Here is a 72089-nt window from a genome sequence, read left to right on the forward strand (position 1 = left end):
GCATGCAGATTGGGACTTTTTTTTTTGTCCACTCCAACCAAAGAAGTAAACTAATTTAAAATGTATGCTTTTTTAGACAATATTATGTTTTTTTAATCTTTAAATGTGTAATTATTTCATCCAAAATATTAAAACATATATAACAGGGATGTGAAAATGTACTGTATAACATGAATGACCCATTTATTGGGAGGTTCTTTCCTCTTATCATTTAACCCCCAACTGTTTTCACCATCTTACTGTTATAAGAACACACGTCTCACAACTGGTCATAAATGTCAATGAGAAACGTAAAACTTTTCATTAATTTGATACAAAAAGATTAGAGACATGTATTTCCAGACACTGTTCTATCACCAGACTATATCATAGTGTAAAACCTGGCTGAGCATCATAGCGCAGTTTTGAGCTGCAGGAGTAAAACTATACTGCACATCTACCTGACAGAAAGAGAGAGAGAGAGCAAAAGAAAAAGAGCGCAAGCGAGCGTGCGCTCCAAGTGCAGGTTTCTGGGTTGGCAGCAGAGCGCGCGAATAGAACGTGGCACGCGGAATATTGGCCAAAATTACCGCGACCTCAAACATCTGGAGAAGACGCTCAGAGGGAAGCGAACGAGAACAGTCGACAACGCCTATTTCTCTGAAAACGTTCAAATTATCCGGTAAGTCTTTGTGTTTACATTAACTGTTGTCGATGAATGCGTATAGGCTATTTGTTTTCCTTAAGGACTTTACCGAACGCTTTCGTAATAGAATGTGTTAGTTTTGTTTAACAGACTGCGCTAACATTTTTTTTTCTTCAAATTTCTTTAGAAAATTCACCGGTGACCTTACCTGTAACTAAAAATAGCGGGTAGCACAGACTCTTTTCACAACTTTAAGAGGTTCCGCGCCAGTCATGTTTGTATTTACATATGTAGCTATTGCAGGCTTGCACTTCCATCGGGTGAAATTTGTCAGTTAAGTGTAAAAAAGCAGGTCAAATATGTTTACAACAAACCCAAATCACTGCGTCTGCTGCGTGCAAGTGGACACTGCAGTTTCTGTCGTTCGTTATTTCTTGACAGCAAAACCTTTCTTTTTCAGGCACATTCTGTAATTCGTCAGTTCATCTTTTGCTTTCTTGAATGTTAATTAGAAGTTATAAGTGCAGTGGACTCTGAGTTGAACTGTCCTTTTTATTTGACGACAAATGTGCATTGTTGAATTATGTGTGGTAGTGGTCAACAATATGCGTGTCATTTATTAAAAAAAGGTAAATCATTGCTAGTAATAAACATGTGTTTCTTTTTCTTTTTTTTTATTTGCAGTGTGTGACATCATATACCACCTGTAGCCCAAAACTGCACATAATGACATTTTAAGGTTTTTGTTTCAGCATCTGTAACTGAGTGGGGTTTGTTCTGGATAACTAAAACATTGATATAATAATGCCATATAAATGTTCTTCAGATTTAAGTGGTTTAGAAATGTACTATATATACCTAAATTGTGTAAATTAGTGTCTGATACAAAGAGTGCTGCTGGTACAAGCTATACATTCCAAATATATAGTCTAGCAACTCTAAAAACATTAATAAAAAATAAATAAAAAAATTGTGAGGAAATGGAACATACAGTGGAAGGTGTTAGAACCCTCCCCATCAGGTCAGGCTTGATCATTTTTTTTAACATGTATATAGCACCCCCCCACTGCATAGATAGATAGACTTTACACACACACACACACACACACACACACACACACACAGTACAGTGTATATATATATATATATATATATATATATATATATATATATATATATATATATATATATATATTATATATATATTGTGTGTGTGTGTGTAAAAGTATATCTATCTATGCAGTGGGGGGGGGGGTGCTGCTATATATATATATATGTATATATATATATATATTGTGTGTGTGTGTGTGTGTGTAAAAGTCTATCTATATACACACATATGTGTGTTTGCTATAACAATTTGCACTTTTCCAATAGATTTCCAACGTTTGATGAATGTTTAAACATTTTTATGTTTATCAAGGTTTTTTTTTCTTGTGGTAATGGAGCTTAACTTGTATTTAACCTAGAATTTTCCTTTAAATGCTCTAAACCTGTAATTTAGTGGTCACAGTATTGTTTGAAAGGCCATTATTTCTTATGTAACAGTCAATGATTGTTGCGCTAGTGTATAACAACAGATTCCATTTTTTAGTTGTTACATTCAATGTTTTTTTTTTTTACATATGAAAGAGGAAAATTGTAAGTTTTTGTTGTAAAAAGTGGTCAGTTTGTATTCTGTGTCCACCTTTTAATTTAATTTTAATTACCACCCCATAGTGTTTAAAGGAGTTCATCTACTTTTTTACAAATGATGATGATGTTATGGCATCAGTAGACAGAATATAGCAAAACTGACCTTCTCTCTGTGGTTCCCATTGAAGATGAGCACAAAGAAGCCCGGACACTGTGTCAGTGTCTGTACAGTATGTGTGTGTGAATTCAACCCACGGGCTAAAACACCACCCACCACCTCTGTTCAAAACACCATTCTGTTCTCCAGAGCTCTTAGCAGGGCCTGTCATCCCTTTATATAACATAACACCTGGCCCACCTCCACCCCCAGCCAACACCCGCACTGCACCAGAGGTGATTAACAAGAGCACCCCCCTCCCCACTGCATATTTCCCAAAACTAAATCAAAACAATACACTCGTATAATGGCTGACCACTGGCCACAGTAGTTGGAGGTGTCATATCTAGCCTGATCTTTCTATTTTTGCTCAACAACCTGTTGAACAGTTGTGGTTTAGATGGAGGCTGCCAAAAATAAAATGGAACCAATTATAATCTAGTGATTAGCTGTTAAGAGGTCTAAGTCGGTATGCTCTTTTCCACTACTTAGTTGCCTGTTGTGGAAATATTAGTGTCAGAGTTTTGGCCATTTCTGAGTGTTTATATATATATATTATATATATATATATATATATATATATATATATATATGATATATATATAAACTACTATTTAAAAGTTCAATAAGATTTGAGTTCAGAAGAAATTAATATGTTTTTTAATTTACTAAATTACGCAAGTTATTTACGTAATAAGGATTCATTAAAGGGTTAGTTTACCCAAAAATTAAAATTAGGCTGCGTTTTACTCACGCCCAAGGCATCTTAGCTGTATATGACTTTCTTCTTTCAGACGAATCCAGTCGGACTTATATTAAAAGTTGTCTTTGATCTTTCAAGCTCTTATCATTGCAGTCAGTGGGTGTTGCATTACTTCAGTCTAAAAGAAGTGAAATAAAAAGTGCCCTTCCATAAAAAAAGTGTCTCACACAGCTCCGGGGGGTGAACAAAGGCCTCCTGTAGCGACTCGATGCATTTTTGTAAGAAAAATATCCATATTCAAAATGTAATAATCACTTTAATACAGTTTGCCCCAACAGTTGTACACGGAAGCAGTTCCGTGGAGCATGACGTATGGAAGTCGGCATTGCGCATGTGCCGGTGAGTCTCATGAAAACCAACATTTGTTTACAGGATCAAAAGAAGCAAAGTTTCCTTACTTTAGCAAAGGAAAACCAGTCTCCTCTTGGCTTAAATCGAAATCCTCCGACATTCTTCTTTACAAATCCTTGTTTTGTACTTCTAATAAGTGACCGTTGTTTTGTTTTGATCTCTCCGCTGCGTTTCCTTGTGCGTCACTTCTGAGCGGCGTATGCCCATAGCTGACTTCATAAGTAATTCCCCCGGAACTGCTTCATTTACAACAGTGAACGCAAGCTAGATTCAAGTGATTATTATGTTTTAAATATGGATATTTTTCTTACAAAAATGCATCGATTCGCTACAGGAAGCCTTTGTTCACCCCCCAGAGCCATGTGAGACACTTATATTGGTTTTTAATTAGAGTTTTGGCTTTAATTGCGTCTCTTTTTTAGGTTTAGATTTATAGTTTGAAAACATAGTTTAGCATCGATTGGCCACAGGAAACCTTTGTTCACCCCCCAGAGCCATGTGAGACACTTTTTTATGGAAGGGTGCTTTTTACTTCACGTCTTTTGGACTGAAACAATGCAACACCCCCTGACTGCAATGATAGCGCTTGAAAGATCAAAGACAATTTTTAATATAACTCCGACTGGATTCGTCTGAAAGAAGAAAGTCAAATACACCTAGTAATGCCTCGGGGATGAGTAAAACGCAGCCTAATTTTCATTTTTGGGTGAACTAACCCATTAAGTTGATCAAAAGTGACAAGAAGGCATTTGGAATGTTACAAAAGATTTCTATTTCAAATAAATGCTGTTCTTTTGAACGTTCTATTCATCAAAGAATCCTGAAAAAAATGAAATATAGAGTTTTCACAATAATATTAAACAGCAACTGTTTTATTCATTCATTATAATAAGAAATGTTTCTTGAGCATCAAAATTAGCATATTAGAATGATTTAGTAAGGAGAATTGTAATAATTTTTCCACAATATTTGATCAAATAAAATGCAGAACAGAAAATAATAAAAGAATTAAAAAAAAAAAACAACATACACGTACACAATAAACACCGTTTATGTGCAATTTTGTGGAAAACAGAAAATAATTCATTAATTCTGACATTTTAACAAGGTCCCCGTGGCCATGAAACACCAGGAAGTGTCAGAGGATTTTAATTTCTAGGCCTGGAAAATCATTTAAATTAACCAAATTAAGAATTTTAAAATAAGTAAATATATAGTGATTATAACCTTATTCTAATAAAAAGCTCTAAAATGTTTAATATCACTGTGTCTGTGTGTGAATGAGAAAAAGAGACAAATACAGAGAGCTTGGAGTAAAATTTACAAAAGACAAATAATAGGACTGAATCTACAGTTTCTGAGTTTTATGGGGGACCTTGTTTAAAAAAAGCATCACACACGACACATGCCCTCATGACCTAGATTCATGCCCCTGGAGTGTCTCAATCTGTCCTGTCTCCTGACAAAAAAGACACTTATTTAGAAACTGATAACTTTATTTACCATGAATATGAGATGCAATCAACTGGTGCAAATGTGTTGAAACTGTTGGACTGTCAATTTTACATTTACATTCTATTTTGTATGAAAAATAACTGCATAGATAAAAAAATAACTTTCATTTCCTTGGTTAAGGACAGTAACTCTTCAGAGAGTGACTATCTGTCCAATGTCAGATAGAATGTAAAATGAAGATATTAATTAATATTTCACCCACCCACGCATTTCATGTAGTCAACATTTCCATCATCATCTGTGGATGCATTAGTCCATGCAGGTCTAATGGAGCTGGGCTCTGGTCAGCTCCGGTCAGTGTATTTGAGTCAATAGTTTCACACAAGTTCAAGGGACATTAAAGCACCATATCTGCGTAATACTTCCAGTAACAGTAGATAATAGTTCTCTTAGAAAGTCCATTTATTTTTAGTATTAACATTAGCTTGAGTGCAGTTTAATTAGATGTTCAGTAGGATTTCATTTATCATAATATCTTTCTTTTTTATGTAGTGTTGGTCTTCATCCAGTCGAGAAAATTGAGTCTCTGTCTTTGTAAAACAGGTCTTATATTGTTTTTTAATTAGAGTTTTGGCTTTAATTGTCTCTTTTTTAGATTTAGATTTATAGTTTGAAAACATAGTTTGGGTTAGCAGTGATAATATGGAAGCCTGATGTCGCATGTGGAAAGCTCAGAGGGAGATGTTTTATCATATTACCAGCATTCAGGAGTTATTGCTTGCTGCTAATATACCCATCACAGATTCCCAAAACTAGCTCTAACTCAGCAAGAGAGCAGTCTGATGTAAGACTTCCAAGTTAGAGCTGGAGAATTTTAGACTTCTCTTGAGAAGTGTTGTGATTCTCTCACTGCAAGCTAATACTTAAAAAGCAGCCATTGAATAAAACAGAGCAACATCTTTGCTTTTATAGTCTGAGGGAATCCAGAAGCTATTGCTTTTCCCTCCTTTTTTGTTGCCTGGGAAACAGTGTTATCATGAGGCGGGTGCTTGTTGTTAAGTGATCCACCCTCAATGTTTTTCGGTGGAAGCATGCCCAGAACAGCCAGGAAATGAAGTTAGCTGAGCAGTTCTCTTTGTTCAGTGCCGTGGCATATCCCATTTCTCTCATGTCTGTGAAGAACATTTTCGGAGAATTATGGGATGCACAGAACTTACTAAAAAACAAATAACTTTCTTTTATTACTGACAATGCAAAGCCCTCTTATTTTCCAACTTCAGCTACCTGTAGAGATAATTTTTCATGATTCAGACAATTCCTGTAGAATAATCATTTTATGATTGATTGATTGATTCTTTGCACTGATTTGATTGTATTGATTTGAGTTTCCACACTCTGTTTTCTCTGAATCTGAGCACAGTTGAGCTAAACCCATTTGTCACAGGGCAGATCATAATCTAAGAAACTTCATTTTGGTCATTTTGCTTTTTCACAGCAGAATAGTACAGTGGGATTTCTCACCCACTCTCAAAAGTCAGGAATCTGGAGTCTGGAAGTTTTAGTCATATTCCAAGAATACCTTAGAAAGGTTGAATTGTTTACTTGTGTTGTGCAGTGCTGCGCAATGACCAGCTGCCCTCCTCTTGAAACCACCAGCCCAACAACTGCTGGCTGTACTCTAAAGCAGCCAGCCGCATTGTACTGTACCACTGCATTTATGTATGACTGTAACTAAGGCAACAAACAACATAAGGAACAGAAAGGACAGATTAACCAACTGGGTGTGAAGGCAATCCAGGGTTCTTAACACACGCATAATTCTTCCAATTAGCCATTCCTCTGAGACACAACGCAAGTCTTTTTGGGAAGGTTCTGACTGCACCAGCTTGTGGCATTGTGGAGGTATTCTAGACAGGTAAGATAAGATGCACTGCCCTCTTATCTTCCTGCATATTCCATATGACCAGTACACTACAAAAGTACAGGTTTAATGTGGATGAAATGTGTTTAATTATTGTGTAGTGAGTTCCAGCATTAAGATTTGTGTCAGAATTCTCCTTGGTGTAACATCAGAGGGAGTTTGTGTGTGTGTGTGTGTGTGTATGACCTATAAATCCTGCTTTCGTGTGTGTGTGTGTGTGTGTGTGTGTGCGTGCGTCTTGGTGCTGTACTAAGCCATCTGGCACCTACTGTTTTACCACAGCTTGATAAGATTCACCCTTTGAAGGACCTATAAATCCTGCTGTCTGTTAGGCCTGTGATGGCCATCTACAGACCTCTATCTCTAGAAATCTGGTGTATTGCATTAATTAATAGTGGAATGTGAGATATGACATGTTTTTGACAGTATTTTTGTTTGATAATTACTGTAGGTTTTGTTAACAGTGTACTCGGCAGAAAAGGGATTCACTTTTGGTAAGTTAAGTCGTACTTTCCTCAAATTATTTGCTTTAAACATCATTTACTTACCTTCGGGTTGCTTGATATATTTTTTTCTTGGAACATGGGAGAAGTTTTTTATCGAGATGTGAAAGCTGCTGTAGATAAAATGAAACAGCTTTCAATATATGTTGCAGTTAAGCTGGTTTAGTTTAAAAGTTAATCATATAATTATAATATATGAAAAAAGTAACTGTGTGTGTTGTTTTATTTATTTATTTCCTGATTTTCCTACAGTAAATTAACAAGCAAGTTACCATTCATATTTTGATTGATATTATGTTGATATTGTAAGCACACAAATGTTTTGCTTTGGATCAGAATCAAAAATTTGCTCAGATAAACTGACGTGTTGTCATGGCAGACACAAGACTGCATTTTTAGCAGGTTCACTTTGAGAATTAAAAGTCTTCATAGAAAAAGTAATAAATGAAAATGAAGTGCAATAACTCATTTTCTTAGAAGTAAAAGTTTCCATCTCACTGGACTGATGGTTAACTGTTGAGGAGTGACAGCTCAAAGACATGAATTAAACCTGGCTTTGTGTCTGTAAAGAGAGGTTATTTTTCCTTTCCTTTTCAAACAGTCCAAATGTTTAATGTATTACTTTTTAAAAAATCATTTCGACATGCTCTCAGAAATGGACAAAAAAGACTGAGATGTTCTTATTAAAAAATCTGAAAAGAATAGCCTTTTACATATTCAGACACTAATGCAAATGCTTTTTCTCATTTGAGTCATATTATATGAATAGCTTGCATTACTTTCACTACACATCATAAATCCAACTATATTTCACACCACAATATCATTGTGAAAAATATTGTGGATAATGTGGTAAATAACACTAGATAAAAGTGCTTTTGCTGTGTTGAAAATAGAAGTAAATGAGTTCTGTGCTTTGAATGTAGATTAGCTGGGGTCATATAGGGTTTATGTACATTTCATTCCACTTCCTGATTTATGTAAATCTGTGGGGTATTTATTTAATATATTACAACAATTGAGTGTAATATCTCGTGAAGATTGTAAGCTTGAAGTCTCAGGTCTTCTTCTAATGTCCATCATTAGTTCATAGCCCTGGAAGGTCAGTTTAACAACTGGACTCTGAAAAGAACAGCAAGAGCATTAGTAATCCTACATCGGACTTTCTGTCTTTATTAAAAAGGTTTTTATTTTTCATGCACATTTGAAAAATTGAAGTTAAAAGACTGAAGATTTCTTTGTTTAGGAAAAAGTTTCTAGGCCATTTACGTAGATGGGTGTAATCAATAATTTTCTTTTAGACTCAGAAGCTGCATTTAGGTTGCAGATTTATCTTTATTGAGGCATCTGGATGTAAACGACAAATTTGGCCTTGAAGTTTAATACATATTTAGTTGTGTTGTTGCAATAGTGTGGAAAGGGCTGACTGTACATTATCCCACTTATTACTCACCAATAAATATATACCTGAACATGTAATATTGAATTATCTATATATATATATATATATATATATATATATATATATATATATATATATATATATATATATATATATATATATATATATAAATTTAACTGTATATTATATTAAATTTTCCACCAAAGCAAAAATGCAATCAATTACACTGTAAATTACAATCTGAAAGAAAATCTCCTCAGAAAAAGACCTTTTCACTACAGTCGATACAAGATGATGCCAAAATATCTGCGTGCTGAGTGCCATGATTGTCCAATCAGAATCAGGTATTCCAGAGACCTATGTAAAAAAGTGTTTATAATGTCCATGATTATGCACAATCATCTTTTGTCGTATGATTGGGTACAATTCCCTTGTTTTTAATCAAGCCTAAGCTTTCATGGCCAGAGTACATTCACAACACACAGCCTAATGCTATGATTGTGCCAAATGAGAGACACAACAACATGATGCACCATCAATTAGATTACTAAGTACCCATTTCTAAAAATAAATTCATCCATATGAATGTGTTTTGATAAATAATGTCTGCCTCTGTTTGTTGACTCACAGCTAATTGATGATATGTCTCTTTATTTTTTTGATTGCTGCAAGAGAGCATGTTTTTTAGCTAAGAGGAGAATAAAAACACTTGATGGCCGATGGAGGCTTGATGGCCAATTTAGTGTAAATGCTCAAATGGCACTTTGCTAATTGAACATAGACAGGCACATAATGGAATTAAAGGACAAATTGTAACAGGGTTATTGTAAGACATTAACATCTATCTCATTGTTCCCACATGCAAACCTGTCTGTTTTTAAATTTCTTTTGCTTTTCCTTGTCATTTTATGTATGTTTAGTAATATATTTTATTTAAAGTGCTCAGAGGATATTTTATTGCTGAAATGTTGCACTTATAGTTTAAGAGACTTAATTGAGTTCTTAGTTATGTTTGCTTAGTTTTTTTTTTTTTTTTTTTTAGGGTTTCTTTTTTAAGGGGTTATATTTTGTCTATTGCTTTTTTTAGATGTTTAAAGTAGAAACAAAATGATATAATGCTGAATAGCAAAGTATTGTATTTCTAGAATCTCTAACTTTGATGTTTTTGGCAAATCTGAGCACAGTTTGAGATATTGTTGTTCTTTTTCTCAAGGGAAATAGGGTCATGAGACAAAAGCCTTAATTTGCTCTCTTTCAACTCATTGGGCAGATTTCATCTCTGTATTATCTTTCTGATGAGTGCTTTCAGCTTAATGGTAAAACCATAGTACAGTTATTCAGTCAAGGTAAACTCATGCCATTACACGAATGAATCCAAACATCATTATTTGTTTGAACAGTGCTGGTCATGGAACCCTTCCAAAATCTTATTTGATGTTAAGCTCAGTAGGCTGCGTTAGTTAGGAACACTATATAGCTTTGCAAAATGTCTTATAGAAAAGGCTGAGTGACAGCAAATGTAGACACGGCTGGCAGCTCTGCAGAGAGAGAGCCAAACAATGCCCAAGGCTTCAACCTGAATGTTCAGCTTTGCAGAGCACAGACAGCTTCCATGGTGAGGAGACACATGCGTGCACACAAATACTGAAGCTGGATTGCATAATTTATCAGAAACAAGGTAAAGGGGTTATATTTTGTCTATTGCTTTCTAAAGACCAAATGTAAGAAGCAGAGATGGCCCTACAATCCTCAGAAGATTTAGATGAGCGTCTAAATGTGTTATCTCCCTGCTGATGGAAGCTTGAGTAACTCTTCAGCTAGAAATGTTTAGAGGAGTTTTTCATTTACAAATTTGCTCACCAGAAATGTGCTTAAAAAAGGGAAAGAATTTCCCTGGTGTACTCGCATCTGCCCTTTTCCTGACTTCTGCTGCCAAAGAACAAGTGCAGCTGCCACTGAGACAGTATTGTCCAAATGATTATTTTATATGTTTATTGTGTTACCTAATGGACTCCATTCAGTTTTATTACTTGCAATGATTGCAGTTTTGCATGTACCTCAGATGTGATAAGACCCTTCCTAATAAAATAAATATTCCTCTTGGTGCTTTTTTGCAATGTGTTGACACAGGAATGTGCTGAATTTATGTAATCGAGCTTCTGATCATATATTTATTTTAGTGAAACAGACTTTAGTCAGGTTAGATGCCATATTGAATTTTTGAACCAACATTTAGAGCTGTGATTGGCAACCTGTTTTTTATTTTATTTCAGCTGATCTCTTTTCCGGACTTGCACACAAAATGCATTACAATCTTTTCCAAAGATGTAATTTGTGTGGAAATATTATGAAGTCTGTAAGCAGGACATTCACAGAGGCCAGAAACGGGACATGCTGAAGATGAGAAAATACTGTACAAGACAATGCAAAGCTCACTGTTCATTATGTGTGCAATATTGGAAGAAAACTGAAAATATTGAATTGGGAGTGGGGGTATCTGTGTATCTCTGAAGGGACCTGACTGTCTTCGAAAAAAATTTGATGGCGTTTTCTTTTCGTCTTACCTCCATATAATGCCTAGTGTTTATAAGCACAGCGATTAAAATGAGTCTGTGAGGGACATACAATCTTCAGTGGCACAAACTGTATAAAGGTCCTGGATAATGTAATTTTTAGCAACTCACAACTTTTGTCTACAGAAAGTTTTTTAATTTTATTTTTTTTATTATAGAAATACTGTCAGCTGAACAATTGGTATGTTGTTAAACAACAGTACCACCCATTAAATGCACTGTGCTTACATAACTCATCTCGTTCCGTCCCTCAGACTCGTTTTCATTCATGTCAAAAATTGATATGGCGCTACCCTAACTAAGGTTTATTGATATTTTTAGATGAAACATGGTTTTAAAATCAAAATTGGAATGGTAATACCTGGTTAAAAAAATACTAACAAAGTGAAATCAATAAAAATAAATAAAAAGCTTGCCACAGGCAAATAGAGTTAATCAAAATGGTAGCATGCACACTACACATTCCCAATTTAGTGTTTTAAACATCTCTTCTCCAAACTGTCTTTAAAGGCTTCTCTCCCCTCATTACCATGCATCTATTGGCCTTGCAAAGCCAGTGTCTCCTGCAATCATAGAGGCCAAGGGGAGATTAATTAGAGACCTTGGTGCTCCTGTGACGGGCAAAGCAAACAGCCTCTCGCTCAACCTGTAATTTATGTAATGCCTCCTTTACTGTGGATATCAGGAATGGCCTTTTTTGCTCGATACTCTGGCACTGGGTGGTAATGATGCATCAGTCTGCTCTCCTGCCTTTGCTGGTCTATTCTGGGAAAGTGGAGGAGAGAAAATAGGATGTTTTTGTACTGTAACATCAAACAAAGAGTTTCAGAGTAAGTTCAAGCCCGGCAGAGATCAGAGGCGTGCAGTGCATGTGAACTATTGTGCTGGTTTTTGTCTTGGTTCTTTGTTAATGTTGAAAGCCCAAAGCCTTAGAGACAAAACTCTTGTCACATTATCCGGTCGAGCTTCAGTGTGATTGAGGACTGTCATGGTGTTTGGCAAATTGTTGGGTCAGACCTGAGTAGCGGTGCAATTGTACTGCCAGCCTGATGTGTAATTGCTTGTTTGTGTGGGGCCTTTTTGTCGTTTGTTTCAGTGCGTTGTACTGCGATAGATAATGGCTGTCCTCCCAGCTCTCAAAACAGTAAAGCAACATTTTTAGAAGAATTGGCAACAGTTTTGAGAGTCTATAGGCTCTTCTGAGAAGATTAAACTAACGGTGTGTCAAATGATGTGCTGCATAAGGGGAATTTAGCGCTGGTAGGGGTCTGCAGGATTTTAGGCTCTGCGTGTAGTGCATTTAGATTTTAACACTTTGTTCTTCTTTGTTTGCTTTACTAGTTCTCTAGTTATTTTTAATGTTAAACCCTGTAGGGTTTATTACCCAATGAATACCCCCTAGGAAACCTCCAAAACAAGTGCACATTAAAGCAAGTACTAACAAAAAGGGGAAATGCTAAGCTATCAAGCTTTCTAGTGCTTATATAAAAAAATAATACATGTTTTTGATGGCCAAATGATATTAATTTTTTGTCTAAAATCAACTACAACTGAAAGAGCAACTGTCTTGGTACCAGATCAAAAAGAAAAAAGTTATCTTGTCAGTTGTTCTTAAAAATCTAACTTGGTTGAAAGTTTTACTCAGACATATATCATATTGCAGATAAAATGGGTCACAGCCTCGTTTTGTCTTACAGACATTATTTACCCAAAAATGAAAATCGTCATCATTTACTCACCCTCATGTCAAACTTGTATGACTTTTTTTCTGGAATACAGAAGATATTTTTAACCCTTGTGCTGTGCTGAAAATCCTTTACCTAACTTGGTGTTCTACTGTAGGCCAAAAACTGGCAGGCCTTAAAGATTGCTTATAAATCTTTCATTATGCTATATTATTACTAAATCACCATTTTTTTTTCAAGAAGTTTACTGTTTGCACAGATTTTGTATTTCTTTTTGGAACTGACTGAACCAATCTTGTGTAACTAAGTAATATAAAAATCTAAAAAAATAAAAAAAATAAAAGAAAAAAAAAAAAAATAAAGTAATCACATTATCAAAATCTTAAAACAATACAAAAATACAAGAAACAATTATGAAAAATTTCTAAAACCTTAAAACTTTCAATTATTTTTGTATGTATAATGAAAGTCAATGGGGTCCAAAACAACATTAGACCCCATTGTCATTCATAATCTAAAAAAAAAAAGAATAATAAAAAAAAAAAAAAAAAAAAAAAAAAAAAAAAAAAAAAAAAAATATATATATATAGATATATATATATATATATATATATACACACACACACACACACACACACACACACACACACACACACACACACACACACACATACATACATCCATTCTGGAAAATGGTGGTGCTGGAGACCTAGGATTTTTTGGAAAATGCTAACCCCGCTGACCCTAGTATTTTGCTGTCCTACATTCATATCTAAACTAATATATTTTTTGTCTAACCCCGCTGACCCTAGTATTTTGCTGTCCTATGGTCATGTCTTAACTTTTGCAATTTCTGTATTGCATTAGTTTTTAATATTTCTCATTGGGATTTAGTTAAATCTCTTTTTTGGCTCATTTTATCTGTAAAAGAAAATGTGCCTAATAATTCTGCACACCTGAATATAAGGAGTTTTTCACTTCCAGCCTTCATGGACAATTATATATCACTTATAAATTATTAAATACAAAATGTATAGTAGTTATTAAGATTGACGTGGTTTGGAATTGGTAAAATGTGCTTGGAAAAAAAAATATAATCAGAATATCGACGTGCCTAATAATTATGTATGCACTGTTTGTGTTCCACAGTAGAAATACCCTCATTCAGGTTTGGAAAGATATGAGGGTGAGTAAATGATGACAGACATTTTTATTTTTAGGGAGACAGTCCCCTGAAATGTTTTATTTTGATAGGACCCAAAATCACTCTTATCATTCGTTATCCTAATGCAATTAATTCGAGATTAGTGTCATTTATCTATCTGATGTCCCTCTGGTATTTTCCTTTTGCTTGCTCTCAGATCTGTCATAAATAAGCATGATTACTGCATGTTCAAAGAATCTGAATTTTTCAGAGCTACTTCCTGCCACAAGTGGAAATTGTCACTTTTGGAATAAATTGTAGGCATTACTCATGTGTGGTTATGAGAGTGCTGTCTGCCAAATCTCTCTCTCCCCCTCTTTTTCGCTCACTTTTTCTCGCTCTCAGATAAATGAGAATTTATTCCTCCTCTTTGAGTTCTGGCTTAGACGGAGAGAAAAGCACAGGGTCGCCGAGCTCACTCGCAGCTCAATGGAAGAAAGAAAGAAACAACTGCATGCATTTTAATTGTCAATGAATGAATGTGGAGCGGCATCTCAAGGCTTCACAGCAAAAACTCTCTTCATAATTTATTAAATTCACACCATCATGAACACGCACGTCGGTGGCCTTTCAAAACATACACAATTAAAATGTGCATTCAAAAATTCTCTAGTCATCAATGATATTGTAAATTGAGAGGCTGATAATTTGCTTGGTAATTTTTGTCTCTACATTATAATTGCTGTGACTGTGGCTTAGTTCAATGTTTTTGCTTGTACTGCTGTGTATTTTTATATACTGTTAAAAAGTTTGTGGTCGAAGTCTCTTAAGGTCACCAAGGCTGTATTTATTTGATCAAAAACACAGTAAATGCAGTAATATTGTGAAACATTATTTCACTTTAAAATAACTATTCTATTTAAATATATTTAAAAAATTTATTTATTCCTGTAAAGGCAAAGCTGAATTTTCAGCAGCTATTACTCCAGTCTTAAGGTTTACATGATGCTTCAGAGCTGCAGCTTAATATGTTTGTGGAAACCATGATGATTTTTTTTTCAAAAGAACAGCATTTAATATTTTTTTGTATCAGTATGAAAGGCATCCTTGCTTAATGAATGTTACATTTATTTTAAAATTAAAATACATCTTACATACAACAAATGGTTTATTTGAAGTGTATTATATATCATGTCTGGTATAATTTAAAAAGTACCAAAGTGCAGATTCATTCAGTGTGTATAATATGCACACACACACACACACACACACACACACACACACACACACACACACACACACACACACACACACACACACATATATATGCCCATGTAAAACTCATCATTACGGTGCTATGGTATTTAGAATGGTTGCTAGAGTATTTTGGATGTTTTTTTATTGCTGGCACAAATTTTATTCTGGTCCCTAGATATAGCTTGGGTCCCTCCGTTAATATATAAATCTGTCAGCAACCAAACAAAAATCATAAGTTCAGTTGCTTAGAGAAGTAATAGCACCCCTCTCCTCTCCTTTTAAACCAATGTCATGGTTTGAAGTGTCCATCATCTATTTCCATAACATGACTTTTGAAGGACCATTAAATATCTTTTTTTGTGTTTGCTTTGTAGGGTAGGAGCAGCCATGCCATTTGGCTGTTTGACTCTGGGAGAGAAGAAGGACTACAACAGTCCTTCAGAGGTCACCGATAAGTATGACCTGGGACAGGTAGTGAAATCGTAAGTACCAATCTATGGTTATGGCTACCTTTTGTTTTGCTCTTGTTTATAGTAATCTTTTTGTGCAAAATATGTGCTCCTAAATGTTCTCATTTTAATATATACTTTTTTTAAAAAATTAGATTCTAAATCCCAGATTTTCAATGTTGACTCAACAGCACTGTATATGTGTTTTTATCGACTTCATTAACAGGGAGGAGTTTTGTGAAATCTTCAGGGCAAAGGACAAGAACACACTGAAAATGTACACCTGTAAAAAGTTCCTGAAGAAAGATGGAAGAAAAGTACGAAAAGCAGCCAAAAACGAGATCCTCATCTTGAAAATGTACGTTTTCCTTGCAGGTTATTTATACGATCCACATTTTAGCAAAGAAAGGTGCTTGCAGATGGTGCTCAGTGTTGAAATTTGTTTAACAAGAGTAGCAGAATGCAGTCGACTCTTTACCATGCAAATGATTTTATTTTTGCAAATAGTCATGATTTCTTTTCACTTTCTACTCTGCTTCCTTTTACAGTGTCACAGTCTTGCTTTCTCTCTTTCTCTCCCTGCAGGGTGAAGCATCATAACATCCTCCAGCTGGTAGATGTCTTTGAGACGAGAAAAGAGTACTTCCTCTTTTTGGAGCTGTAAGTGCTTTGAGATTTTCGTATGTGAGAGTGAATACGAAAGTACAAGAGTGTGAATGGATACTTTTTGCATTTATTGTGTTAAGATTTAAAATGGAATCAAAATAAAGATCCTGTTATTATTTACACACCCTTAGTTGTTACTTTTTTTCTTCAAGATGGATAGGGATGTGGAATATAGAATACGTTTTTGCCTATAATAAAATGGATTATTTATTTATTTATTTATTGAGATTCGGTTGTAGTGGAGGCAATATTTTCTATTCTTCTGTATCTTTATCCTGTTAATATAAGAGAAGTCCAGTTAACAGATTAAGCAAACAAAAATGTAAATTAAATAATTCAGTAACTATATGGGTTTTTAAGCAGCAAATGGTTTAAACGTTGACAGAATTTTCATTTTTTGATTAACTATTTTTTACGTAAAGATGCATTTGCATTTGCTTCTTGATCATTTCTTTCTATAAACTAAAAAGATTTTTGTACAGTCATTATATTACAAGGACAATTTTGACACTCACATGAATATTTTCTTGGCCGTTTTTCATGTTTTTTACTTCAGGGCCACAGGAAGGGAGGTGTTCGACTGGATCTTAGACCAGGGCTACTACTCAGAACGTGACACCAGCAATGTGATCCGGCAGGTGCTTGAGGCTGTGGCTTACCTGCACTCTCTTCACATCGTTCACAGAAACCTAAAGGTGACTTTGGGCTTTACTACCATCTAATGGTCTTCACATTGTATTGCACCAGAATGCAACCTCAGACTCAGACTCAGACTACAACAATTCAGGAGACAGAAGTTGATTAGATACTCTAAAGGGTTAATTTATTTCAAAGAAAAATTAATTCTAACAATCATACTATTATCAATGACGTCTTGCATCTCTTGTTTTTTAATACAATTAAATCTTATAAAGGCTTTGCAAGGTTAAGTATTTGACAACTGATTGCATTTACTGCTGTATTTTTTCACTCTGTCAGCTGGAAAATCTTGTCTACTTTAACCGTCTGAAGAACTCCAAAATTGTAATCAGCGATTTTCACCTGGCCAAACTGGAGAATGGTCTTATCAAAGAGCCATGTGGCACACCAGAGTATCTTGGTAAGAAAAAGTGTCAAATCTTTCAGCTGTAACTGCATCCTATATTGTGAATTATGGTTATTAATATAAATATACTGATAGAAGTATAATATATTAGTGTCAATGATGTAAAACTAGTTATATAATAATGATAATAACAATATAGAAATAATACAGATTATGAATTTAAAAACACACCTCTTTCTTCATCCTGAATTACATTAAAAAAAATTACTATCAAAAATGTGTAAAATATTTTTTAAAATAATGATTAATATGTGTACACTAAGTGCATTCGAGGTCTATAAGGTTGCACCACTTGAGATTGTGGTCATTACATCATAAATGTTTTGCAAAAAATGTATTAAACCAACATGAATCCCAAAATGACATGTCTAAGAAGACTATAGTGTAATATAGTGTTTTGCATTATGTTATATTTAATATTTGTCATTGACTCATAATTCAGGCTTTCTTTTTTAGCTCCAGAGGTGGTTGGCAGACAGAGATATGGCAGACCGGTGGACTGCTGGGCCATCGGGGTGATCATGTACATCCTGTGAGTTCATGCGTCATTATTTAATAGATTTCATTCATTGTGTGAGATGGTCCAACATATTCATTTCATTGTGCTCTTGAACCAGATCTTTCTTTATTAGTAGACCCCATAGATGTCTGTTTTGGAGTCACTTGCCTGACACGTTCTTGAGTTCCTCAGCATACATGTACTTTCCATTTCCTGTTGTCACATTGCTTGTTAGATCATCACTGCTACTCTGTAAGTGCGAAGTATTTCCTGTATCAGTTTCTCTTCCTAATCCCTCCTCAAAATCAATTGTTGTTCATATGGTGTTACGGTCCTAATTAACCCCTTGCCCTAGGAAATTCTCTGGTCATATTATCATTTTCAACAGATTGTCAGGAAACCCACCTTTTTATGATGAGACAGAAGATGATGATTATGACAATCATGATAAGAACCTGTTCAGGAAAATTCTGTCTGGAGACTATGAGTTTGACTCACCCTATTGGGATGACATCTCAGATTCAGGTACAGTACACAAATCACTGTACAGTAGGTGTGAGATGGATCTGTGGGATTCTGATCAGAAAACAATTTCAGCTATTCAACAAATTCTTTGCAGCAAAAAGCCTAGTTGCATGTTTAATGGAGGTGGATCAGGATCAAAGACTGACCGCACAGGAAGCCATCAATCATGAGTGGTAAGGAGCCTTTGCTAGTACAGAATCTGCATTTTATAATTTATCTGCAGGTTAATTAAAAACTGCTGTGCATCTTTTTTTTTTTTTAGGATATCTGGAAATGCTGCCTCAGACAAGAACATCAAAGATGGTGTTTGTGCTCAGATCGAGAAAAACTTTGCTAAAGCTAAATGGAAGGTAAGGTTTCAAAGAAATTAATTTTCTGTTAATCAAACGATCCTAAAATAATGTATCATGATTTCCATAAAAAAATTCTACATTCGTAATAATAAGTAATGTTACTTGAGCACCATATTAGAATGATTTCTGAAGTATTAATTGACACTGAAGACTGGAATGATGACTGTAGAAAAAGTTATTTTAAATTGTAATAATATTTCACGGTATTACTGTTTTTACTGTGTTAAATCTAAATATTAAATCGGCTAGGGTGGAGCCTCAAGCCATTTTTTTAAACATTACAAAACTTTCATTACTTTCTACTGTAACCTTATTTGTGCCAAATTTCAATAAGTTGTGGAGTAAAATGTATTCATTTATTAATTGTTTAAAAAAAATATATATATACACATTATTTTTAGTTAAACGTATTACATTACAACATTATTATTATTTGTTATCCAGAAAGCTGTTCGTGTGACCACCATGATGAAGAGACTCAGGGCTCCAGATCAGAGTGACTCTGGAGCCTCTAGTCCTGCAATGGGAGCCTCAGGAGGACCTGTTACCCCCAGCACCACCCCTGCTCCCCTGGCTGTAACACCAGTGCCTCCCCGCACCGCCCGGGATCACCCCGAGGCCCAGACACAGGAGGCCTCGGCTCCTACACGGTGTAATGGAGAGATACTGACATCCCAGCAGCGTAGTGGGGAGACTAAGGAGGATTAGAATGGCTGATTACATTCGGGCAAATATAGTGGTAAATATACAGTAGAAGAGCCTACATGCTACATGGAGCAAAGTCCAATTGTGTTTAAAAGCTTGATCACCATTTTACATTTTCATTTGTGCAAAATGCTGTAATCTAGGAAGACTTTAAAATGTAAATCCCAGTCCCATAGTAGTTTTATCTGTATTTTCTTAAGTAGCTTTATTAAAGAAATATTATTTGTTACTTCTGAAGTAATACTCAGTGATTTAATTTCCATAATTCAATCCAATTTAAAAAATCCTCATTAAAACTATGCTACCATCTTTTTAAGGGTATTATACAAAATAAGTTCTTAGATTTACTTTAAAACATGTCATTAAAAGTTGGTTCAAATATTTTCAGTTGTATTTATTGCATACCTAAAAATCTTTTTTTCCACATTGCAAAGAGCAAAGGAACATAAAATATAAAAATACAGCCTCAAAATATGAATCTTAAAGTCATTAAATAAGATAATTCACAAACAAACAAAAGGACGATTAGCACAGCAGAATATTATATTTCTGCATCAAAAGAATGGTTGGACTTTAATGTAGAATTTCATATATCCAGAAGAGCCCAGCTGCTGAAATACAATTCATATTAATATTTTGTGTCATAATATTGGCTAACCAGCAACTAAAACGGCTGCTGTACTTCATTGATGTACAAGTCATTATGTTTTTGTCAATGCTATCATCATATCAATATAATATGACTCAGTGTTTTGTACTGCTGAATCATGTTTCTTTTTCTTTTGCTGTACAATCTTACAAGAAATCATGTAGCTCTTTTTATTCAATCTGCCCTTATATCCTTATTCTAAAGAGCACTGTATTTTATATAGAATACATCTGGTTTCATTGAGTGTGATACGCTGAGGCCTAAGGGTTTCCAAATGTTCTGTTGATGTGCAGTACAAACAAAGCAATATGAATATTGCTGTAATACTGTGAAACTGCTATACAGGTGATAAGATGTTCCTGCCATATTTCATACAGGTAGCCAAGCAATTTGCTCTCGATGGTTGTTTGCGTATTCAATCTTATAGCTGTATATAATGTTCAGTTATTGTATTCTGCCTAAAACCCAGACCTTATTTTTACTGTCCATGTGGAGAGAGAGGAATCAAAATGTCCTTGAACTGCAAATCCTGCTGTAGCTCATGTCCATTATGGCATAGTTATTTGTTGTTTATTGTTTGTTTTAATTGATTGTCTTTGGCATGGTCACATGTTTATTTTTAAGCATTTGCTAAATATACTCCCCATTGTATATAGCTTCACTGAGTTTTATCTGGTAGTATTATCTCAGTAATGTAAAAGGAACTATACAGACGTACATTTTGACCTCTGTGTGCATTAGTTTGACCTCAGCTGAAAACCATAATTTTCTCCTGTTTAGCCTTTGTTTTCCTCTTTATGCACTGACGGCAGGCTCTGTAAACACTGAATATATATTTTCTGAGAAAAGTTTTCATAGAAGACAGAGCAGAAAAACAAGTGATTGTGCAAATCCAGAGTAAAATGTGTAATTCATCATTTTCATGTATCAGCTCAGCCTAATGTGTTTGTCACTGTTTGTGGCTTCTGTATTTTGTTACTCGATATGCAGAATAAATGTTTCGGACAGTGTATGTGTCCATGGTGTTTCTTATTTCTGGTCTAGTACTAAATTGAAACAATATTTTAACATTTAAACAAGTCCTTATCTATATGCCCCCTGTTTCACTGCAATTGCTGTATTGTTACAGTGAATGTGTATTGGCTTAATGCATTTATGGCTGCAGTAAAAATCCATATTACATGTAATACTTTTATTTATAATACATAATAATATTTTTTGACACGAAAATGTAATTACATTTAGTCTTTAATATAGTAAATTGACTTTTTTTTTTTTTTTTTTAATAATGAATTGTAAAACTTCAACTCCCATAAGTCCTCACTCACCGGAAACGGAGTTTATACTTTTCCGCCACTTTTTGTCGGGAAACCCAGAAAATAACCTGCGTTCAGATCTCTACAAGCTAGGTGAGACGTCTTAAATTGCTTTACAGACGTTAAATTGATGAAATATGCCTATTGTAGAGTTTTGTAAAATCAAGATTAACGAAAAAAAAAGTTGTTTACTTCGTCCATTTAACGTTATATTGGGGAAATGTACTGATTGAAAGCTAAAGTTAGCACGTTAGCCTTCTTTTATCAGAGCAGGTTTATGATGAGATGAATAAAAAATACCTTGCCTTCTTGTTAATAAATATATGAGTACTCAAAAAAAGTAGTTGGAAATGATTCTCATGTGTATCACTTTCACACAACGGTGTATTTGACATGTAACGTTGGTTTGATTTCATCACATTTATATAACGTTAACGTTACTCACTCTAGCCAAACGCAAACGTGTTGTGTTAGCATGATGCTTCAACAACGTACTAGCTTTTCAGTTGGAAACGGTCAGTTACAGTGTTGTGACGTTATATTAAACGGTTTCATTATGTGACGTTTAGTGTTGTGTGAAATATCGCTCATATATTAAACGGGTTTCAACTAGCCTCGGGACCCCCTGTCTGCAATTTTGAATGTGAAATATCAGTTCATTGATCTCATTTGATGATCTGAATCAGTGTTAAGGGAGACTCTGTACTGGAGTTGTAAAAAAACGTATAACCTGTAACTCAACGGTTAATGATATGTGTAATGGCTTCGATGACAAAATATCGTTATTTCGAAGTGTTTTTTTTTTTAATAAGGCTTTAAAACCGGAAAGTTTAGCGACGTTACATTAGAACAAATAAATGAATCGATCTTTAATGATAAAGGTATTTATTTATTTCTTAAGTGGAACGACGTTCTGGTTTCAAGTTTCAAGGAGAGGAGGGAACAATGTGGAACGGTTCAAGGCCTGGACCACGAGGAGGAATGCCCTTTCGGTAAGAGGTCTTAAATGAAGTACATTTCTAAGACTACATTCTTCATCAGACACATAGAATATGTCATCACTGTACTGTGTTCCTAAGGGTCTCTTAATTAGAGTGCTGTTATACTGTGGGACATGCAACCTAACATTTCTGTCAGAACTAGCTCAACTTAATCATAACTGCAATAAAATGACTGTCAGTGTGCATTTCACATAAAAAAAAGCAAATTCTTGTGTGTTCCAGGATTTAATAAGCATACATTTACAAAGAAGTGTAAAATGTATACACTATTATAATTGATGTAATATATTTTATGTATATTGGTCCCAAAACCTATTTAAAATTTTAAACCCACAGTAATCAGTGTGGATATAGAGGATATACTAGTAGACAAAATATCAAACCAAGTGACTATTATTTTCAAGAATGAAATAATGAACCTTTGGATAGTCTGGGTCTATCCTATTTGCATTTGTTTTATCTTTTATGACCCACATTTAGAGGCTGCATTTGAAAAAGTAATCAACTTTGTCACGCTGCTGTGACACATTCTTGGAATGCAGTCTTCGAAGGATACAATCTTTAAATTGGGACACAGATTGTATGTTTTTTTAAAAAAGTAAATAGATTGCTCATTTGCAGTAATGCTTCTGATTTTATTGCAGTGGGGAACCACGTGGAGGCATGTTTGAAGGCAGAGATGGCCCAAGACCTGACTTCAGAGGTCGGGATGGCATGAATATGGACAGGTCTCCAATGGATATGAGGCGGTTCGACTGCCCACCTGATATGAGAGGACGAGACGTGGGTCTTCATGACAGAGGAAGAGAGCCTTCCCGAGATTTTTTCAGACCTGGAGATGAAATGGACATTAATTTTCGAAGGCGCTTTGAAATGGATCAGAGAAACAACCTTCAGAATACTCCAGGTTTTATGGGTCAGTCTAGGCCATCGATGGATATGGGTGGCAGAGACATGCAGGGTGGTAATATGAGGGGTCCAGAAGGTGGATTCGTAAATATGAGGGAGAGGGAGAGATTCCAGATGGACATGCCTGGACTGCCTCCCATGGACATCAGAAGGAGGCTTGCCATGGTGGCAATGGGTGGAAATGGAGATCTTGGGGACATGAGAGACAGGGAGAGGCCACGGATGGGAGGCATTGATGGGTTCAACATGGACATGCCTCCCAGAGACAGACCGATGATGGATTTTGACAGACGAGGTGTCACCCCTCCACCTAATCCAAGAGGAAGGTTTGAATCTGATATGGATCTGAGAAACCGCATGGTGTCCTCCGATGATTTTAGAGACCAGCCTCCTCAGATGTTTCGAGACAATGAAGGCATCCCCATGGATATCAGAGGAAGACCTGATATGCCTTTAGGTCGAGGTGGCCCAGAACCCATGATCAGACCCGACGAGATGACCCTCAGAGACAGAGAATTCCCAGAGCCGATGGACAGTCCAGTGGGTTTCAGAGGGAGAGAAGGTGAAACGCTTTCAGACGAGTGGCGCAAACATGGCATGAGAGACCGAGAATCTCTTCCACCGATGATGGGCAGAGCGCCACCACTCTTCCAGAGAGAGATGCAAGAAAAGTTCTTCTCTAACCGTGGAAAAGATGTAGACTTTGGAGAACGTCCCCAGTTCAAAGACAGAGACCGAGATGGGTTTCTGGGAAAAGATGGCACAGGCTTTAATCGATCAGAAAGAGACTCCAAACACCAAAACTGGGAGAAAAATATTCCCAGTGATTTTCCAGGCAGAGATCCGACTCAAAAGCCTCCTCTTCTTCCACTGGATCCCCCTCTAAATGCCCAAAGTAGAGATGGAGATAAACCCTGGCCTGGGGACAGAGATGAAAAGCATGAAAGAACTGCACCTGCAGGAAGTAGACCTCCGTATTTCCAAGACAAGAACCAGCCAAATCAAGAGCAGCATTTCGCAAGTGATAGAGTGCCCTTTAAGGGTTCCAGTGACATGGCTTTAGATCAGGGACCACAGAGAGAGAGCTTGGTGTCTGGGCCAAAGGAACCCCAGAGTAATAGAGGTGAGCGACAAGATCAGGATTATAGAGACATTGATTATCGCACCAGCTCAGGGCGCAAATATGACTACAATCTTGGGGATCTTCAAGGACCTGAGAAAGACATGAAGGAATCCAAACTTGGTCCAACTCAACGACCAGATGACTCTGGTTCTCAGGTTAGAATTTGTCTTTTGATTTTGTTTGATGGAAAGTGCGAAAGTTTCTTTTCCAACTACAAAATCGTTCTGATTATATAAATGTATTATTTAAATAGAATAAGTAGATTTTTTTTCTTTTGCTTTTTTATCAGCTTGATTTTTTTTCTTTATCCTTGGTGTAAAAAAACCAAACACTTTTTTTTCAGGTTGGATAGTAATCCATCTGAAAGTTCATATAACATTTATTTTCAAAGCTCATATAATTGCTTATGGACTTGTACTTAAAAAGTACATTTAAACGCGCTAGTGCAGATTGTCTTGTGAATTATTTGAATATTTAAACTCCACTATGAATTTTGAAATAAAGGACCAGGATTACAGGAGTGCAAGTGTCCAGGATCAAGTCTCAAAAACCATTGCCATCTCGGGAATTCCTAAAACTGCCACAATGCAACAGGTAAATGACATGTAATTATTCAGACTTTGATTATTTTCATACTTTTAGAAAAGTGGTTCTTTCTTTGTTCTAAAAACAACATAATCATTTATCTGAATGATTGCCAAAGTAAGTTTGACTTCAGTTAGTTCTTTCTTTTATAGATTCTGGATGCTTTCGCAGTCCGTGATGGTGTGCCAATGCAGGGCATGAAAATAAAGGATGTTGTGCCAGGTGAGATTTTGTTCGCTTTAAACAATGATGACCGATTCGCAACCACAATTCGCTATTCGCTCTCCGAATCTTTCACGCTCACTGTCTCTTTTACATCGATTGTACTTTCTGCATCTGAGCCGCTTATGCAAACATGCTAAAGGATCTCTTGTTGTCCCCTTTCCCCATGTTCTTGTGCGGGAGGTTGAATTTTCCCTGAGCAGCTTCCATCTTTAAGGTGGCATGTGCTTAGAGGGAATTTTGGAATTTCTTAAACATTGTTCCCTTTATAAATAAGCCATTAACTGTCGAAACAAATACCAACTGCCACTACTTTGTGATGATGTGAAGTGTTGCTGCAAAATATTCCTCTCTGGGTTCATCTGATAAAGGTTTCAGCATTTGTTTTCTTTTTTATATGCCAAAATTGTTTATTTTCTTCACAAAGGACTGTATCAAATAAGCTAATATGCTGTTCAGTGTTCCCTGGAAAAACTAAAAATATCACGAAAGGATTTTAAAATGTTTTGAAATTAATCAAGTTATATATATATATAAAAAAAACATTCCTTGCCAATGACTCAAGTCATGGAATATATTCGTATTTAATTGTATTTAATTACAGTATTGTTTAACTCTTAAAAGCCTCTATAGATTTGCAGTGAAGAGAGCAACTTTTTTTTAGATTTAGTTGTTTTATTGTTTCTCTTAATCAAATTAGTCCAATTAATAACTTTTTTGCTTTATTATTCTTTTTTTTTTTTTTTTTTTAATTGTTCAGACTGTTGCAGGTTTGTTGGACAATAAATGTGGGTCTTCTATGATGTGTTTTGGATGTTAGATGTGATTAGACTTATAATTTATTAGAAACCCAGTTACTGTAGAGTTATTTCAAGCTCTCTGTTACATTTTGGTTCTCTTTCTACTGTTATTATTTTTATTTATTAATTTTTATAGATGTATATCTTGGCTTCAGAATTGTCTCTGAGTTACTCTGATTCTTCACAACTGACTTCGAACAATTAAATAATGAAATGAAATAAAATTTGCCCGACAAGCAAAAGACATCATGTATGAATTCGCTTTGTGATATGTCTCGTGAAACGAAACACTGCTTTTTTTCTCTTGAAAATTCTCCTGTTTACCTGAAATAACTAACACAAACCCATCTGTATTTCAAATGCTGTTCCCAGGTTACAGCTACGATATGGCCTATGTGGAGTTTTTAAACCTCGAGGATGCTGTCCACTTCATGGAGTCCAACCAGGTGGCCCATCCTCGTCCTTCTACAACGGCTCTGTCTGCTAACAGGAAGAAGGCTTGGGCCTGGGGAGGGGGGAGGTGGCTGGGCTCTGGGTGGGAATGGGGTAGATGGGACATGAGACCTTCAAGGGAACATTTTTCCCACTTATATTAATCATGACCAATTAAAACACACCACTTAGTTTGCAACATTAGCTTTCAGGCATAACAAGTGAGCGTAGTGACAAGGGGTGCTCTATTCTTTGATGAATGCCATAGGTGTATTAGCTGAGTGATTGAACATGAGTGAACCTTTACATTTCACTTTTTTCGACGACTTGAACAGAATGGATAGTTTTATGAACAGGCATGGCAAAACTGAATTTGGAATTGGATTTGCATCTGTGCAACACGTTGTGCAACCTGTTTCTTCAACTCTTAGGTGGTCGTACTCGAGACCATTGATATTTCATTTTTCGTTTTCAACACTGTTATATTTTATTTCCCTCATTTAACCATCTGGAAGTTATGGTCTTACGATCACTTTTTACTTGCTCCCACTGGCATATTCTGAAGTGGTACTGAAGCAAAACTAAGCGTTCTTCTTTGGCCTCCTTTATTGTCTTACTTCAAAGCGATTCAGCATTGGCTTTTCTGTGGTGACTGAAATGCTATTTGTAGCTTCCTTTTGTAGATATTCATATTTTGCTGACTTGGAAAGAAAGAAAGGTAGTTGCTGTTTTCCCCTGTTTGAATTTCTGATGAACAGGTTGTTAAATGGTTGTAAGTGAAGCTTTATGCTGTTATGCCTACAGCACAGTATCATCCCCGTGCTATGTCAACACTTATTCCTTATCCTTGGACCTTATGGAATTACAGTTCCAGAACTGTGTTCTTTGGTTCTGTTTACAGTCTGTGAAGTTTTTTTTTTTATTCTTCTTTCCATGGATTGTGATTTAATCATCTTGAGTTTGGGTGTCTTATCTCTTCCAGCACAACAAACTCGTTCTTTCCATTCCTGCTTGCTTCATCTTGGCTGACTTCATGGTTGTTGTGCATCTGGATGTCTAGAGAAATCCATGCTGTTGTTTATTTGGAAAATCCAGACTTGGAAAATCAGGGCTTGTTTGTAGTAATAGTATTTTGACATTTCTAATGAAACTTGCACTATAAATGTGAAGTGAGAAAGGCAACTAGAGGTTTGCTTGGATTTGTGTTGAGCCATTGGCTGTTGTGCTGAAATTGAATACCCTGTGGGGTGTATTGGCTGTATCAGCGTATATTTCTCCTTCGTTTTTGTTAAATGTTTGACAAAGTACCTTTCAGAAAAGAATCTTGCTCAGGGTTCTTCTTTCAACCGAAACTACTGTTCCCTGCTGGCCAACTAGCAGGATAACTTATCTTGTTTTTTTGTACTTGGTGAGACACCTAAAAACAAATTTCTACAACAAGTAACTGCGGCAGTGACGGTGGGTAAGAAGTTGGGCTGCACAATTATTTGAAGGTGATTGTCATGCTCATCTTGTCAGTTAAGCCGGTTCTGTAATCAGCAGAAAATCTCCATCACATGATTTCAGAAGGAGCAGCATTTACTACACAGAGCATAGTTAACTGACAATTTACGCAAAAAAATCGCAGACAATATTATTGCGTGATTATGAAATCGAAGAAATTGTTTGCGATAATGACAGCTGTTTGTGTAGCTTCTCAGTGAACTACAGCTCTGTGTAGTTAATGCTGCTCTATACGAAAGCATGTGAAAATACCACATTTAATAACGTTTTAACTCCAAACTCACTTCATAACATCAGTCGAGTGTTTGAAATAAATCCTTCTGTGAGATGATGTGGCTTCTTACACATAATAAGGCACGCAACATATTTCATAGTATTCTAAGCAGTGCTAAAGGCTTTGCATTATAAATATACTTTATTATAATGAAAATAATAAGAACTCAGAAAAAACCTTATATGAAAGTGATAGTCGTGACATTTGCCAAGTATGGTAACCCATACTCGGAATTGGTGCTCTGCATTTAACCCATCCAAGTGCACACACACAGCAGTGAGAATTGAACACACCGTGAACACACACTCTGAGCACTGGGCAGCTATATCCAGCGCCCGGGGAGCAACTGGGGGTTCAGTGCCTTGCTCAAGGACACTTCAGCCATGGGTAATGAGGGTGGAAGAGAGCACTGTTCATTCACTCCCCACCCACCTACAACTCCTGCCAGCACCAAGACTCGAACCTGCAACCTTCAGGTTACAAGTCCAAATTTCTAACCATTAGGCCACAGCTGCCCCAAAGTCTTGTGTATTGCCATAGTCTTGTGTGTTTTTTTAAGTCATGCTGAATCAATGAAAGCAGTTAAATCTTCTGTTTATTCAGCTGCTGTTATAGGCATTTCCTGGATTTCTTCTGTGGGGTGTATTTGGAGTTTCTTTGGCCTTCGGATGGAGATTTACTGCTAATCACAGAACCGTGCTTCACTGACAAGATGCGCATGACAATCGCAGCTTCTGCCTAATCGAGATTTCATTTCAATTTATCGTGCAGTTATAGTAAGAAATCATAAAATGCTGATCACATTACACTGTTAGGCCATTTACCTAGAATGTCCTTTCAACCTAAAAGCTGAAGATCTTTTACCACAGTTGTCCATAAACAGTAATCTCTGGATTTTTCACATTGGGCCAGTCAATATATGGTCTGTCTTTTGAAACCCTTTTTATAAACAACATAAATATATGTGAAGTAAAATGAGAAAAACTTAATGTCCTAGCATAGAAAGAATGTCACTGCTGTTTTGACTGTCCACCCCATTTTGAAAGTGAATTGTGAACTTTTGCAAGTTTGCATTTTCTTCTCACTTGAAAGAAGCCAGACTTTATTGCCTTTATTCATCCTGTTACGGATGAATGTGCAGTTACTTGTGCGATGGATATGCTTCTACTATGTACTTTGACATTACTAGTTATATTTTTCAGTTATATTTTCAGGTTAGCATTCAAATTAAGGTGGTAGTACATATATTGCAGCCATATAACCACTGCAAGATTTACTACACTTTACTACAGATTTTACTCCCATTTTCACACAGTAATGTGTGTATTAAAAAGGCAGATGAAAAAAAAAAAGCAAATGTAATCCAAACCTGAGCATAAGTAAAGCCCAGATCAGATCTGCCTGTGTTTATGCCCTCAGACGGGCAAATGGGAAATACCTTTTCTTGTTTGTTGTTAGGTTGGGTTGGCTTTTTGGGAAGCTTTCAGTCACTTATCACTGAGAGACTGTTGTCTTGTTTTCTAGGGATCTGTTAAGGTTGGTGACAAGACTGCTCTGCTCAAATATATCCAGCCTGACAAAAATGTGAAAGAACCGGTGGGTTTCCTCTTTCGTAGAGCTTGATATGTATTGATCTTAATTATCTGTTAGTGTGATTGACATACTTTAATCTAATTTGGATTGCAGCATCATGAACCACCAGCTACAGCCTCTCCAGCCAGCGATAACAATTTGTTACCAAATTCAGTCCTGCCACTGAATATAAATGAGGAATCTGATGCCAAGCCTGTGCAGGATCCTGCCTCTCAAAGTGTGTGGCAAAGAAACTCCAACTTGACTCCTGAAGCATGGCAACAGCAAGTGGACCAACAGCTACAACAGCAGGAGGTAGAGCAACAAGCAGAAGAATGGACTAATCAGAGAGCATCTCGCCAAAACTTACAGCACTCCGATCCGGTCTTCAAAGAGAGCAAGAGTAAGTGATGTCAACTGTGAATATGTTTTCTAAAAGAAAACAAATGAACAAAAGTAGATGGCAGATTGTTCTTAAGTTTCATGTTTTATTTTTAGCAATGATTATCAAGAACATTTTGCCTACCACCACCGTGGAGACCATTCTGCAGGCACTCGATACATTTGCGTACCTGGATGAGCGCAATGTACGTCTGGTCAAAGGGAAGTCACCTGGATCTAAATGCTTCTGCTTTGTGGATATGGATTCACATGAGGTATTGTACTGAGAATACTCATTCTAACTACAGTATCTCAAAATGGTCCACTATGTTCCTTGATGCATTTGTAATGATACTACTCACTTTTATATACAGCATGTGACGCGATTGGTGGAGCTGCTTACCAAACCCCGCCCTATCATGATTGATGGGGTTAGAGTTTATGCTGAAGTTGCCAAACCTTTGAAAAACCAAAAGTAAGTATCATTATGTTGGGATATATGTAAGTAAAAAAAGAATATTATATGAATATTTTATTTTCAGTTCTTAAGATGAAACATTTAATAAATGCTAAGAGAAGAAATCTCAACTGTGGTTGTTATTTGAGCTTTAAAGGTAATTCTTGTTTTCACTACAGCTATAGGAGGGAAAATGATAAGTCAAACACTTCTCTCTTGGGTTTCCCTCCAGATGTTATGATGGTAGGTCATTTCAATGCATGATATACATTGTTACTAAAACTTTCAGACAGCTAGACAATGTTTTTAAGGTACATTTTATAAGGGTGAGCATCCTTTATCTTGAAACCGCATTTTAAAAATGTAGTGCTCCTTGCGTGAGATGCAGAAAAACGACAACAAAAATATCAAGATATTCCATCTAGCATATATTTACATGAAACTTTGTTTAAAAAAATCCCAGTGGAACGCAAGAGCATGTTATGTGTGAACAGTCCATATCTTGTATATAATTTTTTTTTCTAGCAACAACAACATCAGTATCAGCAGCCACAGCAACAGTTTTATCCTCAGTCTTCTCATACAACTATAGGTGTTGCACCTTCCATGCAAGGTATGTGGTTTTAATTAATCTGATTATGGTATTGAAATTGATTGTAGCATAATATATTCTTTAATGTGTTCTGTTGGACTTCGTGCAGGTGACCCAATGGGAGTGGATGCCACCTTGTCATCAGCTGTAATGCCGACTTCAAGCTTAACACAGGTGATTGTCTTTTTATACTAGCACAAAGGCACATTTTTGAAACAACGTGGTCAGTTGTAGCCAGGAGAGATATTGGTTTTTGGACTGTAATTGACCGTCTGGCTGTGTGCAGGGTGTGATGTATTCTGAGACAACGGCAATGGTGCAGTCAGTCCAGACAGCTGAGCACCAGACTGCAGCTTTATCTGACACTGCTCTTCCTGGAGCTGCGGAGTCCATTGACGGCTATAGCTACGGTACGCCATTGTTCAGTTAAAGATTAAAGGGTGTTCTTTTTGTTATATTTATTTATATTCACAGTATTCACCAAATAATATATATATATATTTAAAAACAGAGCTAAAATCAATGAACAGTAACAGAGCATAAGCTTTAGGATCTTCTAGATGCTTCAAAATCAAGTGCATAATTCTGTCAATAGCATCTTCAGTTCCTCTCCCTTGTCTATAGGCGGACTGTAAGGGGTCTAGATTACTAGCGACCTCTGCTTTTAACATAGATACGACACGCTATTCAAAACATTTCATAATCACAGATGTTAATATAACCGGTCTAAAATCATTATTCTCTAAAGGTCTAGCTATCTTAGGAACAGGTATAATCAATGTTCTTTTCCACAAACTGGGAACGGTACCTGAATCCAAAGATTGTTGAAATATAGGAAGCCAAGCTGGAGTCAGTTCATCTACACAACACTTAACAATATGGGGAGAAATTCCATCTGGGCCTGCTGATTTCTTTGAACAAATATGTTTAAAATAGAAGTTAATCTGATTCGGATCAATTAATAACTTGTCTATCAAGCAACAATAATATCCGAAAAGGACTCCATTACACCAATACTGTTCTCAGAAAAATCCCCACGCTTCTCAAATCTCATTTAAATAATTGACTAGAATAGAAACCGTATTTCTGAAAGACTGCAAATTATTTATAGATTAGAGCATTTATAGAACAGTCCAATGAAGAGCTGTATGAGTGTCGTCATTGTGGCGTTTCACTGCTAAAATTAGCCAGTCAAATCAGTCTGATATTTCAGCATAAAAAAGCAAATCGAAAAAGTAGAGAAATGCACAAGTTAAAAAGGTTAAAATGGTTAAAAGAGTTAAGAATGTCAGCAGCAACAAGTTTCCGTGTCGCCAATAGTGGAGCGCCACCAGAAGCAGACTCCTTTCCTCATAGTAACTGGTCTGATGATTGTACTCTTGTTACTGCAGCATCTGAGGCTCCAGATTTGTCAGCCTTCCTTTACGATGCCACATCAGGATTTTACTATGACCCTCAGACTACCCTGTACTATGATCCCAACTCAAGGGTATGTAGAGAAAATAGCCTTTTGATTCTCCTGAATGTTAAATAGGAAAGAAATACAATATACTATGACTAAATACTTATTTTTGCTTGTGTAGTATTTCTATGATGCTCAGAATCAGCAGTACTTGTACTGGGACAGTGCCTCAAAGACCTACATCCCAGTCCAGAGCTCTTCTACTGATGTTCAGGAGCCGCCCCCTGAAGTTGCTGTCCCTGTGGCAACAACTGCTGAGGTTATAGCTACCCCCATCACAGAGGAGGAAGTGAAGGCTGTTCCAGAGGCTGTGCCAGAGGTGCGGGTGGAAGATGATCCTGCCCCACGTGCAGAAAAGAAAGAGAAGGAAAAGGAGGAGAAGCCGAGAAGTTTAGCAGCTTTTAAGGTTTTGATTTCATTTAATTTGCATTACAGTAAGGTTTTTATTAAAAACAAGCATTGTGTTAGATCTGTGTTGTAATTTTGGATGTGATCATCAGATAATGAAAGACATGGAGCGATGGGCGAAAATCCAGAACAGGCAGAAAGAATGCGTTCGATCTCCTTCACCTCTTCTCAAGTCTGGAGGAGACGACCAAAGACCTTCAAAAGCTGCTGATGCAGCCTTTGCCATCTTTGAAAGGAAGGTCAGATCACTTTTTTTCTTACCCCTTCTCTCCTGTCTGTATTGCTCATAATCAGAATTTAAACAAACCCCACACCTTATTTATTAATAACTTCAGTGCACACTCTTTGTGATTTTGACATGAACATTGAAAATCGGGTAGCTCATTGAAGAGAGGTGTGTTATTAATTTAAGCAATCAGATTTTTGTTTTGTATATGCTAAACCAGACAAAAATCTATATACTTGAATTTAAGGAAGGATGGGCCATATTTAGAGACCAAAATGACTTGAATTGACTTGACTTGTTCCATCTTACAAACCTCTCACACCTGGCAACCATTTATAACACCCTAAGATTGTGGCATCAGGTTTTGATTGTATGGTTTCTTTAGAACATAGCAAAATCTAGTGGTTTTTATTATCCTTCCCAGAGATAATAACCGTTACCCGTCACTTAGACAGATAGGGTTGCATGTGTCATGCTCTATTTTGAATCCATCAGCAAAATATTGTAATGCTTGGTATTTTTAGTCATATGTGTTTTGTGGGTTGCAATGTACCATAAATTTAGTTTGACTACATGTGAAATCTCTAATTTCTCTCTCCAGTCCTTACTCATGTCCCTCCCCTCATATATTTTTTTACTGACACACATTCCTCATTTCTAATCTCTATCAGCTTGCTTGACTTCGGAATTGTTTGAAAAGTAAGGGAACTGTTGCAGGACAGATATATCATGTTTTTAAAATTCAGTACGTTTAACACAGAGTCAGATCTTACCCATCTGTCATAGGTCTATAACAGCCTACTAAACTTTAGCAATGATCTTTCTTTTAAATGTTTTAATGTATGTTATAATTCATGTAGGCCACCAGTGCAGATGAATTATTCAAGAAGCCTCTTGCTCCACCAAAACAAAAAGAGGAAAAATCATCAAAGGTGAGAGTTTACAGTCTTACTATCAACAACACACACATTAACATGCACACAAATACACTTCAGTCTCAGTTTTCTCAAACAGCTGAAAGGGCACACACATCACCTTGACCCTGATTGATGTAGGTTATTTGATAACCCACACTAAAGCAGATTTACAGTGAGTGTCATTGTAGATCAAAGTAAAACTCCCCTCTCTCTCTTGTGTGTTGGCAGCGGCCCATGGGCTCTCTTGGAATGTTGGCGGCTGACTATGGGGCAGGCAGCGACGAGGAGGAAGAAGAGAAACACGAGAAGCAGGAAGCCGCAGGGCCTGCAAAGAGCCAGCCACAGGCGGACGAGAATGAAGACAGGTTGACAGATTGGAAGAAGATGGCATGTCTTCTGTGCAGGAGGCAGTTCCCTAATAAAGACGCTCTGGTCCGCCACCAGCAGCTCTCAGACCTGCATAAGGTACCAGATCTATAAATTTAACTTTTATGATCTATCAGTACTGTGCACTTAATGCAAGTTGTCAGAAATCAGTATTATCGGTATTAAATCGGTTTATTAAAACGGTATAAAGAAATGTTGTTATTTTTATTATATTTATTATTATTATTAATTTCAGTGTGTGTGTGTATTTGTAATGTTTATTTAAATACATTTTGATCAGTTATTTTTTTTAAGTATATAAATTATATAATTGACTAAACTGGATTGTTAAAAATTTGTGGGTCAGATTTTGACCATCCCTTTATTGTATTTTTTTCTGTATTTTAGCAAAATATGGAGATTCACCAAAAAATCAAAAGGTCAAAGAGAGAACTTGAGGCTCTAGAAAACCAGGAAAAAGAGGTATTTTTTCTTTTCTTTCATTAATTATGTACTGTACTCAGCATAAACAAGTGCAACCCCTCTGGAAAAAAAAAAAAAAAATTTAATGATCCCTAAAAAAATTGTGGAGAGAGGGCAAAAATGGGTTTAAAAATATTGATTAAACTATAGTACTCTGTAATGAAGAGAGAGTTGCATCTCTGTTTCAAGTTTTTGTATTATATAAGAACTTCACAACCTCTAAACGTCACTGTGGGAACCAGACACTTCTCACTATATTTTTCCTCTAGAAGCACCATAACATTTTGGATGCTGTTAGATCCAAAATGATTGAACTGGTCTCATGAGATCAGATTATCGATTCCCAGGAGTCTATATTTTGTAAATATGGGCCTTGGAAAAGGCTAAACGAGTTTGTGCTTTGGCCGGAGTAGGTAATGTGTGAGATTAAACAGTCACTTTTTTCATAGCCTTTGCCAGATCTGAGACATTGCTTGTTTTTGTTTTTTTGTTTTTTTACTAGCAAAATATCACTTCAAGTAAAGGCATAATTATTTCAGGGAAAATAAGGCTTAAAGCCATGATTTGATATTTCTCTTGTACTGCTGTCCTCTTTTGTGCAAGAACATTAATCTCCTGAAAATTCTCTCCCAAATAGTTCCACCAAACCTGTCAACATTTGGGTACCAAAAATACGGTGTATTATTATATTTAAACAATTATTATCAAACAATTATATTCATTTAGTAACATATAAATATATCTTAGTATAGGCTATATCTTTAGATTTTTATAGTTTATCTTCTTTGTCGATCCTCCAGTTCACATTTACCGCTTTATGATTTCTGCATAAAAATAAGGGTTGTTTTGGTCTAAACAAAGAGCAGAAAGGCTTATTGAAACATGCAGATTCATTTTCTGCCAGCAGCTGGTCACCAGGAATATAGCTGTTTCCCCGGTAACTGCAGTAAACAAAGCAGCACAGCACCTGACTTTGAAACTTGCAGTGCTCATGTATAATCAGTTAGACCATAGCCTTTTGAAGTGTAAGCTATATCAATTTACATGTATATTTTGTTTGTTTTTTACTGGAGCACCTCCTGGTGGGGGAGTCTTCTCCTCCCATTTCTACCAGTGATCCTTGTTTCCTTCCTGTGGTACTCCCTGCGCAGATATCAATAGCATCACTGAGTTGTTGGATGCCAAGTTGAGGGGACAAATGGGTTGACATTTGTATGTATCGATTGTGTGAGAAGGATGTGTTTCATACAAGATCTAGCAATTGGACAACCTTGGAATATGTTGATGTGATTATTCATATAGTGTGGTTTGTGCCAAAGAGTATAGAAGCCCAGTATAAAAGTCAGCTTAAGTTCTTTGTTTGGGCCATACAAAGTTAATTTTACCGGAGGCGAATGTTCCAAACATATAAAATATGCCCAGTGGGATTTTTTTAAAGAAAGATTGAAAATACAGGAAAATATTTAAACAAGATGATAGCGGGATAGAATGGTAAAATACGGGAGAATCCTGGGAAAAACAGGGGGGTTGACAGGTATGGGTTCCACTTTTGTCAGCATTATACCTGAGATAGATTTAGTGGGCTATGTGATGTGTTTAATTGTCAAGAAATCGCTCCTCTTTAGATATTTTGGTTCAACATACTCACCTGTTCATCAAAAATGGCTTACACCGGATATGTTTTTTATTTAGTTTGACTTTGTAACTTTTAGGAGGATGCATTTTTGCAAGAAAACTACACCACTTTGATAAAAAAAACAATCTCTTTAGTAACTGACTTGCTGAAACATATGCACAGACCTCTAATATGTCTGTCTTCTAAGTAAAGAGTAATTGCTAAATTTGTCATGTTTTAGAGGGGCTGTACTCATTTATGCTGAGTAATGTATATCTTCTTTGCTAAACTATCTATCTAGTTACATTTTTCCTTACAGGTCAGCATGTGCTTCAAACGTATTCTCCATTGTTTTCTCACAGTAGTCTGAAATGAAATGATTCACTCTCATTTTGAAACCCTGTTCTTTAGATGAAAATAAAACAGTCTAACGGTTCACCTGAAGCAAAAAGAAGAAAGTCGCAAAACACATGGGCTGGCAGCTCAAGGTTTGTGATTTTCTGAATCCTTATACATTTCATTTACTTTTGACACTGATTTTGAACTGTCATATCTTAAATGTGGCATGTTGTGTTGTTGTTGCAGGGACAGTCATAAAGGCAGTGAGAGACCAGGTTTGGGTTTAGAAACTACTGAGGTGAGTCTATTCAGCAACAGGATGTTCTGAGCTGCAGCTGCTGAGGGGCATTGGTTTAATTTTTTTTTTTTTTCTTCTCATTCTCTTGTTTCTTACCAAAGCGGAAGAAGAAGGAACCCGTCGTCTGGAATCATGCCACGTACAAACAGGCAGTTCGGAAGGCCATGTTTGCACGTTTCAATGAGCTGGACTGAAAGTGAAATGAATGAACAAAAAGGGAATTTGTGAATATACATGCATACACACACACACACACAGTGTTGTGTGGTCCGCTGGCAGCTCATTCCAGGCTTTAATCTGTGAACTGATACAAAATTTCTGGAGAAGCTTATTGTGACTAACCCCTTATTTTGTGGATATGGTGATGTATGACTGTATATAATGAATGCATTATTTCCTAACAGCCAAATGTACTGTTACGTTTAATCATCCTTCTTGTAGCTCTATTCTTCAGAGCTTTTTAAATATTTCCTCATTTGATAATGTTCTATCATGTTTTTTTCCCCTTTTTTATGTAGTAAATTTATGTAATATTTCATTTGAGGAGCTTAAACATTTTAGTTTGTCCTTGGGTCAATAAACTGCCTCAATGTGACTGTAAACAAAGTCTGTCTGTTGTATTTATGTACAAATACTTGTGATTTTTATTAACTTAACATTTTTTACATTAAACCAATTTATCTTATTTTTACTGCTTGGGGCTGTCTGAAAAGTGTTAGGAATCACAAGAGTATCAATAGAGCCTGTTTTCTACACCCTCCTCCTCCAGGTGGCAGTACATAGCTATTGCTATTTCAATTAAACAGTGAGCTGCACCTCAGAGATGTCTAATGCTGAAAGAATGAATCTACACGCAGTCATGAATTTCGTCAATACTTCATTAAGCTTTCCCCCTTGGCTTTATTTTCCATTTTTCTTGTGGTTCTTTTATAACAGCAGATGGCCTCGAGTTAAACTTGAAAGTGATGCATTGACAGTACACAGTGCTTTACTTCACTGCATGGACAGGCAGAGATTATATTTCACTTTATCTAAAAGTTCTGCAGCCTTAGTTTTAGTGCTTTGTTATAAAATGTTTGTTAGAGCCAGTAACCTTTGTGCAACATGATTCCTCACGTTTCTACTCATTGCCTTACATATTTACAACATTTAAATACATTTATGAGCACAGCTTGAGCTTTGAAGTGTATGTTTGGATGAGGTTCTACGGAAGTCAGCAGCAGGTAATACATCAGCAGAACCTGCAATAAAGATCCCTCAACCTGACATTCAGTGATTGTGTGATCCTTTTTTTGCTGGACAAATAGTCTCTGTCCATTGAATTTGAGCCTGTTGAAAAGGAGGAATGTGGACTCGCACACTGTTTGTTTTGGTCAAACATGCTTGGATGATTGATTAGGCGTAGAACCATAAAGACAAAAAAAGAAGAATGCACTCCAAAAATGGTTTCTTCTGCACTCCCTAAATAGCCCATTTCTTCAGCTGCAGATAAAAGCTGATAATACTTGTGTTAGGATAATATATGGACACAACAGAGCTCTGAAACTAGCTCTCCACAGAGCAAATTTTAGGACTCTGTTCTTTATCAGACTCTGCTTTGATGTGTAAATGGATGTTGCCTGTAGTCATGGTATAATGTAGAGCATGTCAAAGGTCGGCTTGCTTTCCTTCCTCCTCATGGTTGTTGTCATTTGTAATTGCTTTTTAATTAGTCATTCTTTAAAAGAAAGCTTGCAAATGTCCGTTTTTGCCAGCTTCTTTTGAAGGGGAAGACTTTTGTCATATTCAATCTTCTCAGAGTTTGTTCCCATACATATTTCTCAGCCTGTTTCTGTGTCTATGGTTTAAAGAAGTCCAGAAACCATGTCCCAAAGGTGAGACTTTTAAGATTATTGTGTGTGTGTGTGTTGCTTTCTTTTTTCCATTTCTGACACTTGAACTCTGCTGACGGTCAAACAAATATGTTCCAAATGTTTGGATGACCATCTGTCATCAAAGTCGAACAACAATGCATAGTGTTGGCTTCAAGGTTTGACCTTCTTTACTCTTTATTTGCAGAAGGTCTGCAATGGCTTAAGGGAGTTCCAGTCCTACCAGACTTTCTGCCCATACAAGAAAAGATTCTCCTCTTTATCTGAGGCTTTGCAGTTCTCAGTATTTTTGTAATCCATCATTGTATTCTCGCTTGTCTTCTTGCACCTTATGGGCCAGATGTCAGCAACACCACGCTCATTACTGCAGAGCGCATCAAATTACCTTTGGCCTTCAGATGAGTCCAGACCATTAGAGTGAAGATACAGAGGAGCCGGTGAGGATGAATGTGGGGGTCTGGGGTTTTGTACACACTGCACGTGCGGCTCCAGTCCTCAGAGGCAGCAGGACTGAGTGTGGAAACTGTGCGGGGGGCCTCATTATCTCCGGCCAAAGCTTATTCTTGCACATAGAGCAAGAGCTGCATGGGGTCTCTGACCAGCCTTGAGATGCCCCTCAAAAAATACACAACACAAGCAGAGTGCTGGGCCGAACTGATGATAAAAAATGGAACCAATTATTTTAGCACTTTAAATAAAGCTGTAATTCATTGTGCTTAGGATTAAGATTTCATCTATACATAGCTAATGGTTGTTTTGGGATGTGTGTGCTTTGTGGTTTGTGTATTTGTTATTTTTTTTTTCTCCGCTATGGAACTTTTTTATTTTACATTCTCGGAGACTATGTGGATGTGTAAATTCTGTTTATTAATTGTAATTTTTATATATAAATAGGCTATCAAAGTCACAGGCTGGGCACCTCATTGGAGCATTTCCTTCTTTCCCTAACTGTCAGCTCAAACATGGAATGAAACTCAAAATATTTTTGTTAAAAAAAAGTACTAAAATATGTATTTAATAAGTAACCTACTGTGCAAATGTTTACATTCGCTTCTGATTTCCAGGAGACTGCAAGTTTATTTAGCTGAAAATGATCCCACCACAATGTGTAATTATAATTATATCAGCCCAGTCTATCTACATTAACCACAGGACTCTTAATGTTAAAACTGCTTCTTGCAATAAGTTCCATCGGAAGAAAGTGTCCAATTACCAAAAACAAACCCTAGTCTGTTATAAGTATGCCAAGCCTACCTCATCCGCCATGTTGACATTGACACAAATCTCATTTGACCTAGAAAGTACTACAACAACTGCGAAAATCATTTACTCTTAAAAAAAAATAAGTACAATTTAGCCACCAGGAAAAACTTTACGAACATAGCGTCTCCAGATCCAGACCTTAATAGCAAAGTGCTCACTTAAGCGGATGCAGTTCATCATCAGTTTATCTTTTACCCCTGGCTGGTAAGCCTTTCCCCTGGGTAAAAGTCCCCCCTCGCCACCTCATGCCATTACATGATTTTTAACAACAGAATGCTTTTATGATTTCTTTTCCCACAAAATGTATTGATCCAATGCTTAATTACAATTAATTGATTTTTTTCTGCAATCACTATGGAAGTAGTGACAAGCTGATTTACCTTTAACCCTGGGTAGCATATAGCACCATATACTCTTTGCATAATCGGGTGAGTTTCAGGGTAGTTTCATATTCACCCGTACACCCCCTGCCTATCTTTGTATGAGAATCAGTAAATGTAATATTGTATAAAAAAGGATCATTAGAACATCTCACCATGGCTTATCGTTTGGTTGTATTTCAGTGCTCATATCTGCAAAATTTAATTTTTTCTTGACATTTGATTTTCCTAAATCCATTTGCTTGTACAGTTGGAAAGGCTTCAAAAACTGTGGACTGTGATTAAGAAATGAATCAAGTCTTTGGCCAATTGGCAAGCAACGTTCTGCTCTGCTACATAACTTATAGCTTATTTCTTTTGAACATATTTATTGTCTTTTTCCAGTTGTCATCAGCTGGTTTTATTGCAGCCATCATGAGGACTTGTAATAGTTTCTGACTCCCTCATAAATTAGAATATTTGCAATTATTGCCCCAGCTTTGTTCTCGCGGTCCATTTTCCACAACTGTCAGCTTCATTTAGGCGTAAATACAGCAGTTTGCATTTGCAGTGTAATGTACAGTTGGACTGCTTATTTGGAAAATGCTTATACATTTTTGCCTCAGATGTATGTACATCTAATTTCTGAGTTTATTAATGAAAGGCTTTGACTCGTACGTCACTGTCAGACAAGGTGCGAACGATTGGTTCAGTGATGGTTCAGTAATTTGTTTGTTAAATGATGCTTTGACAAGCAAATCGTTTTTACTGTTGACACATCTGTCCTTTTCCCAACCACATGCTGCCTTTATTTCCACATTCATTCTCAGGTTCTTTGTCATAAAGACAGCCAGTTTCAGAATTCACATTTGTCTCATCAGGCAAGTACAGTGTCGTCCTACAGTTCAAGACTGATAAATGCTAACAAACCTAAGTAACTTTCTTTGTGTGTCCTGGTTGTTAACATCGGCCTTTCAGCAAGTGAAGCATGCCTTTAACCTTGTTTAGCCTTTTGGAATCAAGTGTAATCTTCTCTGACAGAAGATTAATGGCACCACCGTCTCTCTAGTTTTTACTAGCACTGCCAGGGAGGAGCGCGAGGCAAAAATGAAGGGGAGGAAAGGAGAGAATGAAGGTCTGCAGTCTGTCATCATGCCATATTGGGATGAGTTTGGGTAAAAGGGCTCCGCAAAAACATTATGAGAGATGTATGGATTTTGCGCTCATTTTTTCTCCCCCCTCTATCTGTTTGCTAACTGTAATCTGTCATTCTGTCATTTACTGGGGGTAGAGTTGTCTGTCCCGCTGGCCTACAGAGATATATATAAGGGAAATTAAAGCTTGTTCACTCTTTTAGACATTTAAATCTTGTTTTATCCAGTTGCCCCATTTTTCTCAACTTCTCTCCCCTTAATGCTCTCGTTTCAATTGTTTATTTATTTAAATCAATTTAATTTATTCATTCCCGAAACCATCAGATCAAACATAAATCAAAACTCTCTATTTAGACAAATGTTTACAGTCTCTTGTGGTTTATGAGCAGCCACAAGTTTCTTTTGCTCAAAATGATCCTACCAGCTCATAAAAACTTTTAAACCAGTCTAAGCTGGCCAGACAGTCTTTTGGCTGGCTTTAGATGCATTTGGGGTGTTTTAGAGAGGTGAGACTATATTAAACCAACTAAGACCAGCAAGCCAGCTTAGACTGGTTTAAGAAGATGCTTTTTTTCAGCAGGGAAAGAATGGAGTCCTAATTGACCCGGATCCCTATAGTTACTGTTGCTACGTCCAACAATGGCGCTCTCATGCTACACACATCATGTTCTCATGCAGTGAAAAATACATTGCAAAGCAAAGAGAAAACTGACAACGCGCTGGCAGACCAGACAGAGCAAGTTACTTTTGGTATGAAACATTGTCATTTTTAAATAAATTCAAACAATAAATACAATTTTGTGGCTCTTTGAGTCATGACTGATCCCTTTAGTGCCTAAGTTCAAATAGCATGTGAACCAATCATCTCTTCCTGTTTACTAGATATAGCATGAAATAAACATGAACGAACATCTTGTATCTTGAGTATCTTATTTTAAACACAGAAAGATGCACACCATTTTTCAACCTGTTAATCAAACTCCCAGCAAAGGGTAATTTATATCAGCAATATCATATATCTAGTCATTTTTTTGCTTTATTTTTTTACGGACAAAGATTTTATATTAGTGACCCAGAGTACCAAATGTTTTTTTGTTGCGTGGTTCTTGGTTTTCGAGGATGAGGTCAAGTCCATGTTGGCATTGAACTAATTCAACTATATTCTAGCAATCACATAGCAACAAGTTAAAAAAAACAATCAGAGCAATTGCATAGCACAACCCTGGCAACAGCAACTTGTGCAAGCAACACTCATACTTGTTCAGGAAATGTAAAATCATCTAGTAAGCTGTTAGATGGAAGCCACCCCATGTACATTAGCTTATATGTATTGGTTTGTATATATTCTGGACTCTGTGGGAGGAAAGAGGTGGTAATGCCCTGGAGGTTAAGCCCAGATGGTAGCATTTCTTCCACAGCCCCAAACAGCTGCTCAATCGTTTTGCAATTCTGCGGTGTGACGACTGACTAATGGCAAAGCCCCATCAGTGTGTGCACACACGTGAGAGTGCGTATGTGAGACTGAATGATGGTTGGGACCTGGGGAGGAGGGTGGGCACTGTTGCATTTAAGGTAATAACTTACCATGCCGGGCCCCTAAATGTGCAGCGAATCAAGGTTGTGTTGAAAAGGGCTTACAACACTCACCCGCTAAACTAAAGCAATGTCCCGTAATTAGCTTCAGACCATTGCCTAAACTTTACATATCAGAAATCAGACCTCAGCATGCTTGAACATAGACTGGTTAATGAAAGGAAAGGACATGATGTGTGGCCAAGTATGGTGACCCATACTTGGATTTTGTGCTCTGCATTTCACCCATCCAAGTGCACACACACCCAGAGCAGTGGGCAGCCAATGCTGTGGCACACAGAGAGCAGTTGGGGGTTCGGTGCCTTGCTCATGGGTCTCACCTCAGTCATGGTATTGAGGGTGGAAGAGAGCACTGATTATTCACGCCACCCACATAAAACCACATCAAAACCTCAGACCCAAAAACCAAAACTCTGAGATACAAATCCAAATACATAACCATTAATATAATTTCACCTAGACATTCAGTCCTTTGTGGTCAGCTTTAAAGGAAATGGCTGCATTGCCTTGACCCCCCCCCCCCTTTTTTTTTTTTGATAAACACTGTCAGAAGTCCTGTTGATTGAACTTGCTGAGCCCAGAATACTCCTTTAATTGTATTGTGTGTTGTATGTTGTATGCAAGTGCGCTGTGTGAGATCAGAAATGGAATCTATTGTCTTGGTGAAAGTGGTTTCATCAAGTTTAGTTTTAGTTTTCCTAAGACTTTCAATTTTTCAACATTAAACAAAAATATGAAGGGGTTTAATAATGATGTTTTTCTGTGTGTGGTCATTTTTCCATTTTTCTTGGCAGAGGAGAAGAGAACCATTTTAGCTTCAACATTATGATCATACTGTTTTATTACTTCACCGCAATGAGTATTTTTCTGCTGGTGTGAACATGATATAGTTATTCTAACCTTTTGTACAGAACGCCTCAAGCCGGAACATTCTCTTCCTTTCTCTCAATCCTCATACCACTTTGTGATGAGAAAACAGCAAACAATCAACATTAATAGGTTTGCCTTAAAAAATTTCTTTGGCAGGAAGAAAAGTCTCCTGATTTGAGTGATAACAGTTTAGTTTTATTGTAATATTATTTTATTGACTTTTTTGTGGTCTTTTATACTTAATGTGTTATTTTAGATTTTAGGTAAATTATAAACATATAGACTCAAAGTACATTAAACCAATGCATATTATTAAATAATATACTAGTTAAGCTTGTGGTAACACAATTACTGCACTAATGTTTTCTGTATCTTTAAGTATGTATGTATGTTCTCAGAACAGTACTTTCTGCAAGAAAAAAAAAGAGAGAGTGAGAAAAAAATAATATAGAATTAGAAGGCTGTAGTTTTAGATCCAGTATTGTGCTAAACAAAACAAAATATTTATTTATGCGCAAAAACTGCTCAGGTTTTCTTTGTTCCAGTAGATTTGTTCCCTAAGCTGTATTCTTCCTAGAGGTTAAAGGTTAATAAAAAGTCGCTCCAACCTCCCAGACTTTTATGTTTTAGTTTCATGTTTGTACAAATACATTAGTATTTCTTAAATGTCTTTGAAGGTGCAATGAATTACAGTCCTGACCGAAAGATGGCATTATTATAAGGTTCAAAGTTCAAATTTCTTTATGTGCACTAACATCGAAAGAATTCAGTACAGCCTCCCGGACCCTTAAATTTTGTTTTGTGGTGGGAAAAGAGCATTAGATAGCAGATATGAATGTATTAAATATCTTGGAAGGTTCGTTGAAATATAGTAGGGTTCAGGTTTGGCGTATCACAGTGTTTTAAATTCTGTAAAGCAAACAAAATTAGAGTTTGACATGCTATGCAAGGTGATGCATAAATAAATTAATAAACAGCCAATTGTGACATACTGCTGTGAGATCTACATTTACAGCTGTTTACTTTCTTAAAGTACATGCACGTTCTCATCTCATATTTCTTCATTTCTTAATTGTTGTCATAGTGAGAAGCCGTTAAAAGCATATTATAGCATCTCAGCTTTTGAAAGGCCAGCATGCAATTTTAGCATAAGAATGGAGACCCTTATGCATGCCATTAGAGTGGTGTACAGTAACCATTACCCTCTGTTTTAGATGACAGCAGTGAAAGACCCCTACAGAGAGGATTCAAAGACCACCATGTTTACCGTCATTAGGCTTTGTAATTGCACTTGCTTATGTATTTATAAAATACTAAACAGCCTGAGGGCTAAACATGTGAACTATTCTAGAACGGAGTTCCCCGTGTAAGAGATCTAGACACACAAGGACACTTTGATTATGAGCTTTTCTTGGTAGGAGATATTCTGTTATTTTGGTCATTTTATATCTTAATAGCGCTCAGTTCCTTTCCTTTACAGCGCTTGAGTTCTCCCTTATCCCTGCAGGATCGGTTTGTACTTTTTCTTAATGGACTTTGCTCTCAAATGCATTTAACATGCAGGCAGTCGATTGTTTATGTAAAGTTTGGTGTCAGGTTGCACTCTTCAGACATATTGTGGGTCCACCTTGGCCAAAGGAAAGCATACGCTCAACATCCTCCCCAGTTAGACAAAAAAATGTGGTATAATACTGAGATGGCTTTTTCATTTTGGGGGGAGCATGCCTTCGCTGCCATAGAAAGGAATGCAATGGTTGCCACTCATGCATTAGGTCAATGTCCCAGAGTTCAAAGGAGGTCAGTTGGTTCTCTTGGCCATTAGAGAGAAGACTGAAGACACTGTGAAGTGTCCTTTTTGGTTACATGCTTTTTATTATTATTATTTTTTTTTTTTTTTTTTTTTTTTAGATATCTAACATCGTTTATTTTCTGGGATGAAACAGGTAGCTGGTTTCTTTATAGTTTAAAAAAGACATTTGATCTTTCTTCAACACTTACAGATCATCTATTTTAATAAAAAGAAGCCCTTTTTTATTATCATCATGTGCCATATCTTTCATGTCATCCATCTGCAATTTACTGCTGTCAGCCTTTACTATGCGAAAAAAAAAGGAAAAAAAAAAAAAAACTGCCTGTTGTTTAGAAAATCCCACTATTAATCATTGTAAATGGGGCATGATAACAGCAATTAAAGCCACGCGAAACAACGCCCTTGCTAAGACTTTCTTTAGGCTTGGTAGATACTTTTTGTAATCTGTGCCAACTTTACAAAGCCTTACTGAAAGGGCATATTGTAAACTACAAGATAGACATGAGACCATAAGACTTTTGTTCGGAAGGAATTATTTCACCTAAAAGGAATTGTGCATGATGACTGTCAGAATAACAGCCTCTGGGATTTGAGGAAGAAGAGAGAATAGGCCTCTTTACAACTGGAAACTGATGTTGCTTTTCTTTTGTACACAAAAAAAGCTCTTTTGCAAAGAATGAAAGGAATGGTGGATTGTTTTCTGTGTATTTCCGGTGTACTGTTGCTGTAGTAACGTAGCTGCAAAAAAGAGCATTTCTCTCTTCAGTTTTTGATATAGATAGATAGATCATTCAAGAGTCTCGCTCTATAACTGCCGCAGTAATGGTCTTATTTCATTCAAGAGTCTCGCTCTATAACTGCCATCTCATCTCATTAGGTAAACACAGCTAAATGAATGACACTTCTCACATTTGTACCTGTCCGAGTTTTGTGTAATGACAGGCAGGCTTAACGCACAGTAAATATCTCATTTCCTCTTTCCTAATTATGTTTGATGAGTGTTTGTACCCGAAAGGTCAAACAGCCAAAATAGAAGCAAGTCTTAATCATTAGTCAAACATAAGAAATCCTTGAACAAATGAATAAAAAAAAAAAATACTTTTCTAATTCCTAAAAGTGTTAAAGTCATTCATGGATGTAAACAGAAGCATTTGTTGAGCTCATGCATAAAAAAAAAAATTATTTGTCTCTTTCCTTATTATTTTTTCTTGAGACAGTGAAGCACTTAAAGCAGGTTCTCATGATGCCATGAGATGGTTAACAGTAACAGTAACTTGTTACTCAAATGCAGTGGTTAACGAAAAAAAAAAAAAAAATATATATATATATAAATATATATATATATATATATATATATATATATATATATATATATATATAATTATTATTTTTTTTCAGTTAAAGAGGTGTCTTTTGTTCTTTGCATACTGGATACATTTACAGAAATTAAAATTATATAATTAATTGCATACTGGGTACATTTACAGAATATTATTATTATAAATGTTTATAAAATAAATAGTTATTAGATATTTTGATAAACCAACTAATATATGGCCATTTTAACCAGGTCAACTTAGCCGATGAACTGAAGAGTTACCTCCCCCTTGTGTCAGTTCCAAAATCTGCCTACATACTTGTGAATGGATAACAATTTTTATTTTTATTTTCAAATATGCTCTTAATGAATTTTAAGAAAATCTCCTTTAAAATAAGTGTTTCATTTCAGCAATTTTGTGCACATCTCATTTGCTATCAATTATTATGTAAATTTCAGCAGTATTTCACTTGCTGGTGAAAAGCATACTCTTCAGGTGGGCTTCTCTGTTAAAGGCAACCCAGCATTCAGAACATCTCAAAGATAGTTTCTCAGTTTTTGAATGCCACTGAATGGGGTGGTTTGTCTGATTGAATCGGATGTGGTGCTGGCCACACCTGGACCTGTGCAAATAATGCCCAGGACCATAAATCAGATGAGGTCAAACGCTCTCTGTTCACGTTTGTGTATGTGTTCTGGACTGTGGGAATGGGAGTGTGTGTGTCATGAGCGTGATGGATCAGGGACGGGAGGTGTCTTTGGGGTCAAAAGAGGGTAATGACCCCACTTTTCCTGCTCGGGCTCTGACCTCCCAGCGAGTGCTGGAAACCTGAACTGGGCATTGTCGTCAAACAGTGAGAGTAAGTGGCCTCTGGAGGCTGCCCTGACTGACGGCCACATGTTTGACTTTCACACTGGAGATCTGTTCTCAGTGTCAAGTATGGTGCCGGTGGTCCGACATGTAATTGATGCTGTGGTATTAAAAGTGGCTTAAGGGTTAAACTTCACACCATATTGCATGTCAGCATCACAAACTATTTGCATTGACCTTTTGATCAAGTTGGTGTCATGCGCTGTCCTGACTAACATGTATGTGTCACTTTCAGTAGATTCACATGCCAGATTTATTGCACTGATATGTATAATGTGAATATGTCGCATATCAAAGGTTTGTAATAGGAATTATACAGCTATTAGTTAAGCACTTTACATCCATACGCCAGTAGGTGGTAATGATTGACATTATGAGGCATCACTGAATCATCTAGCCAGTTGATATGTTCATTTGAATCATTCACTCGAAATATTTCAAAATCAGATTACTTTAGGAATGAAACAACAATTTAACTACTAAATATTGACTTTTGCTTGACATATAAAAGCTGATTTATTCAGTTATGAAACAAGAGATTGAATGAGTCATTGAATCATTCACTCAGACAATTGATTCAGAAATACTGATTCATTCAGGTACAAAACACTCCTAGTTTGTTTGTCGATGGAACAAAAAATAGACAAAGATATTGTTAATATTATGTCCAAAATGTAAATTATTCATTATTAACTTTGTGTTTATTGAACTGTTTTATAAAAGCAATATGTGTGGCGGAGCTAAAACAAACAAAACCAGCTAGCCATATTGTGTATAAAATATCAGTTACTATTAACGTCTTGTTTATGGAACTGTTTTAATTTCAGGATAAAGTCGCCTTGTATCCCAACTACTATATATTGACTTTTGCTTGGCATTTGGGAATTGGCTGCTAGTGCTGTGACAACGAAAACCAAATAAACTGTCAGCTATTTGCAGAAAACAGAAGCTCAGCTATATGATGATGGGGATGGAAGTAGCCTGTATCAGGTTTGCTATGGATTGTTAGCGGATCGGATAAACCTTCCCTAATGTCGACCCACTTGTGTTCATGGATAATTATCCACAGTTCTCTGAGCTTGATGGATTGATTTGGTTGTTCGGATTTTGTTACACAACCGTTTCTCACCTACTGTTTTTCAGAGCACAGGTTGCGAGACTGTCCAGCTGCCCCAGTATAAATCTCCCACAGAAATCTGATCTGGCATTAGCAGGGGCAGCACAAATCTGTTGGCCTGTGCATAGGCATCTTTATAATTTCTAGACATCTAGACATCTTCATCATGTAATTAATATTTTTCATACTATTTTAGCATAATATAGAATATTTGCATAATGTAAAATATTACATTCTAATAATTATTGTATGTGATTTAAGTGTAGTTTTCTTTGTATATATTTGGGCTGATAAAAAGTAATAATAATAATAATAATAATAATAATAATAATAATAATACAATTAGGTAAAATACAAATGATTACTGTAATTTTTATTATTAGTGTTGCAGATGTCTTTAATTATATATATATATATATATATATATATATATATATATATATATATATATATATATATATATATATATATATTATAATATATATATATATATATATATATATATTAGTGCTGTCAAATGATTAATCACATTATATATTTATATATATATATATATATATAATATATATATATATTATATATATATATATATTATATATATATATATATATTATTATTATTATTATTATTATTATAAGGGCTGTCAAACGTTTTATCACATCCAAAATAAGTTTTTGTTTGCATTATATATGTATGTGTACTGTGTATATTTATTATGTATAAACAGGTGCTTCTCAATAAATTTAAATGTCATGGAATTATTTTAGTATTTCAACTCAAATTGTGAAACTCATGTATTAAATAAATTCAATGCACACAGACTGAAGTAGTTTAAGTCTTTGGTTCTTTTAATTGTGATGATTTTGGCTCACATTTAACAAAAACCAAAAACAAATTAGAAAACGGTGACATGCTAATCAGCTAATCAACTCAAAACACCAGCAAAGGTTTCCTGAGCTTTCAAAATGGTCTCTCAGTTTGGTTCACTAGGCTACACTATCATGGGGAAGACTGCTGATCTGACAGTTGTCCAAAAGACAATCATTGACACCCTTCACAAGGAGGGTAAGCCACAAACATTCATTGCCAAAGAAGCTGGCTGTTCACAGAGTGCTGTATCCAAGCATGTTAACAGAAAGTTGAGTGGAAGGAAAAAGTGTGGAATAAAAAAGATGCACAACCAACTGAGAGAACCGCAGCCTTATGAGGATTGTCAAACAAAATCGATTCAAGAATTTGAGTGAACTTCACAAGAAATGGACTGAGGCTGGGGTCAAGAGCCACCACACACAGACGTGTCAAGGAATTTGGCTACAGTTGTCGTATTCCTTTCGTTAAGCCACTCCTGAACCACAGACAAGGTCAGAGGCGTCTTACCTGGGCTAAGGAGAAGAAGAACTGGACTGTTGCCCAGTGGTCCAAAGTCCTTTTTTTAGATGAGAGCAAGTTTTGTATTTCATTTGGAAATCAAGGTCCTAGAGTCTGGGGGAAGGGTGGAGAAGCTCATAGCCCAAGTTGCTTAAAATCCAGTGTTAAGTTTCCACAGTCTGTGATGATTTGGGGTGCAATGTCATCTGCTGGTGTTGGTCCATTGTGTTTTTTGAAAACCAAAGTCACTGCACCTATTTACCAAGAAATTTTGGAGCACTTCATGCTTTCTTCTGCTGACCAGCTTTTTGAAGATACTGATTTCATTTTCCAGCAGGATTTGGCACCTGCCCACACTGCCAAAAGCACCAAAAGTTGGTTAGATGACTATGGTGTTGGTGTGCTTGACTGGCCAGCAAACTCACCAGACCTGAACCCCATAGAGAATCTATGGGGTATCGTCAAGAGGAAAATGAGAAACAAGAGACCAAAAAATGCAGATGAGCTGAAGGCCACTGTCAAAGAAACCTGGGCTTCCATACCACCTCAGCAGTGCCACAAACTGATCACCTCAATGCCATGCCGAATTGAGGCAGTAATTAAAGCAAAAGGAGCCCCTACCAAGTATTGAGTACATGTACAGTACATGAACATACTTATATATACAGGTAACACTTTACTTTGTACAATGCATTGTAAAAGTAGTTTTAATGCATTAATTATGCTTTGTAATGCACCTTATAATGCTACACTATGTTACATGTTACACTATGAATTTTTAATTCATTTATAGTTATTTACAGCCAGATATGATGTATTACAGCAAACGTTATGAATAATATAATTAAAGAATAATTATAATGCATTATACCTTTTAATAACCCTTTATAATGCATTATACATAATGGCTTTAAGAAGTCAGTACCAATAGCCTCATGGGCAGTGTGCTAACATATAGTGACATTGCACTTCTGGTGTCCCGAGATCGAGTCCCAGCTCACAGACCTTTCATGATCCCCCAACCCCTCCCTCCTCCCACTTCACTTCCTGTCTAAAACACTGTCCAGTCCTAATAAAAGGCAAAAACCAGAATAAAAAATATAAATATGAAGTATTTGTGTGTGTGTATATATATATATATATATAATATATATATATATATATATATATATATCATTATTCCATATTTTTCACACATATATATATATATATATACACACACACATATATTATATATATATATTATATATCATTATTCCATATTTTTCACACGTCTAAAAAAAAGTCGTATTAATGCCTCCACTTTTGAATATGAATCTTATCAGCTGTAATCTGGATGAATAAGTGTGTTCTGACATGGGTGCCACAAATTGCTCTGCACTTCACGGCAATTTATGTGTCAACTGTCATTGTTTCACATGAACGCCGTTGAGGGTACTAATTACCGTTATCATCCTTCCCGATGGTGGAATTCGCTTGAATTCCATTCTTTTTGTTTCTGAAATGAGTGATGTAGGTTACAGGCAGGGTCTATACTGTCATCAGCATACTTGATAGTCAAATTGAATATGTCAATGCAAATATTACAATGTAAAGAAATGCTTGAGTCAGTGGGACTGTAAAGGTACCTGCCTTCAGTTACCATAGCAAGCATAGTCCTGTTTTTGTTGAAGACAGCACGGAACATATTGCACCAAATTCTTTTAAGCTTATGTGCAGAAATGTGACAGCAGAGGAGAATATACACAGTATAGGATTTCTTTGTATTTGGAATCTTGCCAAGTACAACATTAATCCAGACCATCACGAGGTGAGACGTTAAATATACATGCACTCATGCACCTCTGTTTTTGTTCTGCTCTTTGTTCATTCAGTATGTGCATGAGTGTGGAAGGTACTTCAAAGGGTAATTATAAATTTACTGCTTCGTTTCTTCCAAATATGAGCATAAATTTAGTTAACATGTGAAGCAAGTTTTATTTGTGTAGTGCTTTTCACAACACACATTGTTCCAAAGCAGCTTTAAAGCTAGAGCCTATCAGCGACTATAGATGTTAGGGAGGAGGCACATAGACATTGACATAGTGCATATGTTATTGCAAATGTTACTTACACTAAAACTAATACAAAATATAAAATCAAAATGGAAAAAACAAACAAATTTTTAAAAAAATAAAAGATAAACGATGCAAAGTAGAAGAACAAACATGAAATGCAATACACAGTTTTGTAGAGATATAAATCCATCTAATATAATAAGAGCATTACCACAATAAAACATGCATGCAGTATAACATCTGAACATAAGGTCCAGTCTTTATGAAAGCAGAACCATATGATAGAATTTTGTGAAAAAAATAAAAATAATAATAGAATAGATGCAGTCAGTCCCACGTTGTCTGGTGCATATCTGTCATATTTGTGTCCAAGGATGCTAATATTCAAAATGTACAGATTCTGTTAAGAAAATCCATTGCCAGACAGACAGTGCAGCTCAATAGAAATCCACAGCCTCCTCTTGTGTTAGAACAGTAGAGCCTGCTGTCATCCTTGCCAGACAGTTTCTTCTTTTTTTCTGACAGACAGTTGGAAGTGATTGCATTTTGCATGAATGCCTCATTACTCACAGGTGTGTATATACGACAGGCATGTGTGTGTGTGTGTGTGTGTGCGTGAGCTCTGTCTGTCTGTCCGTCTGTTGGCGGCTCATTAGTGTTCTTGTTGACAGATGCGATAGGGCTTTTAATGTATTCCACCCACTCTGTCACCACCCAAGGTCAACTACTGGGCAGTATAAGACACGGAGACTTGACAGAAGGCTGTAAAAGACAAACACACAGAAAACCTGCTCGTAGTGTCTGTGTGTGGAGCCCGGCAGCTAAGTTTCTTTTGAAAAACATACAAATGACAAGAAACATTAATAGGCTTTTGTAAAGCAATTGAGCTAAATTGATTTTAATGAAATTAATAAATGTTCGGGGTTCAGACACACTTCCTCTGTTTAAATCTAGATTAAAAACACACCTCTTTGGCCAAGCATTCAAATAATGCATCTCATAATTTTGGACTGCAGTTATATCTGTTCAAATGCGCATTATTATTCTTTAGCTTGGGTTAAACTAATTAATTTTACTTGGCTGGAACAGCAGCTACGCTAATTATGTCTCTATTTGTTTCTCTGCTTTGCCACGGGATTTACATCCCGTGGTAACTAGGATTTACACAAGCTCCAGTCTGGATCCAGAACACCTGAGAAGAGATGATGCCAGCCCCTCAGAAGGACCTCAGATGATGCTAACCCAGAGAAACATACAGAACTACCACATTTTGCTATAAGTTTGATTGCATAATTGCTGTTAATAGTGTTAATCGTCTGTTTGTTTGCGTCTTTTATTGATTTTGAACATTTCTGCCATATGCACATAAACTGACAGTCACCACTGATAAGCTACTACTAAATATTGTAGAAACTTAACTTTCTGTAAAGTTGCTTTGTAATGATTTGTATCGTAAAAAGCGCTATACAAATAAACTTGAATTGAATCGAATTGAATTGAATATGTATTTTAGCTAAAATGAATCTTGATGCTGTTTATTCCTGTGGCCTCTTGAACTTCTTGTTAGGCCACCATGATCCAGGAGATAGTAAGGAAACATAAATCAGAAATGTTTTTCTTTCTTTAAGAAACACTTGTTTGAGAGGATTGTGTTAAAGACATTGGCTTGGAGGCAAAGGATATAATTGTAATTAACAAAATTAATTTAAGCATAATTGTTCCATGGAGCTTTACTGACTGCAAGAAAGTCTAGAATTTAGAATCAAACAGGCAAAAACTCATTTGGTGTTAAATCAGTTTTCACTGACTAAATACTGTTTTTTTTAAGATAATATTATATGTGCAGTGCAGGGATTACATATACTGTACAGTCAGCTGATGATTATCACTAAATAAACCCCTGAAGTTTATTTTCAGATAAAAACTGGTTGACTGAATATTATTCTGCTATTACACAGATGTTTAAAATTAAATACATGGATTTTTTTTTTTGAGTTCATATATTATTTTACATTATATTATATTATATTTGTATCATATCATATCATATCATATCATATCATATCATATCATATCATATTATCCATTAATTCATTTTCCAAACTGGTTGTCTTATGTATAGGGCTATGGTTCAATTCTATTCTATTCTATTCTATTCTATTCTATTCTATTCTATTCTATTCTATTCTATTCTATTCTATTCTATTCTATTCTATTCTATTCTATTCTGGTGAAAAGCTTTTCTTTTAATGTTCTTTTTACATTTACATTTACATTTAGTCATTTAGCAGATGCTTTTATCCAAAGCGAATTACAAATGAGGACAATGGAAGCAATCAAAATCAACAAAAGAGCAATGATACGCAAATGCTATAACAAGACTCAGTTAGCTTAACGCAGTTAAGGTTTTTTTTAAATTATATAATAAATAAAAAGAAAACAGATAGAATAGAAAAAGAATAGACCAAGCTAATATTAGAGGATTTTTTTTGCTTTTGTTAATTTTATAATAAATAAAAAGAAAACAAATAGAATACAAAAAGATTAGAAAAGCTAGTGTTAGGTATTTTTTTTTAAGAAAACAAGCAGTAAATTAATAGAGTGCAAATCTAAAAGGAAAAAAAGTTTTTTTTTTTTTAAGAATAGAATTAGAATAGAGTTAGAGGGTCAAATAAAGATTGAAGAGATGTGTTTTTAGCCTACTCTTTAAAAGTCAGAGAAAGTGATTTTGTGTTCCTCTTTGGGATGGCACAATAAAGCAACGCTCACTTGCAGAATGCAAGCTAATGAATTTAGTCAAAGGGGTGCAGAGCCAGTGGTGGTTTTGTAGGCAAACATTAATGCCTTGAATTTTATGTGAACAACTATTGGTAGCCAGTGCAAATTGATAAACAGAGGTGTGACATGCATTCTTTTTGGCTCGTTAAAAATTAATCTTGCTGTGTTCTGGGTTAATTGTAAAGGTTTGAGAGAAGTGGCTGGAAGACCTGCAAAGAGAGCATTGCAATAGTCCAGCCTGGACAGAAAAAGAGTTTGAACAAGGAGTTGTAAAGCATGTTCTGAAAGAAAGGGACGAATATTCTTGATGTTGAATAAAGCAAATCTGCAGGACTGGGTGATTTTAGCAATATGGTCTGATAAAGTCAGCTGATCAACAATCATAACTCCAAGGTTTCTGGCTGTTTGAGTTATGGTTGATGTGCCTAACTGGATGGTGAAATTGTGATGAAATTATGAGTTTTTTTTTTACTCAGCATCTGATCAGTACTGCCTTGAACTGTATAATGTATGGTTAAAAACATATTGTAGGATTATATGCATATTATCATCTAGGTGTATACATTTAAATTAGCACTTAACATCATGTAAATGCTCTGTGCAGTGTAGGCCAAGCTGTAATCGCAAAACTAACATTAAAGAACTGCTTGTGGATACATTTTAAACTATTTTCTTATGTGATATCAAAACGCCTTCTGTGATACAGCCTGTCAAGGCATGGGAATATTATAACTACCATGACAGCTTTCCTTTAGCTGAGATTTGTCCTGGTCATTAACTTAGAAAAAAAAAAAGGAATAAAAAAGACCTGTTCAAAGTGCATGTGGAATACAGATGTCTTTGTGTGAAATGCTGTCACGATGGGACCCTTGTTATGTCTGTGCAATTTGTAGCCTGAGGCAGAATACTCCACAAAGTCATTCCTGGTTTTCCTGCTGTGTGAAGGCACACGGTCTGTGAGGAATGTTCCCTGAAATTAGGTCTGATGCTGAGGGACCCGTCTCAGTGAGATGTTCATTAATGCAAAATATTGTTTGCCATCTTTAGATATAAGCTTTTGTGTTAGATAGAGAGGCTAACATAAAGATGCCTATTTCAGTCGGGTGCCCTCATTAAACTGAACTTCCCGCCTTAGGTTTAAGCCTTGTGATGTGATTGCATCCTTCCATTTTTAGAGGTTTTTATTGCAAGACAAAAAGTGTGTACAGTAATTGAACATACTGAGCCTGAGGGAATCCTGAGCCTCCAGCTACTGGAGAGGTAATGGAGATCTTATGTTTCATATTATCAACTTTGTTTCAGATGAAAAAAAATGAGAAAATGTAAGCATTTTGTTTTACCATTAATGTGGATGTCATAGTTCAAGTGATTTGATTTTGGAATTTGATGAGAATGCTTGAGCTCATGTTGATACCTCTTTTTATTGCACACTTCAACAAAGCATCTGGAAAAATTGCTAATTTTGAGTCATTGTTGAGAAATTAAAAATAAATAAATAAATGGACATTAAATATTACTTGTATAATAAATAGGTTAAATAATATAATATAATATAATATAATATAATATAATATAATATAATATAATATAATATAATATAATATAATATAATATAATATAATACATCTAATATAATCTTGAGTCCTATGTGTGTGGTGATTTATCTTCTCTAAAAATTCTATTCTATTCTAGATTCACTTTTTAGACTATTCTTACCATTTAAGAGTTCATGGAGATCTTGTGTTTTTGTATCAACTTTGTTTCCAAATTTAATGATAACATATCTACATAAAAAGTATCAACATCAACTCCAAATCCAAATATAACGAAAACCAAATCGATTGAACACATAAAATATTCACCTAATGATAAAAAAACTACTAAAAGATACTTTTTAGACTATTTTTCTCATGAGAAAAATCTGACACGGGAGACTTGAACAAGACTTAATGTTGTTGTCTAGGTCTAGGAGAATCAATAGAGATATTGTTATGTTTATTGTCATTGTTTTCTTTACAAAGTTTTCAGTGCTGAGCAGTGCATGCAAAAACAGAGGAGAATCGCTTTGATGCTTAATGAAAGTGAATGATTGGCAGTGCCATCCTTATTTCATATATCCACCCTTAAATACACTCACCTTTACTGGCTGGTTTGCTTTCCTATTAAGGAGTCCATTATCTGCTGTAGTGAGTCTACTAGGGGAGTGATATCAGAGTGGAATGGAGCTGAATCTTAATCAACCTGTTCAAATATTAGCCACGTCTCCATCACCACCCCCCAGTCTACCCAACCTTCTTTCTGTCATTCTCACTATACACACCTGACCTTACATCCCCCAACAGCACACTGTGTTCTTATGCAACTCATTGAGTGTAGATTGTTCTAGCCTCATTGTCATTTAAAATTAGTTCAGATGATTGGTGCTAAAAAATGATTCTGTCTCAGCAGTAGTATCAGAAATATTCAAAAACAATTTTGCAGCAAAAATTTAGTTATAATGCTAAATTACACTGACAGCACCGCACACTACGTATGCAGACTTGACTTTCCAGGGAATCAGACTTCAAACAGGGCTGAACAGTTTCCCATAACCGATCCAAGATTAGTCCAGAATTAAAATAGAATTTATTGGCCAAGTTTATACTTGAATTTGGAAAGTGTGTTGCTTCAAAGATAACAATGAACAACAAACAGATAAACAGAAAAGGGAGAAATTGCTATTGTTTGTCTTCAAATTTGTGCAATGTCTGTGCTGCTTCTCAGTGAACCTTTTTGGTCAAATATTACGTGCAAATGTTTTCTGAGAAACCAGCATTTTTATTATTATTTATATTATTATTTGTATTCAGCAAAATATTATGTGCAAACTGTTTCTGAGAACCAACCTTATAGATCTTATATATCATTCTCTAGGATTAAAGCCAGGTTAAGTTTTTTTAGCGAGTAACAATATATATATATTTGGTCTGTTTGTCACATACAGCTAGCATGGTTTCAGATAATATATATAGTATTATAATTTTATATATATATATATATATATATATATATATATATATATATATATATATATAGTTTTATAGTTGTGTATTTTACTTTTATGATATCCTTATGGTGCTTTCCAGCCCTAATTCTCATTCTGTTTTATTATTTTGAAAAAAGCAGCCATTTTTAATAGATAAACTTTACAAAGATTTAAAGGTCTTTTTTTTTTTTACAGAATCTTTTTTTCTTTTGTAGCCCCTGTGCTGAATGATTTGGATTATCTGATCTGGATATTATATCAGTCTCCAGCCTCATATCAGATCCATGAAAGTGAAGAGTCGAGACATGAAGACAAGCCTAGAGGTCAAATATGAAGGAAATGAAGGTAGAAGTCTGACCTTGACACATGCTTTACCTTCCTCCACCTCTTATGTTGTTTAGAAGAATCCAGATGGTTCTGTGGGCAAGGACTTCTCTGAATGCCAGGAATGATGTGTGTTGCTGTGTGAGGTGAATGCTGGCTAGCACTGAGAAATATTCACTGAGGGGGTTCGCAAAGTCAATCGTAACAGCTTGCAGCCATTGTGAGGTGCACAATGCCCATTGTATTGAAAAAAGTTGTCTGTTGTTTGTCAATGTCTTTGTGATTCAGTCCAGATCATGTTCCTTTGGCTTGTGGCTACTAATGCGCTCATAGATTCCACAGCTTCTTTAGATTTAGTAAGTCACGAATATGAAAATATCTTAAATTACAGTATGGTTCAAGATTTAGTTCAGGTTATCTTATCATATCTTGGAGCATTTAAGACATAGATGAGACAAAAGTGTTATATTCAGGACTGGAAGGGTCCAGATGTAATAGTTTGACAATCTATTCAAATACTCACTGTTTTTTATGATCATATTAGAATGTATTTTATATATGCTTAAACTTCCATTCATGTCCAAATTTTGGGAAATAATTTGCTACTTATGTTGAGCAAGTAAATCTATTTAATTAATTGATAAAACATGTTTTTGACTGCATTGACTGAAATATATATATATATAGCATACTGATCTCAAACTTTTCAACAGTAGTGTAAATATTGCGTATGCAGATATACATAATGCAGATATACATATTTTCCTTTACAGTACATAACAATTTGTTGTACATATATTATTCATATTTATTTGTTATCATGTTTATATTATTCTCTAAATAAGTTTGCTTGTGTCTGTTGTGTAAGCTTTGTTACCACTCAGCCTATCTTGATATCAGGAGATTTGGCCAAAGAAAACGATAGACATGCATATGCAAATTATTTACAAAACATCTGCACAAAACACAAGATAAGCCAAATACAAAACAAGGCTGGGATTAATTCTCTTAGTTTCAAAGTAGAACTGGAAAGTCATTTTGACAGAGAAGACATCTGGCTTCTCTTTTCGCTCTCTTCCCAGTCCCTTGTGAATCTTTCTATCAGTGTTGCAAAATATTACAACCTCTCAAAAGCATCCACCATCACCTCTGCCCTGTCACATTAAAGAAAATTGTGAGATAAAATGGAGAATACGTTCCCCATGGAGTGTCATTCAAGCAGTTTCTCTCGCATGCCCTTCTTCCATCCTCCCTGACTTGTTCTGGGCCTCCAGCTGTGGCAGCTCTTAACAGTTTGGCTACTTTGTTCTGCTGTAAAAAAAAAAAAAAAAAAAAAAAAAAAAAAAAACTCCCTGGAGATTTAGGAAGTCACATGCTTGAGCATTGTTTGCACAACATGCTAGAGGGCAGCTGTGAGGCTGTTGTTACCCATTGTTGTTGGCCTGTAGAGTACAAAGGTGAAGATTCCCTACTAGAGATATGTGTATCCCAGGAAGTGCTTTAGCTGGTGTTTTGTTACATGAAAGTTGTTAATTAATTAATTAATTAACTTATAAAATGTCCCAGATGGATTTCTTTTATAAATAAATTTGCCTGATGCACAATATACAGTATCTGTGCCATATGTGTTGTCATCTGATATTATATATACATGTTTTTACATTTTAGATAATCTTTGTAAACATCTAATGCTTACTTAAATAATTACTTAAATTAATAATTTAACACTGTTAAATGTAGAAAAACAAATATCTATTTTTATACTGTATGTATAATGTACAGTGGTGGTTATAAATTCACTTGTACCATTTAAAATGAATAACTACACTGGAACAAATGACTAATGCACTATTAATATTGTAGTAACTACTATTACCTAACAAGAAACTCTGATTAACAATTTAGTTAGTCATAGTGCTCAGCTGAAAGCTGGTAGTTCACTATTAGCTAATCAATAACTACTACTGTATATATATATATATATATATATATATATATATATATATATATATATATATATATAATATATATCTGGGAGAACTCCTACGAACTACTGAATACAGGTTTATAATTAATATGAATTATTCATGATGTATAATTAATTCCAAAGTAAATTTTAATCATACTAGTAATGACTCAAGTATTTTCAAATTCTTCTAAAATAACTACTTATTACTAGGATCAGTATTCTAATGTAAAAAGCATCACAACTCCCTAATATGGACTGACATGATTGTAAGCTTTCCAGATACATGTAAGGTTTTGGATAGTAATGACTCAAGTGTTACTACATCCTTCTGAAGAAATTACTAATTATTTGGATCAGTATTATAAAGTGAAGATCACGGTAACCCTCTAGTAATGATTTAAGTGTTACCAAATCTAGCAAAATGAATTACTAACCAGAAACTTACAAAAACCTCAACAGTTTACAATGAGTTCAGTGATTACTAGGAAGTTATCATGATCTTCACTTTAGAATGCTGATCCAAATAATTAGTAATTCCTTCTGAAGAATTTGTTAATACTTGAGTCATTACTAGTGGGTTACCATGACCTTCACTTTAGAATTAATTATACATTATTTATTATTAAATTATGAACCTGTATACAGTAGTTCTTAGTATTTCTCAGGGTCGGTATGAGAAAATAGTAGTTACTGATTAGCTAATAGTGAACTACCACTTTCAAATACGACCTTACTTACTTTCTTGTTAGATACTAGTAGCTATTAGAGTGCTAATACTGCATTATTCATGTGTTCTTGTGTAGTTATTCATTAATGATTATTTTGAATTTCTTTAGGCCAAGAATAGACTGTAGCGTTTAATTTTAATATTGACTATTTATTGGTTAATGTCTCTAACATGAAAATAATCATTGGCTTATCAGTATTGGTGCATCACTAGTATTATTGTGTTATTGAAGGACTACTTGGTGAGTTGGTTTTCTCTCAAAGTATTGATTGCTTTTCTCTAATAATGCACTTTCAGATGGGTTTGGAGTGTCATGAGTGTAATTTAAGAATGACAGGATTTTTTATGTTTGTGTGAACTGTTCCTTTAAGTGTGGCATTGTGTTTATTCTCAAGGCTTATTTTCTTTATCCACTAATGACAGAACAGTGGGTTATTGTCTGTTTTTTCCTCCCTTAGCCATGAAGTGTCAACAAACTACTTCCAAGCAGCCATTAAAAGGCATTGGCGCCTTTATAAATAATTCAACCACTTGACTGGATGCTAAATGAATGGAGATGATACGGACAGAAGGTTTTGGTTTCCAGGGAGTCCTTGAGGAGGAGGGAGTGTTTGGAGGGTTAAAATCACCTCCTCAAAACAACACCCACCCCAACACAGACAAAGAGAGAGGCTTAACACCAACCCAGCCGATCTTCCCTCCTCTTTCTCTTCCTCTTCCTCAGACTCGGTGAGAAATTGCATAGGTTTTCCTGCTCTTTTCTCTCCTGAAACAAAAAGAGGCATTTCTGTGAATCAAAGGCACCCCTCAGGAGTCTGTCTTAGGTCCACCCCGGAATGCCACCATGGAGTTTGAGGGCTTGCGGGGGCCCAGAGTGGACAGCAGGTGGAACGGTTCCAGGTTTTGTTCTCATTTGTCAATATTCTTAGAGTGAAGTTCTGTTCAGTAGGGAAATGAAGAGAAATGACTTGTTGCCAGCCGGAAAAAGTATTGTCAACAGGACAGAGAATAGATGGATGAAGTAAGAGACAAGGGAGGCACAATGTTGCAGCATCTGCTAAAAGAATCTGTCGTGGATATTCTAGACATAGATGGATTTCAGTGGATAAATGAGGCAGATACAGAACAATCATCTCAATTCATTGGTTGCTAATCAAGAGAAGATGACTCCATTCAAGTGTGTGAGAATGTTACCCCCTATGGCTCTGATCAATGTGATGGGAAAAGGCCAAGTATGAGAGATGATGTGTTTTTTTGGAATAAACTTGCCATAAAGAATCATTTTAAGGACTACATGAATGTCAGATGCCAGCATAAATGTTAACTATAGCATCCGCTAAACATCTACTGTATACTCTTGGGTCGGAATTATCTGAGGAACCAAGATGATAGTAAATAACATCATTAACCTTTTCATTTTGGAACTGTTTTCCCTTGATTAGCAACCACTGAATAAGGTTGTTGTTGCAGTAGAGTGATAAATGGATGTAAACATCCTCTTGAGGTACTTGTCCCATTGTGATGTTAAACAAGTGAACAGTAATGTTGCAAACATCCAAGTGTCCCAAGATTAGACCACACAAACAGGGAGGAAAAATGCAAACTCTTAGATTCATTGTTTTATTTTGTTTATACTAATGAATCTTGTTTTTGTGTTTAGGGTTGTGGGCCATTCAAAGTCAAATAGAGGATGCACTTTAAATTCCAAATCATTCACCATTTATAATGAACAGGTTGCTGAATTGCAATTTAAATGGATAAACTTTAATGAATTTTCATAATTAAAATGTTAAATCACTGTACACATAATAGCTGTATGTAATAATTTGAAAAAGTTTAAAAAGTGTTGAAGTTTGAAGGATAATGGACATAAGAACAATGGCTAAATTAATAGATAGATTTGCATAGATGTCCTAACTGATTTTGGAAACTAAGAAGTGAATTATTCTGCCTTCTTTGTCAGTAAACCTGGTAAACTGAGAGCTTTTACATAAATATTGTCCCTGCTGGACTAATGAAACCCTGAAGCAAATGGATACGTGGTTGAATGGGCCATAGTGAGGCTGTCTCAAGAGTGTGTGTGTGCAACACCCAGCTGTTGTTATTTCTGTATCATTTCAATTGCAGCAGCTGTCAGGGGAACTTAGGGCTGTTAAAATCTAAATGAGCACAGGAGCCAAGAGCTCTTCGCCTGACTGACGGGTCGCAGACCTGGGAAAGAGAGAGAAAGAAGAGTGCGCCGGGGGGAAAATTTTGTTTGGATGGAGAGAATAGAGAAAAGGAAGTGTATGCCTGCGGTGCTAACTTAGAATGGGTGAATTAAATGTGTGTCTACTAATAATTTCCACTACATTGTCCTCTAGTACCTGTTAACAATGTTTTTACACTTTAAGTGCTTTTGCTTTTGAAAAAATATATTATTATTTTTAGGAAACTAAAATCTTTATTTCCATCTCAAAGCCTCTGAAAGAAAGCATTTCACATACTCTCATCTGCTGTTACAATAGCAAAAAAGATGTTTTCATTTTCTGTCTGAAGGGTTTTCAGCACATTGTTAGCTGGTTGGTAAGATGTTCTAGGTTGTTGCTAGGTGGATGCTTGTCAGAAGAGCCCATTATATGTGTTTATACTGTATTCTGGCCCCTTGCACTTCCTTTTTAACCTTTGGTAACTGTCGTGGCATAAAGCCGAATGCTACATATAACACACCTACATTATTTAGTGAATCAAAATAGCAACAAGCTAAAAAGGTTATGGTCTGTCTTATAGTTGTGGTGACGCTCTACCGGAGCAGCACCTCTTTTATCCATTTGCTTGGTTGGTTCATTACTGGGGGAAGTCAGTCACCTGGGTGAGGGGCAAGGTGGGGGTCATTGATTTTTCCACCATCTTCTTCTCTCCTTCTGCCTCAGTTGGCAGGCTTCAATCTGAACCTTGCATTAGTCTCATCTTCTCCATTCTATGTGCAATCGATTACTCCACAGCTTTGTGATGATAAATTCATGGCATGCTGCAGGACTTACGTTTTCTAACTCACTACTTGACAGTGGAGGTTGTTGCTGCTATATGAAGAAAAAAAATTGATTCTTGTGGGTCTCCTTGAATTCTGTAAACTTTAAATAATTGATGTGACTTTTCATGTTTGAATGAACATATTGCTGATGAAAGTGAGGAGGGATGTTGTGCAGTGCTTGGTGCGTTCACACAAATCCAACCATGTGCAAGCATAACATATAGAAGTGTACATTTTTCGCTATTCTTTACACTTAAAAAAAGCTTTATTTTATTATTTAATATTTGTATATATATATATTTTTGCCTAATTGCATTTGAATAAATTAAATGTATTTTTAAGTTTTTAAGTTGTTTCACACGTACCAACTTATTTTGCCGAAAATGTGCAGTTGTTTGTATGAGGTCATCATCACAGTGTTATTTTAGAATTATTTATAAACTGTTAGAGTATTTATTAATATTTTGGCTTATAATAGGCTTTTATTTCTCTATTTTCAGGTTTCATGTGCTTTTTTTAATTTACTAGTTTTGTATATTATATTTATCTTTTATTTTTATTTTAATTTACGTAGTATTAGCACTTAAAAATTGAAATTAAACTTCTTTTCAGTTAGCTACAAAGGCAACATTTTTTATTTATATCATATTTATTTTAATTAACTAAAATCATTTTTAATAGTTTAGTTTATTTTTAGTTAATAACAATACTAATTATCGACAGACAAAATAACTCTCTTTACCTTTTCTCTCAGATTCCTTGTCACGTGTTGCAATGGCCATTTTTTTTTTAGCAAATCAGTATAAGAAAGAACTTGCAGTATGGTAACTGTAATCTGTGAATATGTGTGATTGTGTATTTATCCCATTTGTCCCAACTTTTTTTTTTTTTTGTCATTTAGGTGTAGAGGAATCCCAAAAAAGGTCCTTTGCTACACAGTCAGTGTTGATAATACTGTTCAATCATTAGGGATATTTGCTTTGTGCAGATCTGAGCAGTACAGCAAGTACCTTTACATATTCTTTAAAAGTTCTGTTTCTCTGTAGTTCGATTTTAACTGTGCGCATGCTTCAGACATGTGGTCAGAGAGTCAGCAGGAACAATAACTCATTCACTGGTAGCCAATCCATCTGTATCTCCTTCTCTCTGTCTGTCCATAAAGATGGGCAGCAGGTTCTTCTGGTTGCCTCATTAGCACTGCGATATCAGTTGGTTAGAGCAGTGACTTTTGTTAGCATAATGGTGGGTGGAGGCCACCTTCAAGGGGGAAGAAAGCAGCAAATCTGTTCCTCTTAGGCCCATGAAGGGAGGGGTGCTGGCTGTTAAGATCCTCACTGGGGTCAGCGGTCCTTTGGACAAGGATAGAGTGTCCACACAGCATGCCAGAGTTTATTTAGTACCAGGCAACAAGTTGTGATGAAACCTGAGCCTCTTGCAGATGGTGAGCCGACTTCCCTATCCCTTTTCAAAGCCGATCTGTCAGATAAGGACTGACTCTAGCATCCCAATACAGCTACAGGATGTGTTTCACAATGCCTAAATGAACTTCCTCAATGGGAATCCCATTGCTGAGCTTTTAACTGCTAAATGAGGACTGCATGGAGTTTCTGTCTGGGATCAACAGCTTCAGATTGATGAAAAACACTGTGTGTAACTTTGTCTTTTTACCGACCATCACTGGAATTAGTGACTCAGAATTTTAACAACCTCAACTTTTTAATGGTGCTTTCCATTTAGTTCCTCTTCTTTCCCTAGAGTTTCAAAGAGGGACTCTCTTCTTTTCTCCTCCACTCTTGTACCCCTCGACCCAGCCTATACTGTACATTGAAGATCAAGTTTCTCCAGCCCTGCAGCTAAGTCCAACTGACGACAGACCCGTTGGCAGTCTTGTTTGATGCTGAAAGCGGATCCCAGTGCTGCTCTATGAGCTCTGCATATCAGGAATGTGCAGGAGAAAGGGATGAGCATGTTGTGGTGTCTCTCTGATGCCCTTCATGAGTAACTTGAGAAGGCGTATGTGTTCGAAACGTCCAGGGGACTGCCATCGCTCTCTCATACACTCCTTTTTTTTCTCAAAGAGATCTGCGATACCTGAAGAAAGCTATCCATTAGCATTCCCATTAATCTCAGTGGCAGTTACTTGGAAGTAGATGATTTGAAATCTGTCATCTTTGCTCAAGAGACCACAGCACTTTTTGAACCAATCACCTGAGCTGTTAAATCATGTGACGTCATTTTGGAACAGTAGGAAAATTACATCATGATATTGCTGATTGCGACAATTCTGAGCTGTAGTAAACACTATACACAAGCTGTCCCTGGGGTGGTACCATTTCAAAAGGTACATTTTATTTACCCCTATATGTTGCATATTAGTTACTCAATATAACCTAAAGTGCACCTATTAGTACTAAAATGCTTCATATTAGTACCTTCTGAAAGCTTACCGTCCCAGTGACAGCCTTTGTTTCTAAAGGTGTAGTAAAATATTAGCAATATATTTTACTTGTAAACAATTGTCTTCTGTCAGAGCTCATTTTGAATGGCTGTCAATGGAGAAAGATGCTGTTTTAAACCAAATGGTGAAGTTATGGCATCTACCAACATGATATCAGGGCTATGCAATCCAGACAAACGTTTGAACCTTTTCTCTCTCTCATCAGTATTCTGAGTTCTGATTTGTGCTGCTAATTTCGATGACCGTCTGAGATTGTAACTTGTTTTGGTCTCATTAGTTGTCATAGCTCTTGATGAGAACAAGAGAGATCCACTTGACTTTTAATCTTTTGTTGCGATACCATCTCAGCAGTGATACCTCTGGTTATATGTGCTGCCTGCATTTAAGTGGAGAAATCTTTCCTCATTTGGATGATGAAGGAGAAACATGTTCTCCAATGGTTTGCAGACTGTGTTTACAAAGCATTTCAAAGAGGCAGCTGAAAGCTAGCGCACTTAAGGGGAAATCACAAAACCCAGAGCATATCAATCTCTTATTTTTTAGACTTAACCTTGGCACTAATTTAACTAGCCGAGAGAAAAAAGGGTATTAAAAGTTCACCACCCAAAAAAAAAAAAAAAAAAAAAAAAAAAAAACCATTTATGTTCCTAGCATTAATTAAACAGAGCCTGCTGTCAGCGCTGATTGAATATGACATGCCTATATTCTACGACTTTTGATTGTTTATGCAAATATCATTTCATTTTGGATTGGTTAACAGACATGATCCAGACACAATAGGACTTGACTTTGAATGTTTCATTGTCCAAATAGATTTTTTCACTAGTGTATTAAGTCAAAAGTTTTCACAAAACCTGATGATTGTTATTCAACAGTGTTCCAAAAGAACATCTTGTGAGATTCAGTGGGAGCAAGGAAAAATGAAATGCAATTCTTCCTCATGCTTCTTTAATTTAAATGTATATATATTTAATTTATTGCATCTGTTAATGTAATAAATATTATAAAAATAAAACACATTAATGTTTGTAATACATTAATGTTAATTTACATACCTTTAGAAATTAACATTAATAATTTTTAGAACTTAATTTTTTTATTATTTCTTTGGACCCCACAGTTAGTATAAATATGTAAAAGCAGAGAAAATTTAAATGTATACAACAGTTGGCACAATAAACAAAAAACATTTCTTCAAATTTTCCACAGTCAAAAATCTCTCAAAGTACAGCTAGATGTAAAGAACTTCATGAGCACAGATAGCATGATGTTATTGAATCTGGGCGAGTGAACCAATCACGCTTAGACGAGATGAGAGGATAACCTATAGCGTGACTCTTTTCCGACTTCTCTCTTCGCAACAATATCAGCCTCATGTAATCAAAACATAGTTATCCTCTGCTGCCTGTTGACTGCTTTGAAAAAGCAACAATAACAGACATCCACTCACGCAATGCAGGACAGCACACACAAACCGGGAAAGATATCAATCCCTTCTGGTAATTCCACAGTATTGTTTTTTAATTTTTTTATTTTAGGGTAAATCATGTGTCCTGCTCACTGTGATGTTTGCATTTCTCTTGTGTAGGTGTATTAAATAGAGTACATATATACTCTGTACACTGACATATCCAAGTTTGATTGCATCATCCAGAATGTTCTTTCAGGTTTTTTTAATGAGTTTCAGGCATTGTCGGTATCCATGAACATGATTCAGATAGGCATAGCTACTGTAGATGTTATGCTATAAATTGTGTACATGGCATTGCTATTTAGATTCAAATCTATGCGTGCCATCAAAAAATGCTAAGTCAAATACCCCCATCGCTCGTGAGGAACAAAGGCGTCCCTAGCTGATTATCTCTATGGCGTGCTGCAGTAGTGAGAGTGGCTCTTAGACATTGGGACCCTCCTTTCGCTTTGTTTTAGACAAAGTGTCTGCATTTGTTTGAGTCATAAAGATTAAGAAGATGGCTGAAGAAGATGCAGGTGAAAGTATGATAAAACTATATCACAAATGTAGTGAGCTCTTAAGTGGGTAATAATTACAATGCAATGAACAAAGTTGACTTTTTACAGTCTTTTTCTTTAAGTAATCATGTGTAGACTGTCTTTAATGAGACAAATTTTGTAGCATCTAAAGAATCTTATTAATTGTGTCGACTACATTTCTGTTCTCTAAATTTCCAAAACATAAATATTTCTTTGTTGTTGTGTTTTTTTTTTTTTAAGCAGCATTTTTCGGAAATTTACATTATGTCATGGCATGCTCAATCCATAGCTTATATGCACAGAAGATTTCATGTACTGGATAAAATGAAAATTATTACACAATGTTTACAATACAAATGAAACAAAAATACTTTCATATTACTTTCATCTTATTATTAAGCAGTAGTATTGAAACAATGATTATAATAGCTCCTAGGACATTTGTCAGCACATTTAAACTATATGAACATCAAACTCATATGTGCTTGTTGTTTAGTATGAAATCCACATTGTTTAATGTCTTTCACACTACTAGAACGACTTTAAACTAGACAAATGAACATAGCTGCAGTGATTTGCTTCCATTCAGTGATGTTGGGCATTGTGACCTGGATCAGAGTCTACATTTGTGTTAAATTATGTTAAGTCAAGAATCCACACATCTCGGTAAACCAATTTTTATGGACCTTGCTTTGTGCAAATTGTTACGCTGGAACAAAACTGTTGCCACAAAGTTGTCTAGAATGTTATTGTATGTGGGTGCATTAAAATTTGTGTTCTCTGGAATTAAGGGGCCAAGTCAATTTTGAAGGGGGAGTCCACATATTTTTGGCCATGTAGTGTATATTGGTATGGTGTTATGGACAATTGCAGTTGGAGTTCTGAAGTTCATAAAAAAATATATATATATAAATCCCATGAAAAAATTTTGAGATTGTAGATGTACATACAGTATATACAGTATGTTTGTTCAAGTATCTGTTTTTGTGGTCTTATCTGTTTATATATACTATACTCTCAATTCTCACAATGGTAAAAGTCACAAAATATTGACATATTTTATATGTAAAAATACAGCGATAGATTAGATTCTACACTTTCTGAGAAAATAGTGTTGCTATATTTTCATTTTGGAGTCCAAAAGCTGTCACTTGGATGGTACATTTTCAAAAGGTAAACCTTATTTACCCCTGAAGGGTGGATATTTGTACCTTAAAGGTACTTAATATGCACAAATTACAGACTAAATGGTATATATAAGGACCTTTAGAAAAGGGTACCATTCCAGTGACAGCTATTGTACCTTTTTTCAGCAGCATGCTAAAAAAAGTAGAACCAACCATTTCATAAACAAAATACACATTTGAGGTGTCATTCAAGTCTGTGGCACAATTGATAAAAGTATGGGATAAGCTACACACCAATATTTAATAGTGTTAGGGCCTCATCCCTGTGTAGTAGTTAAATCTGCAAGGATGGAAAAAGGTGATGGACAGAGAGACACACACAGAGAGAAACTGACAGAATGAGATTGATAAAGGACCTGATGAGCTGCTGATTGGTTTCTACTCTCAGGCTCCTCCAATCACACCACACACGTCCTTCCTGGTGGCAGGGGACCACAAGGAGACCTTCACCGTGCCGAACACGCTGTCTGCTCCCATCCACCCCTTACGCTTCGCTTGCTTGTTATTTGATGTGAAATGGAATTAAAGCTGGGCCGTATTACTCCCAAACAGTAATTATCGCCGAATTTCCCCTGTGACATGCCTCAGTTCGCACACTTTTATTCCCTTATCAACACAAGGTGAGAGACATTCTGACAGCCAAGGTCAATACAGACATGCCTTCAGTGACCCAGAGAAGACACTGCATACACAAATGCTGTTCAAACACAAAAGAGATTGAGATACTGAGAACATGTATGTATTTATTTTTCTATATAGGTATTTGGGACGTGTCAAAACATTTCGGGCTGCTCCATCAGAATTTTTTGAAAACTGACATGTTGACAGGTTAGCCAAACATTCCACAATCAAATTGAGACAGCGTGGCTACATTTTGTGTGGAGAAATGCATAGCAGAGCAACGTTTTGTTTTTGTAGGTTGAACACATCCGCTCATTTTCTGCTTGTCATGTTTTTGGATTATTAGCCTGCAATCATCCATTATAATATATCTTTTTAGGTTATTAACCTATAATTCTTCATTGTAATTTCAGAATTTATATTTCTAATGCATTTCAAAACAAACCATACACAGAGTCGTACTTGCTTTGGGGAAATCGGAGGAGGCTTGGTTGGTGGACAGCAGCCAAATTCTGTTTCTTTCTTTAAAACTCTATTCACTTACACAGTCCAGGCATTTGTACTGCAGCAAAAAAAAAAAAAAAAAAAAAACATACAGATGATTTTCAGTACCTCTTTCCTGAAACAGGACATTATTGTTA

General features: G+C 35.8%; 2 protein-coding genes across 3 annotated transcripts; both read left to right on the plus strand.

Annotated features, from left to right (window-relative positions):
- Window positions 1–410: 410 nt before the first annotated feature.
- camkva (CaM kinase-like vesicle-associated a) lies at window positions 411–21432 on the plus strand. 2 transcript variants are annotated; one of them, XM_042726327.1, is made up of 12 exons: window positions 6365–6901; window positions 7359–7401; window positions 15846–15953; window positions 16147–16278; window positions 16506–16580; window positions 17143–17281; window positions 17565–17685; window positions 18148–18223; window positions 18579–18715; window positions 18810–18888; window positions 18978–19065; window positions 19513–21432. In XM_042726327.1, the coding sequence occupies exons 3-12, from the start codon at window positions 15859–15861 to the stop codon at window positions 19774–19776; spliced, it is 1206 nt and encodes a 401-aa protein (XP_042582261.1). In that variant the 5' UTR covers window positions 6365–6901; window positions 7359–7401; window positions 15846–15858; the 3' UTR covers window positions 19777–21432. The 2 variants fall into 2 exon arrangements, with proteins under 2 accessions (XP_018936250.1, XP_042582261.1); XM_019080705.2 differs by lacking the exons at window positions 6365–6901; window positions 7359–7401 and adding an exon at window positions 411–661.
- Window positions 21433–21695: 263 nt separating this feature from the next.
- LOC109091077 (RNA-binding protein 6-like) lies at window positions 21696–38309 on the plus strand. The gene is made up of 23 exons (XM_042726328.1): window positions 21696–21831; window positions 22640–22730; window positions 23384–24926; window positions 25276–25365; window positions 25509–25578; window positions 26751–26824; window positions 30112–30183; window positions 30274–30562; window positions 30658–30815; window positions 30915–31015; window positions 31177–31240; window positions 31523–31610; window positions 31699–31763; window positions 31876–31999; window positions 32981–33078; window positions 33173–33457; window positions 33552–33698; window positions 34546–34617; window positions 34831–35067; window positions 35377–35451; window positions 37478–37554; window positions 37652–37703; window positions 37805–38309. The coding sequence occupies exons 1-23, from the start codon at window positions 21711–21713 to the stop codon at window positions 37895–37897; spliced, it is 4086 nt and encodes a 1361-aa protein (XP_042582262.1). The 5' UTR covers window positions 21696–21710; the 3' UTR covers window positions 37898–38309.
- The last annotated feature ends 33780 nt before the right edge of the window (window positions 38310–72089 follow it).

This window comes from Cyprinus carpio, chromosome B6, assembly GCF_018340385.1.
Source record: "Cyprinus carpio isolate SPL01 chromosome B6, ASM1834038v1, whole genome shotgun sequence".
In the NCBI taxonomy this organism is placed as follows: domain Eukaryota; kingdom Metazoa; phylum Chordata; class Actinopteri; order Cypriniformes; family Cyprinidae; genus Cyprinus; species Cyprinus carpio.

Coding starts and splice junctions, on each gene's coding strand:
- LOC109091077 (XM_042726328.1), top strand. CDS start 21,711: ATGAATTGTAAAACTTCAACTCCCATAAGTCCTCACTCACCGGAAACG. Junction 24,927..25,275: donor CAGATGACTCTGGTTCTCAG/GTTAGAATTTGT, acceptor TTTGAAATAAAG/GACCAGGATTACAGGAGTGC. Junction 30,816..30,914: donor TGGATATGGATTCACATGAG/GTATTGTACTGA, acceptor TTTTATATACAG/CATGTGACGCGATTGGTGGA.
- camkva (XM_019080705.2), top strand. CDS start 15,859: ATGCCATTTGGCTGTTTGACTCTGGGAGAGAAGAAGGACTACAACAGT. Junction 15,954..16,146: donor CTGGGACAGGTAGTGAAATC/GTAAGTACCAAT, acceptor CTTCATTAACAG/GGAGGAGTTTTGTGAAATCT. Junction 16,279..16,505: donor GAGATCCTCATCTTGAAAAT/GTACGTTTTCCT, acceptor CTCTCCCTGCAG/GGTGAAGCATCATAACATCC.